Consider the following 72,089-nt stretch of genomic DNA (forward strand, 5'->3'; position numbering starts at 1 on the left):
CATCGTCATCCTGGAGGTTTTGGTGATCATTTAGGTGTCCCAGACCCAAGTGATTATGTTGAAAATAGAGACTGAGACCTTGAATGTGACTCCTTCATTCTCAATTACACTAAGGCTTCTTTACATTCCTATGACAGTGTAAAGATGTCCAAAATGAGCTCAGAGCAACTCAGAGGCCTTTATGTAAATAAGACTCAAGCTCATTGACTTCAATGGACACTGGCTTAACCTTAAGACCTTTTGTAAAAGCAGAATCTGGGCCAGTGTATTTAGGTTCCACATGTGCCCAGTAATTAACCAACCAAAGAAGTAATATATTTAACATCATCCTATCTCCTGAATTTAAAATCTGCTCAGTATTGTCTCTGGGAAGCTGTCACCTGGCCAGCCTCAGCCACCAGCAAAATAGAAACTAACTCTCATTGCGCATGTAGCATGCCTCCAAACTGCCAACATTAATGTGATATGTGTGTGTGAGTATTGCCATACCATTAAGAATCTGTACCAATAAACAAACCTCAGTGCTGTTCTAGTTCACCCTTTGTCTGGGCTTAGTCCTTGATTGATTCCAAGAGCAGGTAACACTTGCTTCAGTAGTGATTTCCCACACTAAGAGCTGAAAATCACTGAGCGCTCGGTGAATCCACAAGAGACTGACCACAGATGTCATTGTAGAGAGGCAGAAGGTGATGGTGTGCAGTGGTGATGGCTGGGCGTGCAGCTGGTAGGATAGAGCAGAGGGGTCAGCAGAATGGCTGATACCAAGACCTGTGCCCCAGATGATGGAGTGAGCAAAATGCAGCTCTGAACTTTGGGTCTCAGCTGATCAAGGACAACAACCGTGAGTGGTATGGTGGAGGGAGAAGGGAAGGACATGCTAAAGGACACTGGCCAATGTTCTCTGGGATAAGTGTTTTGCTTGTAATTTTATGTTTATGAATCCTACTTTCAGCATTTTCCCAAATTAATGCCTTGTTACTTCCTCTTATTAAAAGTGTCTTTTCTATGCTGAGACTGTGCTTGTGAGAGGGGAGGTATTGCCTCGTACAGATGCCTAGGGACTGGTGTGTAATTTTTCCAGATCACTGGCTGGGGGTTCAAGCTGGTACTGTATCCCATTGTGAAGATGGACCTCTGGATATTTAATCAGGGCCTAGTTGCTGCCAATTCCATCTGGCAGAAGGGTAACCTCCATGCTTAATCACCACTATCTCAGCCTAATATCGCCATCAGCATAACACTTCTCTTCTTGTTCACACTTTAATGGGAAAGAACAATGGGCCCGGTTCAAAGTCCTGCTTCAGCGATGTTGTGTCTCTCTCTCCCATAGCTTTGTCCCCATCCTCTTTACAGCCCCCAACACTGAAAACAATTCTGAGGGATCTCTGTGCCGTGGCAAAACCCAAAAAACAAAGGAGCTCTTCGAGCCGTGGATAACTAGAGATAAATTCAAGCAGACCAAGGATCTTCCAAATTAGGTAAGAAACATGCTTATTCCAAAACCTATCCCCGATTCGGGGTGGATTTGGAGGGAAAAGTAACTTGAAGATATCTGTACCCTCCAGTCTGGTACTGAACACAAGCCTTCCAGACAAGAAAATCTACCCTAAAGAGTGCCATAAAGAGGTGTGGGTTGTTATTAATAAAAGAGGGTATGTCTACACTACAGCGCTAATTTGAACTAACTTAGTTCGAATTAGTTAATTCGAACTAAGCTAATTCGAACTAACGCATCCAGACTAAAAAACTAGTTCTAATTAGCGTTTTGCTAATTCGAACTAGCATGTCCACACAGAGTGGACCCTGAACCGGTGTTAAGAATGGCTGGAAGCAGTGCCGGCAGGGCATCAGATGAGGATTTAGAGCATGGAGCTGCTGTCTAAGGCTAGCCGAGGGCTGTGCTTGAAGGGACCCGACCTCCACCCCGGACAGACAGTTCTCAGGGGTGCCCCGCTTGCAAAGCAGTCCTGGCTTGGATTGCCCGGAGTACCCACACTGGGCACATCACAGCACTCGGCCATCAGACCAGCTGCACTTGCCGCAGGCTGCCATCTGGGGAGAGGGGGCAATTCGGGGGCTGCAGGACAGCTTCCACCCCCAGAAGCCCGCAGAGCCAGCCCAGTCCTCCCCATCGGGGGCTCGTGCCCCATTCCTCCCTCACCTCCTTCCACTTACCCCTCCCTAGCCCCCCTTCCTGATGTACAAAATAAAGGACAATTGTGTTCAAAAATAGAATCTCTCTTTATTGAACAAAACTGGGGGAGACTGGGAAAAGGAGGTGGGAGAGGGGAAGAGAGAGGCTGGGAGAGGGGAGGGGCAACTACAATGATGAGGGGTTTGGAACAGGTCCCATATGAAGAGAGGCTAAAGAGACTGGGACTTTTCAGTTTAGAAAAGAGGAGATGGAGGGGGGATATGATAGAGGTCTATAAAAGCATGAGTGGGGTGGAGAGGGTGCATACAGAAAAGTTCTTCATTAGTTCCCATAATAGAAGGACTAGAGGACACCAAAGGAAAGGAATGGGTAGCAGGCTTCAAACTAGTAACAGAAAGTTGTTCTTCACAAAGCAAAGAGTCAACCTGTGGAACTCCTTGCTGCAGGAGGCTGTGAAGGCTAGAACTAGAACAGAGTTTAAAGAGAAGTGAGATCAATTCATGGAGGTTGGGTCCATGGAGTGGTATTAGCCAGGGGGTAGGAGTGGTATCCCTACCCAAAGTTTGTGGAAGGCTGGAGAGGGATGGCATGAGACAAATGGCTGGGTCACTGTCTTCGGACCATCCCCTCCAGGGTCCCTGGGGTTGGCCACTGTCAGCAGACAGGCTACTGGGCTAGATGGACCTTTGGTCTGAGCCAGTACAGCCATTGTAAGCTCAGGGCTCAGGGTCGGGGGTCTCAGTGGACCACCTTGATTTTCATGCACACCTGCTCCTGGGTGGCAGCTCTCCTGCCCTAGACAGCCACTTTCCTGTGCCTAGTGCGGAGGTCGTGGACGAGGTCCACGATATCCGCACTAGACCAGGCGGGTGCCCGCCTCTTTCGGTCCCGGGCAAGCTCCCGGGAGCCGCCAGCCTGGTCCCGGGAAGAGGGGGAGGGCTGGGGGGCATTGGGTGGCTGGCTCGAGCCATGCCAGGTGCAGGGTCTGCTAGCTGAGTGCTGGCAGGCTTGCACCTGGCACGGGCACCATAGCCAGCCCATGCCAGTTTAAGGAGTCCAGGGCCGGGAGGGGGGCAATAGAGTTTCCCTGGTGTTAGCCAGAGTGGCCACCAGGGAAAGCTGGGGAGGGCTAGCCTCCCACTAGTTCGAATTAAGGGGCTACACACCCCTTAATTCGAACTAGTAAGTTCGAACTAGGCTTAGTCCTCGTAGAATGAGGTTTACCTAGTTCGAACTAAGCGCTCCACTTGTTCGAATTAAGTTCTAACTAGCGGAACGCTAGTGTAGCGCCTATCAAAGTCAATTCGAACTAACGTCCGTTAGTTCGAATTAACTTTGTAGTGTAGACATACCCAGAGGTATCACCCAGTTGCATAAGCCTGGAAACCAAGCTATAATTCTGCCTCTGATATGAATTCTCTTCTGTAGGATCTTGAAGAGGACATGTAACCTGTCTACCTCAATGCCTGTGCTATGAAGGCAATAATAATTACCTGCTTTTCCTGGGTTGTAATGAGGATGACTTTGTGAATATTTGCCGTGAAGTTGAAACGTGATGCATATAATTTTATTTTGTAGCTTGGAGCCAAAGTGTTTAACCAGTTCATCTTCATGTTAGAAAGAGACTATTTTGTGTTAAGAGCTCATTATAATTCATTCTTGTCCTCAGAAGCAGAGTTAAAAACATAAATTTGCTAAAGCAAATGGCTGCATCTGTGTAGATTTTACATGAAAATCCAGGACACAGCAGAGTGTCTCCATTACCTGCTTTGCATACAGCATGACACAAAGGTGATGTGCTTCTTTGGTCTTCACTTCCAGGAGCCAGTTACGCTTCTCTTACAATAATGCTTTAGGCTCATTTCCAGAATGGCTTTGGCAAATGGCTGCAGAGAAGATTACGGATCCGCTGTCCTTTGAGCTAAAAAGTGTGAGTGTCTGTTGCCAACTGACAGGGAAGTAAAAGGATGAGGGTGGGGGAACCACCTTTGATGACAGGATGTAGCAAAACCTTTAAAACTCCTGGAGGTAGGGGAAGGGAGAAAAAGTCAGATTCCATTCAGCTCTAGGTGTAGAGTATCTGACTCTTCTTGCATAGAGGTCACCAGAATACCCTAAAGCTTAATGCAAAATGGTGTGTGTATGTAATACCCTCATTTTGCAAGCAAGGCTGGGCTGTATGTATGGAGGGAATGTGGGCACCTGTCATGGATTGTTAGGTCTGGATACCACATTCAGTGAGAGACCAAAAAAGGTTCCTTTGTATTGGCAGCACAATATCTGAGTTTGTTATTATTTTGTTGTTACAATGTCATTTACAGACAAATACAAGAGGGCATTTTATATCCCAAGACAAAACAGGCTTTGATATGGTGGGATTCCTTTTTTTCTATGCTTAATTGGGCTAACAGGGAAACATGACAACTGCGATGTGGTAATGGGAATGATAAAAATCTTTGCCTATCCTGATTTTGACAGCAATCAGCCTGACAAGGGATTATCCATTTTTTGGGGGATCAGTGTTCACAGTGTATGTAGCTCAGTCACCACTCCTCTATTCTAGGGTACTATAGAAATAGTTGCCCTTTAAAAATGTGGAAAATTATTTTTTATTTGAAGGGATAATCTCTCTGCAGAGATGGGGGGGATGTGAAGGGAGAGGCATCCTTCTGAAACAGTGCTTCAGGCCTTATTTGTGTGTGGGTGTGTGCGTATGCAGGGGTGGTAGGTGTTAAAAATGGAAAGGTTGTTCATGGACACCTGCTTCGGAAAAAAGCAGAGTATCTTCTCTAGATGATCTCAGATCACCTGTTAATGTTGCCTATTTAAATATTTGTACAGAGTATTCCAGACAGAATCCATGACAAAGCCTAGCTTCTTAGGGAAATCCCCTCAGATACGGGACAGAGGTGACATCCTTATATCTTGGATCAGTAGAGCACTTGGACTTCAGAATTCATTATTTTTGGTGGCTGCAGGAGGTGATAAGCTAAAGGCAGGAATTTATTGATGTTAAGAGAGCCCCTTGCTCACTGTGGGAAGTGGTTTTCCAAAGGAGCCACTGGCAAAAATCTGTTTTTTGTGTTAGTTTTCCCAGCCCAGTACCACTGGTGTCAGTGGGAGTTTTGAAAGTGACTTCAGTGGAGGCAGGATATGGCTTTTGTGGATGTGAACATTAGCACGAAGGCATCCCTGGCCCCAAATCACATAGGAAATAATTGTAGCAAGGTCCAGCCTGATCCAGGGTATCACACATGGCCAATAAGCAGAGCCTGATAAAATAAAGTTCTTAAATACTCCTTACTTTGGCAAAGCTTCTATTGAAGCCAATGGGGTTTTGATTGAGTAAGAGGTGGAGGAAAAGTACAGGATCAAGCCTATTGGCCAACCTTTTAGTGTGACTCTCTTCCTAATCTGAATTGTAATCAATGAGTATTTAAACAAGACACTATCAAAAATGAAAGTCCACTGTTTTCATCTTCCTTATAGTGTGTGTGTGTGTGGCTGCGTCTAGACTGGCAAGTTTTTCCGCAAAAGCAACCGCTTTTGCAGAAAAACTTGCCAGCTGTCTACACTGGCCGCTTGAATTTGTGCAAGAACACTGACGATCTAATGTAAGATTGTCAGTGTTCTTCCGCAAATACTATACTGCTCCCGCTTGGGAAAAAGCCCTCTTGCGCAAATGCTTTTGTGCAAGAAGGCCAGTGTAGACAGCTAAAAAACTGTTTTGCGCAAAAAAGCCCCAATGGCGAAAATGGCAATCGGGGCTTTCTTGCACAAAACCGCATCTAGATTGGCACGGACACTTTTCCGCAAAAAGCGCTTTTGCGCAAAAGCATCTGTGCCAATCTAGATGCTCTTTTCCGCAAATGCTTTTAATGGAAAAACTTTTCCGTTAAAAGCATTTGTGGAAAATCATGCCAGTCTAGACGTAGCCTGTGTGTGTGTGTGTGTGTGTGTGTGTGTGTGTGTGTGTGTGTGTGTGTGTGTGTGTGTGTGTGTGTGTAAATGCAACTGTCCCTTGGCCCACATTCAGTTCTAACTGATGTAGCAATCTGCTATTAGAGAAGCAGCCCCAGTTAAAGGGAGCTTTTAGAAAAAGTATGGAATTAGTGTATACCACAAACTGCACTACACTCTTTACCAAGTACATGGTGTCAGAGATCAATATTAAATTGAGATCAATGATAACGGCTGGGTGCGCAATGAGTCATGCTCTTCACTACAAGATACCAGGCCTCCTATGATTATATCAAGCTAACGAGTTCACTGGTGTGTAACTAGGAATCATTTTAGAATGAATAAATCATGTGAGAGTTTCTAAAGAAATCAGGCAGCTTTAAGTGCCTGATTAAAAACTAAAGGCAGGCTGCATGAAGCCGTGCTGGTGGCATAACTCAAAACCAGCGACCCAGTCCTGCAAACCCTTGTTCATGTGAATAGAATCTATTCCACTCAACTCAAAGCTAAAGTACATTCTGTCAGATGTACAGGAAGAACAATGTGAACTTGTATATGAGAGCTGGTTTGAAAGTGATTGATTTCTGTGGAAAATTTTGATTTTTCTTTTTGCCAAAAAAAGAAAAATTAAAACTGAAAAATGTTGCCCCAAAACCGGCAAACACCAGAACACGTTTGACATTACTTCTATTGAAATCAATGGTCCCTAAGGCATGTTTACTGCATTGGAGCAGAATTTTGCACAATATCTCATACTCAGTCCTGATGGGGGTTGCTGAGTGGTACTTTAAGCATGAAACCCTACTAGCCTTTGTAATAATATCTCTATGATACTAGGCAATGGAGCCAATAGCCATGCTGGGCCCTGGGGCAAGGTATGTGGGGGCAACCTGCCCTCAGCACTGCCGGGACTGAAGTGCATGCCTCCCCACCCCTCAGAGCCACCCAGAGTGTACAGTGTGACACTCCAGTGGTTATTTAAAGGGCCCAAGGCTCTGATAGCTGCAGCTGCCACAATAGCTGGTGGTGGCAGGTGGGAGCTCTGGGCCCTTCTGCATTGCCAGGTCCCAGGACAATTTCCCACTTTGCTTAATCCCCAATCAGTGGACTTGACATTAGGCCAGATTGAAGTTTTGGCACTGTTTCCCCCCGTTTTCAGAGACAAATAAATTAGAAATACTGATTAGAGTGTTTTCCCTTTGATGAAGCTTTACTGCCTCTCTATTGAACCTAGAATGGGCCATACAGGTTGGACCTCCCTGGTCTAGCACCCTTGGGACCTGACTGGTCCTGGATCAGGGATTTTACTAGACCAGGGGAGGTCATTTTTGGACCTCTGCCACCGGCTCCCCAGCCTGGCTGCTGGCCTCCCAGCTGGTTCTCCACCTCCTGCTGGCCCCACTGCCCTGAGGACCTTCTGGGCAGCCATCACTGTCATGGCTCCACCAGGCAGCTTGGCACTGGAAGTCCAGTCAGCTGCACACACCATGCTCCAGGGCACTCAGCCTTGCTGGGCAGCCACACGCCAAGTTTCCCAATGCCGCTGGGCAGCCCCGCTGCCAAGTACTGGGTGGCCCTCCTGTCAGCTTCCTGCAGAGAGCCCACTGTCCTGCAGGCCTCGCAGGGATCCTTAGTGCTGGACCATGGATGTTGCCAGGCCAGACAATCCTGGGTAAGAGAGTTTCAACCAGAATTTACAAAACAGCTTTAAAAGAATCTGAATGTTGCCTTTACTGAGTCAGATGGCTTCTGTATGTACAGCCATACAATACAGCATTCCACAATGCTGAGGAAGCTTCCTGGTTTCAGTTTATGGCCACAAGCTATTTCCTTTAGAATGGCAAAGGCTTATAAAAATAGGCATAGGGGAGGTGAGAGTGATAGAAATGTAGCCGTGTTAGTCTGGGGTAGCTGAAGCAAAATGCAGGACAACGTAGCACTTTAAAGACTAACAAGATGGTTTAGGAGGTGAGAGGTGAGAGTTGGATAAAAGTCCCCAAATCCGAGCTAACCAAGTGTTCGTTAGCAGCCATCACAATAGGAGATTTAAGCCTACCAGTTGATTTTAGCAATATTCATGATGAAAGAAATAGGAAGCACTGCTTGTAAAAATAAAAAAATAGTCTGATTGGTTTGGGTGTTCTATTTGAAAAGACTGGATTTATTATTTAGGGCTCTGATTCTGATCTCATTTGCACCAGAGTTAATATGAATAATCCCACTGAAGTTAATAGAAATGCACTGTGCAAAAATGATATAAGAAGAAAGTCAGCCCCCAGCTAGTTATAAAACAAATTTGAATATTTAACTTGTAAAAATTCACTCTCTCCTCAAAAGGCATCTTTATCTGTTTGATAAAGACATTTGGTCTCTATATTCCCCAGGGTCCCAGCATTCTATTTACCTTATTAGTTGCGATTTCTAATCAAAAGCTGTGGGCAAGACCCATCCTTCTGGTGACACTATTGTTCTGAGTCTGCTGGGATTTCAGTTCCTGGGTTTTCTTTTCATTAATTTTTGAAATGGAAAGTCTGTCTAGCACAGTTATAGGCAAAGGAGCTTCTTTACCACTTGGGATCTGTGAATATACAAAGAACCAGATTAATTATTGGATATTCATTTTTAAATGGTGTTTACAGTTCCTTTTGGCAATTTCTCTTTTTAATCCAGTAGAAGGATGAAATTAAATCCCACACATTTCCAGTAATCACTGTGGAAGTAAAGCTGGGATTGAACTTCAGTGGTTCTTAAAGGGTCCAGTCACAACATAAACAGTGCTATAGCAGGATTAATCTAGAGGGTTTTTTAGTGCAGTGGACCAGTACATCAACATATTGTTAATTAGAAGTAAATCTCTCCCTTTGGTAACTACATGAACTGAATGTCTTTTTAATTTGTATTTAGCTTTTAGACAAACAATGGTCCAATTAGTGCTGGGAGAAGAAGAATCTCCAGAATTATCCTTGTTTCTCTCTACACAAATAAATATTTAAAGGGATACACTCAGTGTCTACTTTACGGATGTTTAAATTACTTTTTTAATGGGGCGAGGTGTAGGAAGGTGGTGGCATCAGATTCTGTTTTGAGTTGTGTTGGAACCTGAATTTCCACCTGTGGAAAACTTTTAATTTCCAAAATAATTGCCATTCCAAATCAGAATGAAAAATTTGAATGAATAAATTTTCCCAGGAGGGACAATTAACCAACTGCTTTAAAAACAAAAAAAAACCCAGTCCCAGCTCAATGACAGTCTTACAACTGGAGTGGTGGTGGTGGTGGGGAGGGTGGGGGGGAATTGGGAGCCTGGATTCCACACACTCTTAGATCCCCAGCAGCCCACCAGGAGGACTACTGAGGAACTCGGTAGGCAAGCAGGAAACCCCATGTAGTTTTCGCCAGAAGTTTCAATGAAATCATGTTTCTGAGGAATGTTTTGATATAATCAAATCAGCATTTTTCGAAGGAAAACTGCTCCACTGGAAAATTTGCAGCTAGCTCCAGTGTTGGACTCTTTATTCAGGCAACAGATATTGGTCATTGCTGAAGGCAAGATCACATATTTGATGGGTGAGTGGTCTTATCTGGTATGGCAAAAACTAGTAGTCCTCCAGCTGAACAAGATTTAGTCACCATTGGAGTTCTCTTGTATCTCTGTTAATAATCTTTCCTTGGTTTTACATTTGGAAGAAAATAGTATTGAGAATAGAATAGAAAGGGTGATATAGACTGAGTGAGGAATTAGACCTTGTTCTGCTGTACCATGTTGGGTACAGCACAGAGGCACTGGAACAGAAGAACTACCATGGTGCAAGAAACTCAGGCTCTGTTTACACTTTGATCCTGCCATCCTTACTCATGTGAGAGTAACCGCTGCTTTGATTTTCCAGCTCCTGGACCTCCGGAGAGAGCCTCTAGGGAGCCTTATTAAAAGGACCATAAGACACAGGACACCGGAACCCTTTGTCCTCATTTCCCATCAAGACTGATGTTAGGAGTGGGAACAGAAAGGACTAGAAATTCCTGATGGGGCCAATCATCAGGCTTTGTCATAAGGTGAGCTGAGCAAGCAGTCCACTGGACCAGTGACAAGCCAGGGTTGCAGGACGCCCAACAAGGGGACAACTGTGGTTGCTCTGCCCCTTTATTATCTATTCATAGTTTGATACATGTCACTGAAGCAGTGGTTTCTGGAAGATTTAGAAAATTCTTCTCGGTGCACAAGGGAATTCTCTGAGAAGAGGCCAAATTCCCATAAGTTGCTAGGAGCTGGCATAATTTCCAAGTTCTTGTCTCAGAAAAGAGTTCAAGGTGAATGCTCATCTCTGGCCTGTATCTGCAGAGAAAAAATACCGAGACAAGAATTTCATGGAATTATTGCTGCAATGATCGCACATACCTCACCACTGGAGGAGCTGGCTCAGTGCTTTAGGACGCTGTTCAGCTGGTGGAGTGCTTTTTTTTGGTTATAAACCATCCTCAGAGAATTTTGGGAGTGATTCATTCTTGAGAATTGGATCAGAAGCAGTGGGTTCACACATTCAGAGGGATGAGGGAGACTTTTCTGTACCTATGTGGTGAGCTAAGTGCATTCAGCAGTGAAAGTAACTTAAAATTTCTTACAGGTACTGTCCTATTGCAACCTGGGTCCCTGCGAACTATTTAAATAGCTCCCTGCTGGGTTTTGCTGCAGCTCAGCCAGCTCTTACTGAAGCTGCTCATCAGGGTGCACCTGCTTACTTTCACCTCTGGCTGCATGCCACTCAGATCCTCATGAACTAAAAACAACTCACCAAAGAGAAGATTGCCCTGTCTCTTCTAGGTTTACATACAGTAGATCTGGGTTCTAGTCCCAAATCAGAAACTCACCTGCCTTGTGATCTTGGAGAAGTCATTTCACTACTTTTTATGCCCTTGTTTCTCCTCCCACGTTTTGTCTGTCTTCATTTAAATTATAGGATTGCTGTGGAAAGGATTGCTCATTATTATTTATTTGCACAGTAACCACCACAGCAGAGAACAGATGAAATAAAGAATAACAATAATTTGTTGTCTGTCAGCAGATTGCAAGAACATGTAAATTATTACCCAACTCCCATAGCCTGTGTTACTGTACATTACATTGTTATCGTCGGAATGTGCCAACCAAGGATTTTCATGTATTAAAGGGAAGCCAGAATGAAATTGTGATTGGAGGTAGACAAAAGCATGTTGCTAATGATGGTGCAATGAAGAGACTGACTGGATGGAATGTACATCTGTGGCCGTAATGTCCAATATGTCATTTCTTAGTTTTATATCTGATATGTTACTGGCTACCTATAAAAACGTTTTCTCCTCCTTTGTCTACCATTTTGAGTCTGGCCACCTGCCATGGTTCAGTTAACTTCTGCACACACTGAGATGGGCACAGTTGCTGGGAAGAATGAACAGATCATGCAGCTGATTTTGGATCTTGGGTTGCAGAGTGGTATGCCAAATCTGGGGAATTAGGGAGTAGAGGAAGAAACCGGGTATCTAGGGAGGGTCTCAAAAGCTTGTGTGTGCAGAAGGAAGAGGGAAACTGGCAGAGCTGAGGGAGAGAGGGATGCTTCCATCTTTCTGTGAGGATGCATGTACACTTTGAATGGTTCTAATGGTGGTATATCTTAGAACCTAGGAAACTCTTCCTTCATGCCCCTCACCTGAAAAATCAGCCCCACTGGTACATCTTACAGACACAGTCGTAGAGTCATGAAGTTTAGAACTGCATATGTGGTACAGAGGGTGCTTCATCCCTGGATTCCTCTTCCTGATATGGTTGTGGTCTCAGTTGCCATGTCAGTGACTCCCTGAGCCTTATTCTCCTGATCCAGGCAATGATGTCCTCTTGCTGCTCCTGATCCTCTAGTACTTTGAAATCTCTTGTCTGTCCAGTAGCACATCTGACTACAAATAAGGGAAGTACACTGACTTTAATCCAGCTTTTCAAATAATGAACATGTTTTCCTTTGTGCACCTGTTAGTATTGTCCTGGCCCCTTATTGTATTGGCTCTCAAGCCCTCGATTATTTCAGGCCTATGCTTTATAACGTTTAAAAACCTGCTGATCATACCACTCAACCTACCAAATTCAAATTCAGGGCACAATGCTGGCCAAACACCTCAAATGGCTGACCACAGGAAAAATCATAATGCAGGAAAATCTTAGTATGATGTGGAATTCACTCCCCTGACATGTTCTGCAACATCAGATTCACTGTTTTGGTCTGGATATATGGGATCTACTTCTGGCATTAGTTATTGTTGTTTTTTGTGTTGGGGCACTCCACCGAACTCAGTGGAGTTGCCTCAGATTTCCCTGGATGAAAATAAGAAGAGATCAGGACTGTAAATAAGTTTCCACTGGAAAAGCAAGACAACACCCAGCTTGAGCAGAGGGGATAATTTTGGTTTGAAACTACACACATTCGTGGTAATGAGGGTAAGTTGAGGGGCATGCGGCTGACTTTATAACTTTGTCGATTTACTACAGCGATTTGTAAATGTATAAGATGAAAAATTCCTGCTCACCTAGGGTACATCTACACGCAACGCTATTTTGGGATATTGGAGTATCCCAAAATAGCTATCTCACGTCTTCACAGCAAGCCCGTTATTTCGGGCTCTCTATTCTGATGTCCCTGTAAACCTCATTCTATGAAGAGTAAGAGACATTTCAGAACAGTGTTTTATTTTGAAATTTGGCGCTGTGTAGACAGTGCCAAATAAAAAAAAAGCTGTTTTGAAATATCATCGAAATAAGATACACAGTTTGCGTAGCTCAAATTGCTTATCTTATTTCGAGTTACGGCGCTGTGTAGACACACCCCTAGTGAGCTTACAAACATTTTTGTCATATGGTGCTGTGCTTTCTTCTATCTACTATATTTGAGAGTCTGTGTGTCTGTTCAAAAACTCCTCCTAAGCAGTAAGAGCTAGAACCACCAAATTGGGAATGAAGCTTCCTCTTATTGTAACTTAAAGTAAGGTAAGGGTTTGGTTGTGCCAGGACAATGGGATGTGCCTAGAATGGGATTGCTTCTCATAAAATGGAAAGGAGGGGCTCTGCTAGTTATACTGTATAGTGGCCACAGGGGGACAGCAAGGGCCAGGGATGGGGACCGGGACAGCTATAACCTAATTAGCATTGCAGGGGATAGGAGTGGAGAAAAAGGACAGCTATCTACTATATATTTGCGAGAGTTTGTCTGTCTATGTGTCTGTCTGTCCCCCAGGTGGTGGACATACACTCCTCCTCCAGCTGTGTTTGCTGCAATTGCAGCAGCTATTGGCAGGTGTTTCTCATTGGGTCCCAAGATGCTGCGGTGACAGGGCAGGGGCTGTCCTCTCTCTCCAGAGCAGTCTGCATATTGAATCACTCTTTCCCAGCTCCTCTCCAGAACAATGTTTTAAATGAAAAAAAGTATTTGTGTTAGCAATGCCAGGTAGCTCTTCTAATCTCTCTCTCTGATTAGAGATTTGTGCATCTGTCTGTGAGTCTGTCTGTCTGCAAGCCCATTTGTTCAAGAACTCCTCTTAAACAGTAACAGCTAGGACTATCAAATTTGGCATGCAGCTTCCTCATATCCTAACTTAAAGCAAGGTCAGGGTTTGATTGTGCCAGGAAAATGGGCAGTGCCTGGAATTCAATTGTTTTCCATAACATGGAAAGGGAGGGGGCTAATTAGAGGAACACAATACTGCAAAGTGACCACTGGGGGCAGCAGCAAGTATGGGGGACAGCTATATTGCAGAGTGACCACTGTGGGCAACTACACAAGGGAGGGAGTAGCCAGCTGAGGATGGGGCTTGCCATCTTGTCAGCCCTCAGTTCCGGTAAGTGGCCCTCCCACCTCAAATCTCTCGGGATGGGGGAAAGCCCCAGCAACCCCACAGCTGTGCCCCCTCCTCCCCCTCAGAGCACCACTGGGGCCTGGCAGCGTAGACCCACTTCCTACGAGCCACACTCTGCTTCCCAAGCACTGATGGGCTGTCCAGCATGGTCTCACCCAGCAGGTCTGTGTGCACCCCTTAAGCTCTCTAGCCCATGGAGTGCCACTGGGGCCAGCCTATGCAGTCCCCCCTTCCTCCAGCCCCAGGTTGGGGAGTGCCATGGGGACTAGCCTGCACTGCCCCCTTCCTCTGCCCCTGGGACTGGAGAATGTCAGCGGGGCCAGCCTGCATGGCCCTCCTCCCCCACCTGGACCTTCTTCATCACTAATTTCTACAGGCTAGATCCAGAACGTATTCAATATTAATTCAGACCTAAGGAGTGTAAATTCCCAGTGGAGGCAGTGAAAATTTGCCTAGAGTAGTGTGTGTCAACTTTTCGAGGCTACTGTACCCTTCTCAAGAGTTTGATTTTATTTGTGTATCCCTACGTTTCACCTCACTTAAAAACTACTTGCTTACAAAATCAGACATAAAAATAAAAAGTGTCACAGCACTCTGTTACTGAACCATTGATAACTTTCTCATATTTACTATATAATTATAAAAAATCAAAGGAATATAAATATTGTACTTACATTTCATTTACAGCCATATAAACAAGCTGTTGTCTGTATGACATATTAGTTTATGCTGATTTAGCTAGTATTTTTAATGGGCCCTGTTGTAAAACTAGGCAAATATTTAGATGAATTCATATATCCCTCAGTATATCTCTGTGTAGCCCTAGCGTTGAGAACTATTGGCCTAGAGTTATGACTGGATAAATATGGATGAGACCAGATTCTGTTTGTCTTATTAATATTATTTTGTTATTATAATAAGTTAGCCTATAGTAGGGCTATGTCTACACTACAAAGAAAAGTTGGAAAAAGATACACAAATTGTGAACCGCAATTTGCGTATCTTTTTCCACTTTTCTTCCTAAAGAGGCTTTTCTGACATTTGGCCCATCTGTATGGGGCCAAATGTTGGAAAAAAACCCCCCTCTTTCAGAACATCCTCCTTCCTCATAAAACAAGGTTTACAGGGATGCCAGAAAAACACATCTGCTTTTCTGAAATTTTTTTCAGAAAAGCAGATGTGTTCCTTAGATGTGGCAGAGCTTTTCCAGGATACCACTGTATGCAGCACTTCGATAGCTATGGCATTTCGAGGTGATTAGGGATTTCTAACAATAATTTTTAAATATAACTACTGATTTGTTTTCTATATAAAAGATGTCTATCAATGCTTATTATCTCCTGGTAGGAGAGAGATGGGTCTCAGTCAGGGATGAACTTTCATTTTGAGCCTGAGTGAGGAAGTCTGTCATAAAGGGTACATCTAGACTACAGGCTTTTGTCGACAGAAGTTTTGTCGACAGATACTGTCGACAAAACTTCTGTCGACAAAGAGCGTCTACACTACATTCAGTTCTGTCAACAAAGCAAGCTGCTTTGTCGACATGGTAGTGTAGATGCAAAGGACAGTTTACATGCAATAACACCTTCTGTCGACAGAACTCTGTCGACAGAAGGCGTTATGCCTCGTAAAATGAGGTTTACCAGCGTTGACAAAACTGCTGAGTTCTGTCGACGTTATGTCGACAGAACTCAGCGGTAGTGTAGACGCAGGTATAGTTTTGTCGACAAAAGTCCACTTTTGTCGACAAAACCCTGTAGTCTAGACACACCCAAAGAGTCCCATAAAGTGGATTTTAACTAAGCCATGTGATTACTAATAATACTTAGTTCTTATATAGGCTTTGGGTAGGCTTGTTAGGATATAAAAATATATAGGAACTCAAAAGTCCACTGGAGTAAAAATGCCTCTGCCCTCTTTCAGTTATCCCAATTTGAATCTCCTGCTCTTTCACCTTATCTCCTACTTTGCGTGTTTTCAGAAACAAATCTGTGTATACCAGAAACTCCATTTGCATTCTTCAAAAGAGATTCCATAACTTTTTACAGTTTGCAAATACGGGGCCATGTTACCTGATCTCAGAGAAATCATCTGTGACAATGGTTTTCAACCAGGGATATGCAGGGGGAAGTTCAACTATTCTAGATACTTGCCTACGTTTACAACAGGCTACATAAAGAGCACTAGCAAAGGCAGCACAAACTAAAATGTCATACAATCACTTTTTTATACTGCTCTCTATATTATACACTGAAATGTAAATACAGGTTGAATCTCTGTAATCTGGAACTCTCTGGTCCGGCAACATCTGTGGTCTGGCATGATTTTAGTTAGCCAAATGTCCACTTATCATGGATGTGGCGAAGTTTCTCACTGTCCCATAAAGTTTGTTTATAGTCACCAGTCCTGGCTCTCAGTGTTCTGTACTGTTATTTAGCTCTAATTTACTTCTAAATGTCTTCTGAGAGCCCAGTAATCAGTGGAAGTCTTGGTAATGCTGCTAGACAATATTGACCTCTTGTGGTCTGGCAAATTTTCGAGTTTGGCATCAATCAAGTCCCAAGGGTGCAGAATTAGAGAAGTTCAACCTGTACAATATTTATATTACAATTGATTTATTTTATCACTAGCCAATTAGCCCATCATAAGACGGGATTTTCAGGTCTTCCCTTTTGAGCTCTCTCTCTCTCTCTCTCTCTCTCTCCTCCTACTGCCTCCCCCCCCCCTCAGCTCTCTTCCGCCTCCTGCCTCTCTCTCCGTCTCTTTCTTTCTCTTCTCCCCATCCTGCCTCTCACTCTCCCTTTCTCTCCTCCTCCTCCTGCCACTCTCTCCTCTATCTCTCCCTTTCCCCTTCCCATTCCCTCCCGCCGTGACACTTGGCTGAGTGCTGCCTGCTCAGCCAAGCTGCCGCGAGGGAGGGGGGGCAGGGTGGTGGCATACATGGCCAGGGGGCAGGGCCATGTACGTCACTGCCCTTCCTTCTCCTCCCACCATGGGAAAGCCCAAACGGCCCCTTGCACTGCTGGCTCCCCCGGCGGCCCGGCTGAGGGGCGCAGCACTCAGCTGAGTGCCACAGCGGAAGGGGAAGGGGTGCAATGACGTAGACGGCCCCACCCCCTGGCCATGTACGTCACCGCCCCGCCCTTTCCCCTCCCTCCATGGCGGTTCGGCTGAGTACGTCAGCATTACAGACTCGGGGTATGTCTACACTACCCTCCTAGTTCGAACTAGGAGGGTAATGTAGGCATACTGCACTTGCAAATGAAGCCCGGGATTTGAATTTCCCGGGCTTCATTTGCATAAGCGGGGAGCCGCCATTTTTAAATCCCCGCTGGTTCGAACCCCGTGCAGCGCGGCTACACGGGGCTCAAACTAGGTAGTTCAGACTAGGTTCCTATTCCGAACTACCGTTACTCCTTGTGAAACGAGGTGTACCGGTAGTTCGGAATAGGCATGTATGCCAAATGAAGCCTGGGAAATTCAAATCCCGGGCTTCATTTGCAAGTGCGGTATGCCTACATTACCCCGCTATTTCGAACTAGCGGGGTAGTGTAGACATACCCTCACAGACACTGGGCTACTATATATATGATGGGGAGTGCGGACCCCAAATGGCCGCTTGCTGCCGCTTGCTCCCCCGCCGGGGCCCAGCTGAGCGGCACAGCTCTCGGCCGAGCCACCACGGAGGGAGGGGAAGGGGGGCGGGGCTCTGACGCACACGGCCAGGGGCATGGCCATGTACGTCACCGTTACAGACTCACAGACACTGGGCTACTATCTATATGACTGTATGGTAAAAATGAGAGAGTAAGACATTTTTCAGTAGTAGCGTGCTGGGACATTTTTGTTATTTATGTCTGATTTTGTAAGTAAGTAGTTTTAAATGAGATGAAACTTGGGGTACTCAAAGCAAATCAGACTCCTGAATGGGGAACAGTAGTGTGGAAAAGTTGAGAGCCAATAATCTATGAGACGAGACCAAGAGGGGCACCTCATCAATAGGAGGAGAATAGAGGTAATGGAATTGGCAAAGGGAATTGGCATACACCACCATGTATTTTAGAAATCCTGTAGCCCTCCTCAATCAGCAGAGGCAAGAACCATTTGCCTCGAGCAGACTGGGACAAAACATCCTCCGTGGGCTGAATCCAGGCCTCCAAGCCACCACATCCAGCCCACAGACGCAGCAAGGAGCCTCAGGAAGAGTCTCCCTTGCTTGTCCTGTCCCCCGCACGCTGCTCAGAAAAGTGGTTGCTGACCGTTTGTGTTTCATAAACTGTGAGCAGGGGGAAGGGAGAGTGGTGCTTCACGAACTGCTCCTGTCCCTAGCACAATACCATTGGCTGTTTCTGGCCAATGGGAGCTGCCTGTTTCAAGACCAGGCAGCATGCGAAGCATCACTCCACCCTCCCCTCAGGCTCTTATTCACAGAGCACATGGCCACTGCAGCCTGTACTGGGGTAGGACAGCCTCCTGCCTGAGAATGAGGGGGGCTGCTGGCCAGGAGTCTCACAGGTAAGTCTCCAGGCCAGAGTCTGACTCTTGTGCTCCATTCCCTCCCTTTCCCCCTGGCCTTCTGCACCCCCCTTCTGCCTCCCTATCCCACATAAGCCAAACCCTCTGCCCCCTCCTGCATCCACATCCCTCCCCAGACCCTGTACCCCAATCCTCTGCCCCAGATCACAACCCCCTGCTGCCCTAGGTCACAACCCAAACCCCAGCACCTCAATTCTGTGCCTCAGGTCACAACTATCTTCTTCACCCAAACTCCCTCCCAGACCGCACAAGCACTCCTGCACCTCAGTCCCTTACTCCAAGCTCCCATGTGCATCCAACCTCCATCCCAGACCCCACACCTCCTTCATTGATATCATGGAAGAGTGCAGCCCTCGACCACTTTACAAAATCTTGGAGTGCCCCTCCCCCCATCAAAAATTATTGCCCACCTCTGGCCTTGAGGGCCACCTTTTCACATTGCTTTGCTGTAACGCCTTGCCAGAGGCAGCACATAGTCAAGGTAAATGAGTAATAATAAAAAGAAGGGGCAATTTCTTACCCACTTCCTGGGGCTGTGAGATAATAAGGCCTGCTACCATTCACATCTGTGCAACCCTGACTAAGCTGAGTTCTCACTTTTTGCTAGGAGAGTGGAGGAATTGTTTCAAAATACTGATCTGAATTTGTGAACATTTATTCAAATTCATCCATCCCCTCTGACCATATTTGAGAAGATTGAGGGGGGACATGATAGCCGTTTTCAGATATCTAAAAGGGTGTCATAAGGAGGAGGGAGAAAACTGGTTCATCTTGGCCTCTGAGGATAGAACAAGAAGCAACGGGCTTAAACTGCAGCAAGGGAGGTTCAGGTTGGACATTAAGAAAAAGTTCCTAACTGTCAGGGTAGTTAAACACTGGAATAAATTGCCCAGGGAGGTTGTGGAATCCCCATCTCTGGAGATATTTAAGAGTAGGTTAGATAAATGTCTATCACGGATGGTCTAGACAGTATTTGGTCCTGCCATGGGGGCAGGGGACTGGACTTGATGACCTCTCAAGGTCCCTTCCAGTCCTAGGAGTCTATGAAGAAACAGTTGGTGAGCCACCCATGTCTATCTCTCTAGTTTTATGTATTCCCTAAGACTCCATAACATGTACCAGAAATGCTTACAAAGCATACACAATAAGAGGTATTTCACTTTCTCTTCCTTCCAGTCACAGTCATGGACTTTGTTTATTTTGTTTTAACTTGTTACAAAAGAAGGAGAGAACATCTATGTTCAGGTAATCTGCTCATTGAACTATTAGGAATTATGAACACAAATTGGAGCCTGTTTATGGATAATTCATGAACAAAGAAAAAAGAGCTAAATTCATTGAGTAAATATTCAGAAGAAATAACAGCTGAATGCAATGACTAAAAGATGCTGTAAGAGAGTCAGTCTTGAGCATAGGGAAGCCAGTGATAAAATTCTTACTGACTTCTGTGGGACAAGAATTTAGTTGACAGTATGATTATACTCTTCTTTAATAATTCTGTATGAAATTCAAATTTCAGGCAATTTAAAACAGTTGTTTAGCTTTGCTCATCTAAGAAGCCTAGAATAAAGTCTTCTAAGTGCCAGGGGCCAGATGGTGTAAATTGTAGCTGAAATTTAAATGAATAGTGATTTACACCAGGATCCAGTCCCAGGAGAATAGGTTTGAACTACCATTCTAATTTCATTGTGGTGGTCTCTAGGGGTGAGCATATTGCATGCCTCTTTTACATTCATACTGTTCAACAAAGCCCATCATGTGCTAAATTCAGCCTGAATTATTAAGACCTGGTCCAAATATTCCACAAGCCCTGGCTGGCTGTACAGATGGTTACATCAATTGGTTGCCCCCATGCCATCTTAGATGTGGTGCCGTATGTTCTTTTGCGGCATATGTGTTGCATTTTGTTTGCTTACATAATAAGGTACTCAGCAAAGATAACAAAGACAATGCAAAACATAGCAATAATTGTCAGCAAAAAAAAAAAAAAAAAAACCCCACAAGCCAACAGTGTGGATGGATAGGCTTGTCTGTTGAGGCATTTAATAACATGCTTCTCATAATAATGGTATCTAAACCTTCAGTGTGGCATCCGCATGTCTGTAAGTACAAAATATTAGGTGGAAGAGAAGAAATAGCAGCATTATGAAATAGAAAAGAGAGACGTTTTGAAATGGGTTTCAGAATGACACAGAGAGCCAGAAAACTGAGGAGTGTTTCTACTGTGCAGTACATGCAGTGATATAAAATGATGCTGTATGTAGCGTGTTCAGCACTCTGGGATGTGGTATTAGTACGGATTATTGTTATCAGTCTTGGGACAGTGCAGAGCTGCACTGGGAGAGCCGAACCTGAATTGCAGCATTGGAAATACCATCGCAGAATCTGTAAACAGCATACACTGTTTTCATCCAAAATAAACCATGCACTGCCCACATGCTAGTGAACAGCAGCAGCACAAAATGGGTTAAGTTATATAAGCCCTTTTAGGGAGGGGTGAGGAGTACACTCTATTGGTGTTGCTGTTGCAGCTCAGGTTGATTTAGAATGGATGACAGTGGCCTGGCGCAGGCCCATGACTGAGGAAAGCTGCTTATCCCTCTCTGGGTTGCCATGGAGATGAGCAGGAGGCAGCAGTAGCAGAGAGGCTGTCAGTGAGGGAAATCAGTATCAGGCATCTGTGGGGGTCTGCAGGAGGGGAAGGAGGCAGGATCAGGGACACGGCAGGCAGCAGACATGGACTTGCATTGCGATTGTGCTGAGACTCCGGCAGTTGAACCACCATCCGGGAAGATTAATAAAACTGCTTTCAAATTATTTAAGAGGAGAAAATCTGGGGGCACCCTGCCTAGCATATTCGGGGTGAAAAACAAAGGTGGGGATGGGAAAGGCTCGAGTAAAACTGGGATGGTGAGGAGCAAGACTCACGATGGATTAGCTGATGTTGTGTTGGAAAGCAGCAAGAAGGAAGAATCAAGCGGCGGAGGTGCTGATCAACTGAACAGGGATATAAACACCAGGGCTGTAGCCAGCCTCAATGTTTCATCAAGCAGCTCTGTGGCTAAGTCACACAGTTTCTTCTCTCTGTTGAAGAAGAATGGGAAATCGGAAAATGGCAAGGGAGAGAATGCAGATCAGAGGGCGGGCAGCAGACAAAAGAAAGGACTGAAAGGGATCTTCAGCGGTATGCGGTGGCATAAAAAGGATAAAAATGGCAAGGAGGAAAGGGGGGAAGCATCAGAAATTCAATCCAGCCTTATTATGCCTGGTTCTCTGACCGCCAGCTTGGAATGCATCAAAGAAGAGACACCAAAACCTTTTTCTGAGCCTCAGTATAGCACAGAAGAAATTAATATTGAATTGTCTTGTGATACACATAGTGGAGATATGCACGCCACCGCAGATGAGCCTGAAGTTCGAGATGCTGGGGAACTGCAGAACCATAAAAGCATACAAGAAGAGGATCCTGCTGCCGCTGAAAACCAACATGAGGAGAATCGCCCTGAGCTGCCAGATCCGGGAGTGGAAGAGGTTGGGACTGCGAAGGATACGGCCATAACAGGTGACATTCCAATAAAGACTATTCCCCTTGTTGAATCTGAATGTCTTAGTGGTCAAGAGATGGCAGCAGCCCCTGACCCTTCCTCTATTGATCCACCCTCAGAGCAATCAATAGATCGTATTTGTTTGATGTTTGCTGACGTGACTTCACTGAAAAGCTTTGACTCTCTTACAGGCTGTGGAGATATTATTGCAGACCAGGAGGATGAAGTGGGCAGCAGCAGTGGCGGCTGTGACAAGAGCACTCCAGGGGCCAGCAAGCCAGGAACTTCTAAAAAGAACCCAAACATGGTGGCCTACCAGGGAGGCGGCGAGGAGATGGCAAGCCCAGACCAAGTGGATGACACCTACCTTCAGGAGTTCTGGGATATGTTATCACAAACAGAGGAGCAAGTCCAAGAGATACAGGGAGGAACAAAACAACCTGTGATCAAAAAAGAGAGCAAGTGTGTCGAGGGGGCGCAGGATGGTTTAATGGGGAAACGCATTGGTTTCAACCAGATTCCAGTTCATCTCATCCACAAAGAGGATCAGAAGAACAGGGAAAATGAGCAGCCAGAGGGCATCCCAAACAGTGACGAAGGCTACTGGGATTCCACTACTCCTGGTCCTGAGGAAGATAGCAGCAATAGTGTCCAGAAAGAGAGCATCCCCAGGGACAGCTACAGTGGTGATGCCCTCTATGATCTTTATGCTGATACAGATGAAAACACCACAGGGGTGCCTTCTGATGAAGAAGTCACCTGTGTTTCACGCTCCAAACCTGTCTCTCCGGTAACAACCACATGCTCACTTAAAACACCTGCAAGTTCAGTCAAGGACTCCAAGATACCTATCAGCATTAAACATCTTACATCGCTTCCCACCAGCCATGGAACAGATGCCAGTAACAGCCATCACATTGCACACCATCACCCAACCAAAAGTGAGATTCCCAGAACAAAAATCCCTGTTTCTAAAGTACTTGTACGGCGGGTCAGTAACAGGGGTTTAGCGGGAACGATGGTTAAAGCCACCACATTCCAGGACAGTGCTAAAAAATAGTTAAACAAGATCTGGAGACAAAGACAGACAGTGAGTTAGAGGCGGGAAAGTCTTTATAGGAAAACACATAAAAATGTTTGCATCACCTACAGAAAGGCACCTAAAAGGGCCCCGTAAGTGTATTCTGGGGGCTAGCACTTCTAAAGCTTGTCTTGATATACAGTATATATAAATACAAAAATGTCAAATTCTTTTCAAGCACTTTTTAAAATTTGTATCTTTTTTTCTGAAGCACTAAACACTTAGGAGGTCACTTTTACATGCCTTTGTGGAAGCTGGGACTTTGATTATAAACATAAAACGAGCATCTCCCCTAATGCAAATTAGTGCCATGAGTTCTTCAAGGGGACAGAAATACAGAAAGAGATGAACAAGAGGAATTCTCCAATACACTTAGCTTTTATTGTTTTTTATTGTTGTTGTTTTTGCTTACATTGAAAAATGATGTCTGCTCTACAATTATGTAGGAAAATGCCAAGAAAAAAACAACCAAACAGGTAATTATTTACCTGATGTACATACAGCAGTGCTGGTCAGCAGCAGACTCAACTTATTTGTGTCCGGTAGCTAATTAATGAGTTAAGTGGATTTCTATAACTAGAAGAGATATTTTTGTTTGTTTGTCTGTTTTGTTTTGGATCTGTTACAATATAAATGGATAACAGAGACATCTGGCAAAGTTCAGATGTTTACTTCAATATTTGTCTGATGCATAAAAACCAGGTTCAGGGAATCATTTTACTAAAAGCCAATATATACACAACTTTCACATTTATACAATAAATTACTCTTCATGTGTAAATACATATTTTAACAGTTTTATTCAATGCTACAAATATTTTATATAAAAATGTTTGTCTGTATTATCTAGAGTTTAAGCAAAAGTTAGTTTTTATAGATAGATGATTTTACAATTCTAAAATTATGGAACTTCCTTTAAGTACCTTAAACTAGAGCAAAACTCTCTTTTATATGGGCTTTTGCTTCCCCAGATAAACAAGTTTATTATGCTTTTTATTATGATTTTATTAGAGTGATGTATTCATTCTGCCAGAGCCAATGTTCTGCCAGCATTGCCATTGCAGACCTCTAATTTACTTTGTGCTCAAAGCTGGCTGAGAAGAAACCAGAATAGAAATACATTTTTAAATTATTATTTTAAAAATCTATAAAATCAGTTTTGACTGTTTAAAGACAATTTTGGGTTTTCAGTTTCAGTCTTAATAATTTCCATATGATTTTACTTTTAGCAAGAAAAGTGATGTAGTAGGCTAGCGATCCAGGAAATAGCCAGACAACCTGGGTACTAGGAAAAAATTATGAATGGCCGAGATGTTTTTTGAAAAGTGGCTACTGTACATGGGCATTGATAACATTTCAAAGAAATTTCATGAAGATTTTATAATGTGCCTAAAGACATATTTTCATGATATTCTAAAACAGCTTCACTGGTCATTTAAGTCTGATGGGTAAATACTATGTATTTACAAAATATTTTAAAATCTGTATTTAGTCAACAGACTGCAAGTGATGTGAAGGTGATGTTTCAATGAATCTGGAAATACACATTTAAAAAAAATTATAAAAACATTATGTAGAGAATCCTAAATTTATGTAAGTGAATCTTACATGACAGTTTGCTTAATCTCCTTTTAATAAAAGAGAAAATGATATACAAAATATAAATTTTAAAGAATATTAAGGTTGTAACTTGAACTGTGAAAAGTTAGGAAATATTGTACAATATTAAGAGTCCAATTGTTCCTTCATTTACATGAGTGCAGCTACTATTGGTATCACTTGGTGTTGCCCATGTAGCTAATAAGGGTAAAATTGAGATGTAGCTTTGAAATAGTCTCTTGACCTAATACTGACTTGCATAACTCCATTGGTGGAAAAGTTATCCTTTTCATTCAATTTCCTAGCTTTATTGGTTTGTGTCACAACCTCAATATATTTGAAAGAAGTTTATTTTTAATGTAATTTCTTCATAATGTATATGTGGATGGTTGCAGCCATATCCACTCACACATACAAGCTGTATATATGCATGAATAGGCATACATGTACTGTACATGCACACAGATTAACATGCGCGTTCGTGCATACACACACTCACGCAAACAATACCAGGCATGTACATTCCTATGCACAGACTGAGGGGACAGACAGTAAATCTATCTCAAAATGTGTTGGCAATTATTTTCTTTGCCTGAGAAAGCGATTTGCATTTGACCTGACTGTACTTGTATTTTTAGAAGCTAAAGTTCTCAAAAGGATGGATGGAATTTTAATGCTAGTCATGAAACTAACAGTCCTTCTGTTTTCCCCCTCCCCACATCTGATTGTAATGATCATGTTGTTCTTTGCATGATGATTATACAGAAAATTCATGTTGTCCTTTTTGTGTTAAGGACAAATTGTATAGAAGGAATTTATAAGGATCTGAAAGTTGAGATGGAGAGAGGATGTTGTGCATTAATGACATACTTTAAAGAGGGAAGAGTGGATAGCAGCAGATGTATGTCATTTAAAACACTAGCAGAAACAACTTACCACCTATACAGTACTTGTCTGTGGCAATTTTTCTTCATATACATTTTGTTTGCATTGTGGCCTGTTTGTAGCAAGAAACAGTAGAATACTTTTAATTAGTCCCCTCATACTTGTAACTAACAACCACCACCGTTAAAATATTTTGCCTTTCCTTCATTTTCTCTCTCTATTTCATTTCTATCCTTTTTTACTCCTCTTGCTGCATGCTAGCTGGCAAATACAATCTAAACAGCTACTCTCCGGCAAGGAGATCTGAAGCTTTCATGTGGGAAGAGCGCTCAGGGTGGGAGGGGTACCTGCATAGCCTCTATTTTCCTACAGAGACTAGGTACTAATCACTTTCTCAAGCTTTATGCCCTATACCTAATGTAAGTAGGTTTAGCAAATCTGTTAATGATTAATTTGACTGCTTGCAATTAACAAAGGACAATCATATCTTTAAAAGGAAAATGGGAAAGTAACTTTTAGAGGGTGTCAGTATTTTGTACCATAACACAGTGGCATTGATTCAGGAGTAAGAGCAGTGGCTGTGTGGGAGTGAAGAAACTGAAACACATGTTAATACTTAAATTAGCTCTAATTTTTTATTCACAAAATTCAGAGTAGTTTTTAAGCCAGTTATGTTTTTTTAATGTCAAAAGTTAACAATCTGAAATTTAATAGTTACCAGGATTTGTTTTTATTATAATAGAAATATATTTGTATGTTATAACTTCACACATGGCCTAAAACAAAGCACTAAAAGGCAGTTCAAAAAGCTTTTTTAAAATGTACATTTAATTCCTTTAAGTCACATGTAAAGGACACTGATATGCTTAATGACTGAAAAATGGATGACTTCTTGGATTTAATGGGTTGAAACATAAAGAAGTAAGAGTATTGGAGCCATTCTGTAGTGATTTTTGCCTTTTAATTTGTGATATTATTGTATTTAAAGCAAACGTTTTTATAGCCTTGGTGGTTATCAAGGTAAAAATGATCTTCCAGTTTCCAAAGATACCAATCTTCTTCAATGTCATGGTTTTTATTTCTTAAAGAACACTTTGTTTAGAATTTTTCTTGGGATTTTGCTGTATAGTTATCACCTTGTACCTAACACATAAAACATTTTATAGAACAGGTCTTGGCATTTAGTGTATATACTCTTTGCACTTTCAGGTCATTACTGGTAAATTTTGTATGTCCCTAGGATATTTCTATATATTGCATAATATTTTATAGTTTCCTATGGTATCTTTCAGTGGTCTGTGTTTCTTTGCTAATTATCAGCACAGAAAATCTTTGTTTAGGAGCATGATATGCTGTCTTTTGTGGACTTATTTTGTCACAAAAGAAGCAAAGTTTGCTGTCCTATAGGTGTGGTCTGCAATTGAAACAAAGGGATTTATTTTCTTCTTTGTATACATGTACCACTCCCATCGACAGTAATAGCATTTGAACATATGCAGCAGATTTCAGAGGAGATGACCACACCTACTAAGGTGAATCCATATTCACTGTTACTTCATCGATCATCTTTCTCACTCACTATGAACATCTCTGCTACCATTTAGGATTATTGATGACCAAATCTGAAGACTTCTGTGTGTAAACTTATCCTATAGAAATGCATTCTCTGATTATTTTTTAATGAATTATGCTAAATTATTTATCTAGGCTAAAATAATATTGCACCAAAGTTTTCAAAATGTCAGATTCAGATGGCATTTTCAGGAAAGTGCTTAAGTACATATGAGCCAAATTACCAAGCTTTTGCTTAGCAAAGCAAAACTCTAGTTGGTTTTTAAATTTATGGCACTGCCAGAGCTTGCATCTCAATGGGAGCCATTGATTTGCTATATGGCCCCTCTCTGAAGCTTTTTTGCCTGCTGTAATAGACTGCTTTTGAAAAGGCTTTTTATTGTGTTAATGGCATGAAGGAGACAGTTCTCTGCAACAATAACCATTTATAAGACAAATAGTATAGGATCTAACAGCAAATATACTGGATTTTGAGCAAGGTGGCCTAGAAATTTATTTTCATGGCCATTGATATGAAATGCTACTTCTTTTCAACTCTTGGAAAAACACAGTAATACCAGCTGAAGGATGCTACAGAACTAAGTCCCTGGCAGAGATTACACATGACAGTTGCTGCAATTTTTCTTCCATTTATTCATTCAGTTGACATAACCCATTTTCTCATGCAGAACTGTACAACAGTTAACAGTAAGTGCTCCCTAAATGGGCACTTTCTTTCTGTTCAAAGGTGAACGTTTCAAGATTATACAGATAGCTGCAGTCCTCTATATTGGTGTATTAATATTTCCCTTGATCTTAATGCAAAACACATTTTTTAATTGTTTTTCCATCTTGAAAGGCAGACACTTCAGAGCTTGACCCCAATTCTTAGCATGTCCAAAATGCAGCCAGTACAATGATTGCTATACTTAATGATGGCAGACATAACACCAGATCCAGGCAAGTGCAGTAAATCCTGTGTGCTGTCTGTCATGTCACTGCCCGTGTTTTGTATTTGTTAACCCAGTATGTTTTCCCTTTTAACATTAATTGCAATTTCAACAGTAAAATCTGTTTTTTGCAAAAACAAGATGTTGGTTTTGGATTGTAAGGACCAAACAGGTTTTAATTACTTTGGACTATGCTTCATTAAAATGATCACCATTTCAGCACCAAACCATTTCAACTGGATTTTCTATGCTGATGCACCATGTCTTTGAGTATATTTATGAGAGGCCATGAACATCTGCACAGATGCCCTGTGAATCAGCTCTGGCCCCATGGATGGCCCCCTTGTTTTCCCAATAACTCAGCTTTTCCTCCCTTAGTTGCTTTTGGGACTCACAATTTTTTTTTGTTTAATTTCTGTGGGAGAAAAGGCAGATGATGTGCATCTCTCATGCCCCTGTCCTGCCCACTCCTCTGTTGCCTACTCTACTACTTCCCAGTATGGAGCTGAGAGGGCAGGATGTCTGAACTTCCCTTCCTTGTGAAAGAAAAGAGTGTCTGGTGTGAAGGTTTTCCTCCATATGTGAACTGAGGGAGCATGAGCTGGCTCATTGCACTAGCACTACCGTTAATGATAAAATATTCACTCAAACTACGAGCCAAATCCAGCTGACTTCCTTGCTGATGAAAGTACAACAGATCTAGTGAAGCCTTAGCTGATGATAACTGTAGTATATTTTTAGTTGTCTTGTGAAGGGAATGGAACTGCTTGGGCCAGAAAGATAAGCAGTACCATTCCCTTTACAAGACAAAATGTAGCTTTAACATGTCTATTTCCACAAACCTAGTACCGCTCAAAGACATTCTCCTGCATTTCAATCCTCTTTAAAAAAAATTATAAAAACAATAGGGCTATAGATCAGTGACTATGGTGGAGTGTTCTACTTTAGAATGGATTGAACAATATGGGTTGAGAATAGAAGTTGCTATGTAAATACATGTAAAAGGTCAGAGATACATCAAATCAAAATTAAACCACAGCTGACAAACTCAGGAATATGACATTGTTCTGGCATTGCAGTATAAACAGTGTGTCTCTATTTTTCAAGAATAATAGTGAAGATAGGTGCTCAGTTATATCAACATAAAATCAGAGACACTCCAGTGGTCTGGCCCAGACTATAATACCCAGGTACCCAGTACATAATACGTCATCCCTCACTGCATTCAGAGAAATATTTTGTATGGTGCTACTCAGTATGAGTAAAGGTATCAGAATCTGGTGAGCTAGATTTGTGCCATTGTATCCTTCAGTAGAATTTTACTCCAAAGATCTGCTAGTTTTGAAGCTTGCAGCTTTCATAAACCATGGAATGTGCTGGCTCCTAAAAGTTACACTGCTGTGATGTGGAACATATACTAATCCAATGCTAGGAAAAATATTTTTGATTATAAATTAAAAAGAAAACCAACAGATTAGTGAGAAGAAAAATAAATCTAATAACATTGTAGTAATAAGCAATGGTGTTAATCTTTCATCACAGCCAGTCTCGATTTATATATCAGTAGCATGACTGGGGGCAAAAGTGGGTAAAAATATTCAGCACGATAGCTGACAAAAATAATGCTGAAAAGTGGTTTCTTACATGCTAAATTGCACAGATTCAACTGTTGTAAAACGTTCATTTTTTAAATGAGAGATGTTACACCTGGCACCATTTTAACTGCAGGTTTTCCCATTAGTATTTGTGTTGAGCCATCTCCAGTGAAATAACATATGGCCTATTCAATATGATAAGAAAGAAAAACCAAAACTCCACACTTCGTTTAATTCACCAGTTTTCTGAGAATCTAGTAAACTCACATTCACCAACTTGTTTGAGCAGAGAAAGTAAAAGCTTAGAAGGTCTTTAGGTGGCATTTTTATAGACTGTTACAAGATCCGCTTCCACTTAAACTTTGAAAAATACTTCTCTCCAACTGTTAAAGAACTTGTTAAAAATATAACAAATAGCAATAGATGTTTTTTCCCCCAAAAGTTAAATGGGATAGATTAATCAATGTTTATATTTTTAATCTTGTAAATATTTATTTTGGGTACTCTGTATCTGTATTGGCACTGACTCTGGTGTTTGCTTATGTACCATTGTGAATGTTGGTGGTTTTGGTAGTCACCCTTCTAACGAATGTAAGGAACTCTGATGAACTGCACTTTTCTTCTTTCATTAAAAACCTTAATGTGAAAAAAATCCACTGTCATGTTAGATGTCATGATTAATGCAATTAATAAATTAAGTTGTTACTTTTCATTATTGTTGTCCCAATTACTGATAGCAGTGACATATTCATTGAATTGGAAAATACTATGCTTTTGAAAACAAGACATGGCAAGTAATGTCCCCAAGATAACTGAAAATGACACACTCATGATAAAAATATTTGTTTTTAATATATAAATACCTTCACATACAATAATAGACAAAACTTTGATGAAACTAACTTTTCAAAAAATTGCTAAAAACTTGAAAATGTTTTTAAAAAACAAATTAATTTTGAGCCCACCTGTTTTGTTGGTTAAGCTTTTTCCCCTTTTATATTACTGGGATGATGGAAGTAGATTAGCCAGTTTCATTTTTATTTCAAGTCGATTTTACTTCCTGGTTCTCTATTGTTAGCACTATGATAACCCCATGTGAATTGCAAAGGGTGTGTGGAAACACAAGTCAAAAACCATTCCTATTGATATCATTTTAAAAAACTATCAGAAATATTGTTAATAATAAAACTAATGATAAGTAATATTTGCTGTAGGCAGAGCTGGGCAGAATTTTTTCAGTTAATTGGGGTTTTTTTTTTACCAAAAAATGCATGTTTTTAGGACTCAAAACTACTTGTCAATTTGGGTTGAATTAGTTGATTTTGGTTGAATTTTTTTCTAAAGTGTCAAAATGTTTCAGTTTGACATTTTCATTTTGAAAATTTTATTCTGAAAGTGACACAATTTTGTTTTAAATGTTCAATTTGAGATAGTATTTTTATTTCAAATTTGGACAATTAAAAAAGGGTAAAAAAAACACCAAGGACATCCAAATCAAAATGAAAAACATGAAAAAATCATTTCAAGTCAGCTTGGAAAGTTTGGTTAATTCAAAACTAATTTATGTAGAGCTTTTCTATTTGGTGAAATTTTTTTAAAAAGGTTTCATTCAAATTTGAACCAGATCTTTTAACATTTTTATATATTTGTTTGGTCTCCATTATTCATTCAGCTCTTGCTGTAGGCTTCTTCCAAACTTAAATTCCAGACTGACCTAGTGCTTCTTTAAAGTGACACCTTATCTTCATTTACTCAGCAAATGAGTAGTCTGTTTTAGAAAGAGCTACTTATTACTCAATGGCAGCAATTTATATTTGCATCAGTAATGTGATCATTATCATAGAATCATAGAATACTAGGACTGGAAGGGACCTCGAGAGGTCATCGAGTCCAGTCCCCTGCCCCCATGACAGGATCAAATACTGCCTAGACCATCCCTTATAGATATTTATCTAACCTACTCTTAAATATCTCCAGAGATGGAGATTCCACAACCTCCCTGGGCAATTTATTCCAGTGTCTGACTACCCTGACAGTTAGGAACTTTTTCCTAATGTCCAACCTAAACCTCCCTTGCTGCAGTTTAAGCCCATTGCTTCTTGTTCTATCCTCAGAGGCCAAGATGAACAAGTTTTCTCCCTCCTCCTTATGACACCCTTTTAGATATCTGAAAATGGCTATCATGTCCCCTCTCAATCTTCTCTTTTCTAAACTAAACAAACCCAATTTCTTCAGTCTTCCCTCATAGGTCATGTTCTCTAGACCTTTAATCATTCTCGTTGCTCTTCTCTGGACCCTCTTCAATTTCTTCACATCTTTCTCGAAATCCGATGCCCAGAACTGGACACAATACTCCAACTGAGACCTAACCAGCGCAGAGTAGAGCGGAAGAATGACTTCTCGTGTCTTGCTCACAACACACCTGTTAATGCATCCCAGAATCATGTTTGCTTTCTTTGCAACAGCATCACACTGCTGACTCATATTCAACTTGTGGTCCACTATAACCCCTAGATCCCTTTCTGCCATACTCCTTTCCAGACAGTCACTTCCCATTCTGTATGTATGAAACTGATTGTTTCTTCCTAAGTGGAGCACTTTGCATTTGTCTTTATTAAACTTCATCCTATTTACCTCAGACCATTTCTCCAATTTGTCCAGGTCATTTTCAATTATGACCCTATCCTCCAGATTAGTCGCAACCCCTCCCAGCTTGGTATCATCTGCAAACGTAATAAGCATACTTTCTATACCAATATATAAATCGTTGATGAAAATATTGAACAGAGCTGGTCCCAAAACAGACCCCTGCGGAACCCCACTTGTTATGCCTTTTCAGCAGGATTGTGAACCATTAATAACTACTCTCTGAGTACAGTTATCCAGCCAGTTATGCACCCACCTTATAGTAGTCCCATCTAAGTTGTATTTACCTAGTTTATTGATAAGAATATCATGCGAGACCGTATCAAACGCTTTATCAAAGTCTAGGTATACCACATCCACCGCTTCTCCCTTATCCACAAGACTCGTTATCCTATTAAAGAAAGCTATCAGATTGGTTTGACACTATTTGTTCTTTACAATCCATGCTGGCTGTTCCCTATCACCTTGCCACATTCTGTGTTTATAGATGATTTCCTTAATTACTTGCTCCGTTATCTTCCCTGGCACAGAAGTTAAACTAACTGGTCTGTAGTTTCCTGGGTTGTTCTTATTTCCCTTTTTATAAATGGGCACTATATTTGCCCTTTTCCAGTCTTCTGGAATCTCTCCCGTTTCTCATGATTTTCCAAACATGATAGCTAGAGGCTCAGATACCTCCTCTATCAGCTCCTTGAGTATTCTAGGATGCATTTCATCAGTCCCTGGTGACTTGCAGGCATCTAACTTTTCTAGGTGATTTTTTACTTGTTCTTTTTTTATTTTACCTTCTAAACTTCCCCCCTTCCCACTAACATTCACTATGTTAGGCATTCCTTCAGACTTCTTGGTGAAGACCGAAACAATGAAATCATTGAACATCTCTTCCATTTCCAAGTTTCCTGTTACTGTTTCTCACTCCTCACTGACCAGTGGGCCTACCCTCTCCTTGGTCTTCCTCTTGCTTCTTTACTGGATTAAACAGTACTTTCCTTTCATACCTCAAGCAATCACTGAACTTGCTTGTTCAGGTTTTGAAATATTGATTTGATTAGAATAAGAACCTGAACACTCTTTTCTGAAGTTTCCAGTAAGTGTATTAACAAGTCACTGTATAATTAGAAAAGAATAAAACCCATCAAGACAAATAGCCTGCTATGATACATAGATTCATAGACTCCAAGGCCAGAAGGGAACATTATGATTGTCTAGTCAAAGCTCCTGTATAATACAAGCTATAGAACTTCCAGCACATAATTCCGAAAGCAGATCTTTTGGAAAAATATCCAGTCTTGATTTAAGAATGGTAAGCTGGCCCTGGGTAATTACTCTCTCTGTTTAAAACATATGCCTCTTTCCATTTGGAAATAGATCAAGCTCCTTCAGTCTGTCACTGTAAGACAGGCTGTCTAATCCTTTAATAATTCTTGTAGTTCTTCTCTGAACTATCTCCAATTTATAAAGTGTCCTTCTTGAACTATGAACACTAGGGCTGGACACAGTATTCTAGCAGCAGCCACACCAGGGCCAAGAATAGAGGTAAAACAACTTCTCTACTCCTACTCAAGATTCCCCTGTTTATGCATCCAATAATAGCTTAAGCCCCTTTGGCCACATTGCTGCACAGGTTGTTCATGTCCACCTGTTTATCCATCACATGATTTTCAGTTCATATGAAGAGCTTCTTCTTGCATAACAAGAGTTGTGTATAAAAAGCTCAGTGTAAAAATGATGAGCAGAACAGGAAGTGCAAGTTAACTTGATCCTGCGTTCATAAGAGTGCTGCTCCCCTACTGGACAGTGGTATAATAAAACCTAAGAGGTCAATATGTAGCTAAGCTTCTCATCTGTACAATAAGGCACATATTCATGTCCATGCTGCCTCACCCGCCCATTTCTCAAATCCACCACACCCTTCCTTTTTTGTCATGTGCACGTGGGAAGAAAAGAACGGGCAAATAGATTACCTGAGACTTAAAGCTGCTCAGTGCAGATGATTGCCTAGTGGCTACCTAATTTGTGCCTATATGTAGCTGTCACTGTCTTTTGTGCTGGAGTAGGGCAACCTTGCTTCACAAAGACTCCAGCTGAGTGACTCTCAGACACACTATTAATGGAGCAGTGTGTTCAACAAAACCAGATTAAAAAGCCAGAGGAGTGGGGCTGCCAGCCACCTCAGGCTCTGGGGCAAGGCTTGTGGGGGTCCCATCTCTGTGCCCCCAGAAGGGATGGGGTCTCGGGCAGAAGGGGTAGGACAGTGAGTCTCCCTTCAGCCCTCAGAACCCTGTGCAGTGCCCAGCATGGTGCTCTGACACACTGGTGGCAATTCAAAGGGGCATGGTGCTCTGGCTGCCGCCGCTGCCACAGTAACTCTCAGCATTGGCGAACAGCTCCACCCCCATTCGAATTGCCAGGCCCCAAGGCAACTGCTCCCTTTGCCCCTCCCCCGCTTGTCGGCAGGCCCAAGCCAGAGGGAACAGTTGTGAATAAACCTGTGGAGAAGAAGTAGCAATAGAACCAAAAGGCCTGGATGGAGACTAAATTCTAATGTAATAAGACTGACTGTTTATTATTGAGCTAATAGAATCATAGACTACTAGAACTGGAAGGAACCTCAAGAGATCATCAAGTCCATTCCCCTGCCCTCATAGCAGGACCAAATACCAGATCATCCCTGACAGGTATGTGTCTAACCTGCTATTAAAAATTTCCAATGGTGGAGATTCCATAACCCCCCATTCTGGTGCTTACCCACCCTGAACTGTTAGGAAGTTTTTCCTAATGTCCAGCCTAGACCTCCCTTGCTGCAGTTTAAGTCCATTGCTTCTTTCCTTATCTTCAGAGGCTTAGGAGAATATTTTCTCACTCTCCTTGTAACACCCCTTCCCTGTGAAATAAATGAAGAAATCCCTAATCCAGTGCATCTCCAAAGTTTTGGTGGATTGTGCTCCTGGAAAATGGAACCCAAAGTACTTGCTAGTAGGAAAGATGGCCTGAAAGTGCAATGGTGATCCTTTTTTCGAAGTATCAGTGGAAGCTGTTTGCTGCATCCGCTCTGCAAACATGGCTAATAAATTAAAGAAAACGTTCTCAGCCCTAATAAACCCTTGCTGGGTCTCAGATCCTGGGCTCCAGCCCAAGCGAGAACAATCCACACTGCTCTTTTTAGCCACATGGGTTGAATTAGTTGACCTGCACTCTGAGACTCTCTGCTGGGGTTTTTATTCTATTGCGTAGCTGCACTCTCGGAGAGCAAGGTGGAAGTGCATGTGGTTTGGGAGGAGTGGATGATTCTTTTGTTCTGTGGTGGTTAGAGTAGAGCCGTGGTCCCCAACACGGTGCCCGCGGGCGCCATGGCGCCCACGGAGGCATTTGTCTGCGCCCGCCAAGTGCTCAGGGCTGGCTTGGCCCCGGGCACGTGGTGCATGCGCGGTGCCGGAGCCGGAGCCGGCCCCGGGTGCGTGGCGCACGGTGAGTGCCGGCCCCGGGGGCACCGCGGATTGACCCCCCCGCGGCGCATGGGGGGGGAGAGAGCGCCAGCACCGGCCCCAGGCGCGCGGCGCTTTGGGGAGAGCACTAGCGCTGGCCCCGGGCGTGCGGCGCTTGGGGAAGGGGGGGGGGGAGAGAGCGCCAGCGCCGGCCCCGGGAATGCGGCTATGGGGGGGGCCCTGCTCGGGGGGGGGGGCCGCCCCCCGGGCGCCCGGCGGGCGAATGGCCACGCCCCCTGGCGCCCGGCAACCCCAAATGGTTGGGGACCACTGGAGTAGAGAGTGGTATTTGACGGGGCCTCACTGTGAGAAGGCAGGCCTGGTGCAGAAGTATTTCTGGGGGAGGGGAGCAGAGGCTGAGCCATTGCTGCGAAGGTGGCCAGACATCCAGTTTTCAACTGGAACATATGGTTGAAAAAAGACCCTGGTGGTTTCACTCGGACAGGGTGAGGTCAGAGGAGAACCCTTGGGGCGGCTTCCCAGAGGGCTGAGAAGGCCACTGCCACTCCCCTTCTTGTTCTCTGGGGTTGCTCACCACCCAGTCCTGCTGGGCCAGCTTCCTGGTCTCCCCCAGCCAAGGCCCCAAGCTGAGATCACTGTCTCCCCGAGAAGCAGTACAGACACTGAACATCTTCAGGTCCAAGGAGAATACAAGTTAGGGCCCAGGTTCCCAGGGAACCACTCCCCAAATGGGGTCAGAACCCCAAAGGAATTATTTAGGTAAGCCCCCTTTAGCAATGAAAGGGGGAATGTACACACTGATTTGCCCCCCCCCCCCAGGTAATAATTATTTACACTGGGCTTGATAGCAAACAAAAGTGATTTTATTAAGTACAAGCAGTAGGATTTAAGTGATAACAAGTGAAAACAGGCAGAGCAAAGTAGATTACAAACTCAAAATAACAGAAAACACTTAGCTAATTCTTCACTGAAACCTCAGTACAAACATGTTCCAAATTCATTATAAACTCACCCTAAACTGTTTCTTTTCCAGCTCAGCCTTCAAACGAGGGAAGACTTTTCCCTGGGACCTTTGGTTCATTCCCCTGGGTGTGCCCGTTAGAAACCCACTTTCCTATTGTTTTTAAAGATTCCCTTTTTGCATGGGAAATCACCTGGCCAGTTGGGATGGACATGTGACTTCCCCAGGCCAACCATTGCTAAAACTTAAAGGACAAAAGTTATTGTTTAACAGTTGGTCATCAAGACATTCAGGGAAAATGAAATGCGGTGTTTCGATGATTGCAGAAAATAGATACCACAGAATGCAATTTTTATTAGAGTGAGTCTATGATAGGAATATGTTGCATCTAACTGTATCTTTTCCATTCCATGCCACTACAATGGTAGATTTTGTTTGCTGACATGTAACAAACCTTATGAGAATGTAGCATTTAAAGTGAAGAAATCAGTCCTGCAATCGTTTGGCAGGGGTATCTGTATTTTTTCTGATTAATAAACTGAGCTTTTAAGCCTTCCAATTAGACCATATTAAGCCATTAACTTCCCATTTTCAGGGTCTGATTATGCAGCTACTGCATATGAACAGCTTCTATTGAAATCAGCAGGAATTGCTTTTATTAAAGGGCTGAATAAATTGGGACCTAAGTCTTTCAGGCAGCTGTCTGTTGCAGCTTTCTCAGACGTTTTAGACCTGTGTTTGTATGAACACTAGGTTAGGTGAAATAGGTTCATCGTTTTACATGCTTTTCTAGATTTTGCCTCTGAATTCTGAAAGTTTGAGGGAAAACGACAGGACCAGATTACATGGTTAACTTCAGCTTGTCTGCCCTGGATCCTAACTCCTTGGTATATAACATACCAATAAATAGCTTAAATAACTATATAGGAAAATAAAGAGAAAACAGGACAAATCCATAAAGGCAAATGTCAACTCCTAGTAGAGAGAGAACTGAGATTTCAAACTGAGCTATGAAACCTTACATTTCTGCATCAGTTCAGATGAACACACTGGGCTATTTATAGCACAGTTCTTTATTACAGTTCTATTAGCATATCCTTCATCTGAAGATCTACATGACTAACCAAAACCAATAGGCTTTTGTATTTTGTTTCCAAAAGGGAAAGCCAGTATGAAGCTAGTGTTCTTTGGGATGAATTATAGACCCACTGCTAGTAGAAAACCAACTACGGTACTTATTCAGTAATATTTGTTAGCATTTCACAAGTCCATTTAGTTACAGCCACATCCCTGCACCCAGAGATTCAGCTACCAAGTTCAGATTTCAGAAGATCCAGAAAAAGAATTCTTGCTATTGTTTTTAAGTACAAAAGCAGTAAGTTTAACCAATAACAGCAATTCCGAATGTGTTAATCATAACTGAGAAATAAAGGATAGTATCTAGGGTTATGTCTACACAGCAACATTATTTCAAAATAACTTAGTCCACATCTACACAGCAGGCAGTTATTTCGAAATAATGCTGAAATACTGTCAAGCTGGAGGACTTCTTACTCTAACTCCTGTAACCCTCATTGTACGAGGAGTAAGGGAAGTAGGAGGAAGAGTGCTATATTTCAAAATAAGTGATGTGTAGACACTCCCAATTTCAAAATAAACTATTTTGAACAAGCTACGCAACTGATGTAGCTCAAGTTGAGTAGTTTATTTCGAGTTAAACCCTGCAGTGTAGACTCACCATAGGAGATGACCCGGAAGTGAGAAGTGGTTCTTAGACTCCTGTTAACAGAGAAAGATCTGAATTGTGTGTTCATTTACCTTTTTGTTTGTCCTGCTAAGTTAATGTTCACTTAGGGGGCTATGCCCCCGTTCACTACACTTGCTAACCTCCCTATCTCTGGCAATAGGCAGGCCTGGCTCGCCCCCCGGCCACTGGGGAAGGCTGCGCCCACAGTCAGTCATAACATAAGAACATAACATAAGAACATAAGAACAGCCGTACTGGGTCAGACCAAAGGTCCATCTAGCCCAGTAGCCTGTCTGCCAACAGTGGCCAGCACCAGGTGCCCCTAAGGGGGTGGACTGAAGACAATGATCAAGTGATTTGTCTCCTGCCATCCTTCTCCAGCCTCTGACAAACAGAGGCCAGGGATACCATTCCTACCCCCTGGCTAATAGCCTTTTATGGACCTAACCGCCATGAATTTATCTAGCTTCTCTTTAAACTCTGTTATAGTTCTAGCCTTCACAGCCTCTTCTGGCAAGGAGTTCCACAGGTTGACTATGAGCTATGTGAAGAACTTTCGCTTATTAGTTTTAAACCTGCTACCCATTCATTTCATTTAGTGTCCGCTAGTCCTTCTATTATGGGAACTAATAAATAACTTTTCTTTAGCCACCTTCTCCACACCACTCATGATTTTATATACCTCTATCATATCCCCCCTCAGTCTTCTCTTTTCTAAACTGAAAAGTCCCAGTTGCTTTAACCTCTCTTCATATGGGACCCGTTCCAAACCCCTGATCATTTTAGTTGCCCTTTTCTGAACCCTTTCTAAGGCCAAAATACCTTTTTTGAGGTGAGGAGACCACATCTGTACACAGTACTCAAGATGTGGGCGTACCATAGTTTTATACAGGGGCAGTAAGATATTCTGTGTCTTATTTTCTATCCCTTTCTTAATAATTCCTAACATTCAATTTGCCTTTTTGACCACCGCAGCACACTGTGTGGACGTTTTCAGCGAACTATCCACGATAACTCCAAGATCTCTTTCCTGATTTGTCGTAGCCAAATTAGCCCCCGTCATATTATATGTATAGTTGGGGTTATTTTTTCCAACGTGCATTACTGTACACTTATCCACATTAAACTTCATTTGCCATTTTGTTGCCCAATCACTCAGTTCGGTGAGATCTTTTTGAAGCCCTGGCCTTTCCTTTCTCCCACCCGCCACCCAATCGCAGCCAGCCCTGACTTTTAGGTTCCCCCCAACCGCAGCCAGAGCCAGCGACTTGCCCCTCCCATCGCAGTCAGCCTGGCCTCTCCACAATACTCCATGGCTGCAGGCTGCCCCAGCCTTTCGGCCCCACCCCAGCCACAGTGAACCCCAGCATCTCAGCCTCCTACGACTCCCCCACCGCTGCCCCAGTCTCTCGGACCCTTTCCGGATGCTAGAGGAGGGCCGGGGCCAAGCCAGCTACAGCAGCTGGGGCTCTCCCTCAGCCACTGGAGAGGGAAGAGGAGGACCTGCCTGGCCAGGGCCGCAGTGCTCATGCTGGGAGTGGGTGGGACTTGTTCCTGAGAACACAGAGTGACATGAAGACATCACTCTATCATCCCACAGACCTTTTTTATATATATATATAGAGAGAGAGAAAGTAGCCTTTGACATGCATAGGAACCTGATAAAATTACAAAGTTTGCAAAGTCATCCTTTTGGAGTACAGTGCATCCAGCCTCAAAAACATGAAGACCAACTTTCCATTCTTCATCCTCTTTTAGTCGTTAAGGTCTCTAGAACAAAGAGGCATAAATCACGATCCTTTCATTTCGCTCTTTCAGTTGCAAGCACCTTACATATCTCCCAGATCTATGTCTCCTACCATCTTCCAGATGGTAGCAGGCTTCTTAACAAGCTTCTTAATCTTTCTTTTCCCTTTGGGATTTCATGTCAGTGTCATCTTGTCATGGCTGGTTTTCTCTAGGCTGCTGATGTGCATTAGATATATCATATGATGCATCTTCAAGAGCTAGCCAACCTACAGATATGTAGGCCTATTTCAAACCTTGTGGCTGGGGAACTTCCTCTGTGTAGCAAGGATTGTCAGTGCTTTGAAGTTATTTACTGTGCATCTCTAACATCAGAATAAAAGTAAGTATCATTTTGTTCTGTGCAACTGCTTGTTCAATCCAACTGTTTTCTTGGCTTGATCCATATAATTTAACTGATTTCTCTCCAACAGAGTCTTTCCTTTCATTGCAGTATCTAAAAGAATTGCTTCCATAGGGCAGAAGAATAGTGAAAGAATCATAGAATCATAGAATTGGAAGGGACCTTGAGAAGTCATCAAGTCCAGTCCCTTCATGGCAGGACCAAGCACCAGCTAGATCAGCCAACATTGGATATTCCACAACCTCCCTAGCTAATTGCTGGGTATCGGGTGACCTCGGATCTATTATTCCTGGCTCTGTCCCCAGCATCCTGTGTGACCTTCAGCAACTCACTTAACCTTTTTCTACCTCAGTTCCCCATCTGTGAATGGGGATAGTTGTATTTTCCTAACTGAGAGGCATTTCATGAGCCTAAATGCATTAACAGTCTATTCAGTGTCTGCGGAATGGTATTAAATTCTGGGATTGGAAGGCACTAGAGCAATTGTATCTTCTCCATCAGCCCAAAATAATATTGCACAATATACATTTGACTCCGCAGGAGAAATTTTAGACAGAATGCAATTAGCCACCTTTAAATTAGGTCAGTTTCTCAGTGGCTGGCAGGCAGGAGATGGCTCTGTGATGGTGAATGTATGTGTGATGATATGTGAGTATGGTATAAAGGTTGGGTTACTATGAGTTTGTTTGAGATGACTGCATTACTCAGGAATGAGACAACCTATAGTCATTTATGCAGTTTTCCCCCAAAATATGTAGTAATAAAAATATCATCACTTATTTTCTCTATGCCACATCAGTCTTCCAAGGCTTTGAATGTGTTGGGCCCTGGATATATTTGAGACCAATTTATACTGAGGCATTTCTGTTTTCAGAGGCCATTTGCTTTATAGGGAATCTAATATAATGTCTTAGATCCACAGGTCATTGAGGATAAAACGGGGAACCTGCTCTACTTGGCATCAGTCTTGGTCCATTTTCCTTCACAGATAGCAGGGATGGGGAACCGCCAGCCCACAGTCTCCATGCACTTCATCAGGATTAGCTCCTGGTGGGCTGAGTGTCCACAGGCACAGAGCCCTGCAGTTCCCAGTTGACATGGTTCAACATTCCCGGCCAATGGGAGCTGTGGGAAGCGGTGGTCTGGCTTGAAGTTTCCCTATCCCTGACATATGGGGTCTCATCCTGCAGCCCTAATTTACATGAGTAATCTAATTAAGCTAATGCTAGAAATTTGCTCTACCCACGTAAAGCCCGAGTATTCAGGCTTCAATCAGTTAGGGTGCAGAATGGCTGGGGAAGTGAAATCCACCCCTCAATCCAGGGCCAGGAAGGATTGCTATGCCACCCCCGTTGTTGCTACGTCAGCTTATGGGCTGAAATAGAAGCCAGAGCTCTTCTGTATCATTTGCCTTGTTGACAGGGCTCATTAGACTGGTGATGTCTTGTTTGTCCCACCCTGGCCCGTTCCCAGACATGATTGTGATTGTAGCCTGTGCAAAATCAGCATGGAAACTTTTTCCATGGTGGGGTAGGCAGCTGGACACCCTGATGTGGCCACTCAGACAGTAGATTCTCCATGCAATTCCCATGCACAGCTTACCTGGTTCAGAAGATCTTGCACTGATCCTCTATGCCAGGGTGAACTTCACCCTGTGGGACTACAATCAGGAGCAGGGCCTGGCCGGGAAATGCTTTTCAGAGGCATCATTTAGCAAAATGGCAGTGGTGATGGTTGAGGCTGTTTTCAATATTGATGGTTGAATAGCTTCATTGTACGTTAAACTGGAAGATCCAATGCTTTACTTCTAGGTTTGTGATTCTGAATACAGAAGGGATCTCCAGGCTTTTGGACAACATGTACAGATCTGAGATCATCCTGTCCACCTCTGAACAACTTCCACCGAATGCCCCCTATCTTTCTGGGGGCCATCGCTGTCACACTGCACGTTTGGTATTCTCCCTTACTTCCTCTTATTGAAACTTGCAGGCAGACGGAGCACTGAGTTATGAAATGAATGTAATGGGAAACCTAATGTATAAGGACTTTATTTTCAAATCATGTGGAACGTCTTGCTCTGCTAGTTTTGACTGTCTCTCTCACTGATTTATTAATCAGACATCTTAAAGGGCCAGCACTTTATGTTTGTCTCCTTGTAGTTGAGAGGAAAATGCAAGGATTTATGTGCCCTGTATATTAGATCCAGCAGGAAACAAACTTTTGTGAATTCAACTGAAGTTATTGTTTTGGGGATCTGTTTTTGTATCTCCAGTGGGGTTGTACCAAAAAGTCACATGGCCCTTCTGCTTCCATTTATGAATGAGCTCTGCTCTACGCATAAACTCTGAGGCTACATCTACACTGCAGGCTTCTTGCGCAAGAACAGCCGTGTGGACTAAAATGGCCATCAGAGCTTTCTTGCGCAAGAGAGCGTCCACACATCTCTTGTGCAAAAGCACATGGCAGTGTGGACACGCTCTTGCGCAAGACCTTTTGCACAAGAACTCTTGCGCAAAACAGTTCCTGTGCAAGAAACCTGCAGTGTAGACGTAGCCTAAGGGTATGTCTACTGGAAGGTGTAATTTCCAGCTCAAGGAGACTGACCTGTTTTAGCTCTGATAGGACTAGCATGCTAAAAACAGAAGTGCAGTGATAGTACTAGGTGCAAGCTTCCTCGAGTATGATCCTAACTAATATCTTAGGTATATTTGTCCTGCCAGCAACTTGTGACATGTCTGGTTTTAGCATGCTAGCTTAACCCCTTGCTGGGTCCTAGAGCTCAAGGTGCAGCTGAAGTCTGAATGTCTACGCAGCAATTTTACAGCCCCACAGCCCAAGCCTTGTGAGCCTGAGTCAGTGGTGAGTGCTTGAGTGCTGTGTAGACTTATTCCCAGGGGTGACATGAGACTGTGAGCTGCCTTAGACTCTGCAGACCTGGGCTCTAATCCCATAGATCCTTATGGGTAAGTACGGAGGGTATGTCTACACTACAAAGTTAGTTCGAACTAACAGACGTTAGTTCGAACTAACTTTCATAGGCGCTACACTAGCGCTCCGTTAGTTTGAATTTAATTCGAACTAACGGAGCGCTTAGTTCGAACTAGGTAATCCTCATTCCACGAGGATTAAGCCTAGTTCGAACTAGCTAGTTCGAATTAAGGGGTGTGTAGCCCCTTAATTCGAACTAGTGGGAGGCTAGCCCTCCCCAGGTTTCTCTGGTGGCCACTCTGGCCAACACCAGGGAAACTCTACTGCCCCCCTCCCGGCCCCGGACCCCTTAAAGGGGCACAGGCTGGCTATGGTGCCCGTGCCAGGTGCAAGCCTGCCAGCACCCAGCCAGCAGACCCTGCACCTGGCACGGATCGAGCCACCCACCCGATGCCCCCTAGCCCTCCCCCTCTTCCTGGGACCAAGCTGGCGGCTCCCGGGAGCTTGCCCGGGACCGCAAGAGGCGGGCACCCACCTGGGCTAGTGCGGACATCGTGGACCTGGTCCACGATGTCCGCACTAGTCACAGGAAAGTGGCCGGCTTGGGCAGGAGAGCTGCCAGCCTGGCCACCCAGGAGCAGGTGTGCAAGAGAATCAAGGGGGTCCACTGAGATCCCCAACCCTGAGCCCTGAGCTTACAATGGCCGTCCTGGGTCAGACCAAAGGTCCATCTAGCCCAGTAGCCTGTCTGCCGACAGTGGCCAACCCTAGGGACCCTGGAGGGGATGGACCGAAGACAGTGACCAAGCCATTTGTCTCGTGCCATCCCTCTCCAGCCTTCCACAAACTTTGGGCAGGGACACCACTCCTACCCCCCTGGCTAATAGCACTCCATGGACCCAACCTCCATGACTTGATCTCACTTCCCTTTAAACTCTGTTCTAGTTCTAGCCTTCACAGCCTCCGGCAGCAAGGAGTTCCACAGGTTGACTCTTTGCTTTGTGAAGAAGAACTTTCTGTTACTAGTTTGAAGCCTGCTACCCATTCCTTTCCTTTGGTGTCCTCTAGTCCTTCTTTATGGGAACTAATGAAGAACTTTTCTGTATGCACCGTCTGCACCCAACTCCTGCTTTTAGAGACCTCTATCCTGTCCCCCCTCCGTCTCCTCTTTTCTAAGCTGAAAAGTCCCAGTCTCTTTAGCCTCTCTTCATATGGGACCTGTTCCCAACCCCTGATCATTTTAGTTGCCCTCCCCTCTCCCAGCCTCTCTCTTCCCCTCTCCCACCTCCTTTTCCCAGTCTCCCCCAGTTTTGTTCAATAAAGACAGATTCCATTTTGGAAGACACGTTATCTTTATTTTGTACATCAAGAAGAGGGGCTAGGGAAGGGTAAGTGGAAGGAGGTGAGGGAGGAATGGGGCACGAGCCCCCGATGGGGAGGACTGGGCTGGCTCTGCGGGCTTCTGGGGGTGGAAGCTCTCCTGCAGCCCCCCAATTGCCCCCTCTCCCCAGATGGCAGCCTGCGGCAAGTGCAGCCGGGCTGATGGCCGAGTGGTGTGATGTGCCCAGTGTGGGTACTCCGGGCAATCCAAGCCAGGACTGCTTTGCAAGTGGGGCACCCCTGAGAACTGTCTGTCCGGGGTGGGGGTCGGGACACTTTAAGCGCAGCCCTCGGCTAGCCTGAGACAGCATCTCCACGCTCTAAGTTCTCCTCTGATGCCCTGCTGGCACTGCTTCCGGCATCCTTAACCCCGCTTCAAGGTCCACTTAATGTGGACGCGCTAGTTTGAATTAGCAAAACGCTAATTCGAACTAGTTTTTAGTTCTAGATGCGTTAGTTCGAATTAGCTTAGTTCGAATTAACTAATTCGAACTAAGTTAGTTCGAATTAGCGCTGTAGTGTAGACATACCCTGATGGATTAGACTTTCTGATCCTACATAATGTATCCCCAAACATTCTGGCTGTGTCTAGACTGGCCAGTTTTTCCGGAAAATCCGCCGCTTTTCCGGAAAAACTTGCCAGCTGTCTACACTGGCCGCTTGAATTTCCGCAAAAGCACTGACTTCCTTCCTACTGTAAGAAATCAGTGCTTCTTGCGCAAATACTATGCTGCTCCTGTTCGGGCAAAAGTCCTTTTGCGCAAAGCTTTTGCGCAAAAGGGCCAGTGTAGACAGCTCAGATTTGTTTTCCGCAAAAAAGCCCCGATCACGAAAACGGCGATTGGGGCTTTTTTGCGGAAAAGCGCATCTAGATTGGCACGGATGCTTTTCCGCAAAAAGTGCTTCTGTGGAAAAGCGTCCGTGCCAATCTAGACACTCTATTCTGAAAATGCTTTTAACGGAAAAGTTTTCCGTTAAAAGCATTTCCGGAAGATCACGCCCATCTAGACATAGCCTCTTTGTTAGGGAAGCCTTGGCTGATGGGTGTCTACCCCACAAAAGACCTGAAGAGGTTAATGTAGCTTGATGGGCTGATTAACTGCCCAGGGTGCACCTGAAAGAGGAGCCTGGGCATAGACATTAATGAGTGATGAGGCTCAGCTGAACAAGGGGAAATCTGTAGAAAGCCCAGGAGCTAAGTGTAGCTTGGGGCTGCAGGGAAGTAGTTTGTAGCTATTCCCTGGAAGAAGGGACTTGTAGGCTGATAAACCCAGAGAGGAGAGACATCCAGAAAGGTAGCAAGTGGCTGGATGGAACAGATCTTGGATTAATTAGAGACCCTATGAACAGGAGCCTGGAGTTAAGGGTGGAACTGGGTTGTCCTACCAAACACTGGGGAAGTGGCACAATCCAGGCAATAGTGGCGAGCAGACTATCTGAGACACTTTGCCCAAAAGATTTTGTCCCCCTGCAAGAGGAGTGATCTGGCTGGAAAGCCAAGTCACCAAGTGGAAACTGCAGTTTCTAGTCAAAGAGGATAATGGGTGGAGAGTCTGCAACACCTGGAAGTAGCTCATCAGAGTAGTCAGGAGAACGTGTCCCTAACGGTGAGTGAATCCTGTGATACTTTGTCAACAAAGATAATTTTTTGATACCTTCACCTTATTATCTCAAGGCAATAGCAAAACTTCACGTGATGCCATTTTTTGAAAGGTTATTTCTTTTGAACACCCAAGAGTGACGTCGGTTCTCAGGGCATTCATGCTACTTCCACATTTGCTCTTTTTTTAATTCCGAAGAACTGGGCTCAGACTTTGCACCCCTGACACTCATGTGAGGCTTGCAACCGATTTCAGTGCAGACATGATCAGACCTTTGGCGTAGTCCAGCCCTCATTCCCTGTTAGAGCTGGAAAGCCAAACTGCATACAGTGTGTGAATTCAGCTTCTGCACAATTTATAATTTCCATTAATTGTCTAAAGTGCTGCACTTTCTATACTGTCTTGAAAGGATCTCTGTTTACATTGATTGCAGAGGATAATATTTCTCACATCAGTAACCATGGCAATGAATAATTCTATTCTCAGTCTCTATGCCAGCTGCACTATTGCCTTGATAGTAGCGCTTGGGCGGCTTGCTAATGAGAGCCTTCTTCACTGTAGGAGGAGTTGATCACTGCCCATAGATCATTCTGCAGCTTCTTAAAGACACATTCCATTATTAACGGTTGGAATGACAAATCTCAACTATCCTGTATAGCTGTTATTGAGTGTAAGACTTATGTTTTTAAAGTAAAAAATATGGATAATGTTTTTTGAAGACCTTAAGGTAAAAAGTGTGTGTCTCTCCTATCTCCCCCATCAAATTAAGGGCAAGACTAGGTCACTTCAGAATAGCTGTTTGTTATGCAAAATAGTATCATCCAATTCAGCAATGAGCTGATTTTTTTTGTCTCTGGAAAAATAAAGTCACATATTTTAAAAGGTTAACTTTATACACTTAAAGTAGAGAATCATTTGTAAATATCTTAGCTGTAGGGATTGTGTTGCTTCTGAACTTTACTTATCAGATCAAAATATTACTTCTACATCTATATCTGAACATGATTAAAAGATGAGGAAATAATTTTTTGTGGTGATAATTCTCCTTCTGCGTCTCTGATGTCAGGTAAGGAAGGAGTTGTGGTGGGAAAGGTATAGTGGAGCAAGGCACAGGCCCCTATGGGGATGCCCTGGGGAGAGTTACTGTGGTCCTTGAGAGAAACTTTCCCTCGGGCTTCCGGATGTGCACCCCAACTGATGGGCCTGGTGAACGGCTGCTGTGCACGACTGCTCGAAGGCCCTCCCTTCCCGGCTGGTCTCTGACCCCCCATCCCAGTAGGAAAGCCTCCCCCTTCCTCTCCACAATGTTGTGAAGGACACGACCTGTGGAGACCACCTCAGGGATGTTGTGCTTCCCCACATCGAGGCAGGTCATGAGGCACTTGAACCGTGCTTTCAAGCACCTGAAGGCATATTCCACCTGCATGCAGTCCCGGCTGAGGTGGGCATTGAATTGGTCCCTGCTGAGTCCAGGTGGCTGGTGTTCAGCTTCATCAGCCATGGCATGAGGGGGTAGGCTGTGTCCCCCATGATGCACAGTGGCATCTGCACGTCTCCAACTCCAAAGTCACACTGAGGGAAAAACGTGCCAGCTTCAAGCTTCTGGTAGAGGCTGGAGTTTCTAAATATGCTGGCATTGTGTACCCTGCCTGACCACCCAACGAAAATGTCAGTAAACTGTCCACGGTGGTCAATCATGGCCTGCAGCACTATTGAGAAATAGCCCTTCCTGTTGATGTATTGGGCGGCTCGATGTGGTGTGTGAATTGGGATGTGGGTTCCATCAATCGCTCCCCTGCAGTTGGGGAGCCCCAGGGTGGCAAATCCTGCGACGATCGGGTCCAGGTCTCCCAGATGAATGACCCTGCGCAGCAGGACAGAGTTGATGGCCCTTGCCACCTGCAGAAGGAGACAAACAAAGACACAAAACAGAGAATGAGAGGGAGTGCCTGAGCCCTTAGGAGGTGTTCACCCTCCTCCCCTCTCTCAAACACCCCAGGAGCCACCCCCTATCAGGCCGCACCACAGCAGCAGAGCTGTGTGAGGGCAGGGATGGCCAGGGGCAGCCCGTGGACCTAGGCAAACTAGGTAGTTGCCTAGGGCGCCGCGGGTCCGGGCGCTTGATGATGACGTCACAGCTATTGATGGCCGTGCAGGCGGGGGCTCTGATCGCGCCTTCAGCCTAGGGCGCCAGCTGCTGCAGCTGGCCTCAGACCGCTCCTGGGGATGGCACAACCTCCTCGGGGATGGGGCTTCCTCCTACCCCTAGACCATGTCCGCACCCCCCCACCCTCCTTTCCCAAGGGCAAGGACTTCCCCCTCCCCTCGCCCCCCGCAGGGACTGCAGCCCAAGTGCCTTACCTCCATGAGGAGGGCCCCTGATGGTGGACTTTTCCACACCGAACTGGTTGCCCACCAACCAGTAGATGTCTGCAGTGGTGAGCTTCCAGAGGGCGATTGCAGCCCACTTCTCCAGGGGGATGGTGGGTCTCATCTGGGTGTCTTGTTGATGGAGGACAGGGTTGAGCCAGGCTCACAGCTTCATAAAGGTAGCCTTCTGCATGCTGAAGTTTTGGAGCCGCTACTGGTCATTCCACCACTCCATGACCAGCCAGTCCCACTAGTCAGAACTGGTGTCCAGCCTCCAAAATCGTCTCTCCCCTGTGGGGTGTGGTTGCAAAAGTCTTGCTCCCACACATAGGGAGATGGTCTCGATGATGAGCTTGGTGTCAAGCTTGTGCAGGGCCATGAAGGCAGTCTGCAGAAACTGCAGCATGGCCATTTGGGTCCATCGCATGCCGAGGGGCAGCTCCATCTCCATTTCATGAAGAATAATGCTGTGGCGTGCAAAAGCTTGGCAAACCAGAGCACGCACTGCTGAAGCTTTGCTATCCCTTGAAGAGGTAGGCAAGCACACAACAGAAGCAGAGAAATGGTTGTCCAGGGGCTTCCCTATAAGTCCATGTCTCATCTAGGCATAGGCAACTGCACTCGGAAGCAATGCTGACTTAATGCCCTGCCTGAACTGGGTGGCCTTATATGCGAGATAGTGTCCAATCAATGTGGATACTATCTTTCAAAAAAGCAGATCACTTTTTTATTGTGCTTTTGCTGTGTAGATGCTCTCTTTTGAAACAAGTCTTTTCTGGAAGAGATCTTCCAGAAATCTTCTTCCGAAAGAAGCTTGCAGTCTAGACGTAGCCTAAGTGGGCTCTGTTCGTAAGTGTTGATTTCTGGATGATGACCACTGGTACATTTGATCCCAGTACAGGATTGTCAACACCTAACTAATGCTACTAATAATGTGCTTGCCACTGGATAAGACACAGATATCATCAAATGCTGTCTAGATACAGGCTATAATGTAAACAATACAAAATGAAAAAATTCAATGGGATTATTCATATAGACAAGGGCCACAGAATCAGGTCCATACTTAGCAGAAAGATGCCCTGAATGTCTTCAAGTAGATGCAATACTATCTCATTGTGTTGTCCAATGAGCATTCCTTAGGGAAAGATTTCTGGAGCAGATTGTTACACTAATCACAGGGGTTCAGAAATGCTCTGCCATGAGGGCTTATAGCAGAGGGCCTTTGAGTGCAAAGTTTTGTGCCCTGGCTCAGAGAGAAAGATGTTTTGACTGACAAAGCAATGGGCTTAAACTGCAGCAAGGGAGGTTTAGGTTGGACATTAGGAAAAAGTTCCTAACTGTCAGGGGGTACTTCCACGAGGAGTACAGCTAGTTCGGATTAGAAGCCTAATCCGAACTAGCTACTCCATGCCACGTGTAGCCGCGCGGCACGGGGTTCGAACTGCCGGCATTTAAAAATGGCGCCGGCCGGCTTTATGCAAATGAAGCCCGGGAAATTCAAATCCTGGGCTTCATTTGCAATTGCGGTATGCCTACATTACCCTCCTATTTCGAATTAGGAGGGTAGTGTAGACATACCCAGGGTGGTTAAACTCTGGAATAAGTTGCCTAGGGAGATTGTGGAATCTCCATCTCTAAAGATATTTAATAGCAGGTTAGATAGACATCTGTCAGGGATGGTCTAGATAGTACTGGGTCCTGCCGTGAGGGTAGGGGACTGGACTTGAGAACCTCTCGAAGATCCTTCCAGTTCTAGTGTTCTATGACATTACAATGCAAGTACTTAATTTTTAAAGCACTCAAGTAAAAGAAGGGTGGTCTCCCTTATTATAAGAGCTTTGGTGCTCTAATTAACATGCCCTGAAGCTGGTAGGGCTAAATTCTCCCTGTCCCTGCCTTGAATGGTGATCACACAGACTGGATATGGGCCGTAGTCCCTGGTGCCACAAGCAGCTGGTTGCACAGAAGCAATTGTAACTCACTAGGTGCTCAGGAGTAGTGGAGCTCTGCTTTTCCATGCTGCAGTCCACAAAATGGCCCCCATGCACCCTCCCAGCCCTGACACCAGAAGTAGCAAGGGTGGCACTGGAATTGGCCATGTAGCTTCCATTAGCTTGAGACTGCTAAATGGCTCTGTACATAGGGGAAATTAAGCTAGCCTGAATGCATATGTGACCTTAAAAATCCAGAGAATCTGCCTGGGCGGAAGGGAAGAATATTGTTTTGCTAAGAGCAGATGGAAGCTTTGACATTTAAATTGTGTAATTGCTTTATGCTGCTGGTCATAGGTGGCTGAGTCCCATCTCTTCAAGGTGCAAGAGCCCTGGCTGAACACCCCCACCCTCCTGGGAACAGAACTTGATGCTGTAGGTAGAACAAATCCAAAGTTACTGGTTAAGCTTTCTCTTTTAGGCCTGGGGAGGGACAAGGATGACAGTAATCAGTGTGAAACAAAAGACAGGACTATGCAGCACTTTAAAGACTAACAAGATGGTTTATTAGGTGATGAGCTTTTGTGGGCCAGACCCACTTCCTCAGATCAAATTCTGGAAGAGAATTGGCATGACCATATATACCAAAGGAATACAGTGGAAAAAGTGAACACATTATAAAACTGACAAATCAGATTTTAGTCATACCCACTCCCTTGGGAGGCATATGTCAGCAAATCTTAGAACAGGAGGCTGGTGCTGGAATAACTTTTCATTCATTTATGCATTAGGCCCAAGAAAGCAACCCAGCCTGATAGATCCTTGTCAGAGGTCTTGGATAACAAGTATGCAAAGACCTGTGAAGAACCCAGCCCTTGGGATAAGGAGCTGGATTTCCGAGAAAGCACAAAGAGCAGTTTGCTCTGCATTGCCAAGTGTGACACCTTGGATTGAATCCCCCTACTTGGTGCCTCACTCCTTAAACAAGCAAGGACTGACATTAAGGCTGGAGGAACTGGTGAAGGGAAAACAGGAACTTGTTTGTGAACCTGAGCTCCAGTCCCCTTGAAACTCACTCTGACCCCGCAGAAACTCTGAGACAAATCCTGCCTTGACTTTTGCTTCAGGCAACCACAAATCAGCATGTGGATATAATATTAACTTGGGGGCAGAGGGCAGGGGAAGAGAGAGAAGGTGCTAACTTCCAGATAGAGGATGTTCAATCTCGGCTTTCACTTCCATTGGTATACATCTAGGCTATGTATAGACAACAGGATTCTTTCAGATGAAGCTTTTTTCGGAAAAAAGAGATCTTCCAAAAAAACTTCTTTCGAAAGAGAGTGTCCACACTGCAAAGTGCATCGAAAAAGTGATCTTCTTTTTTGACAGAGAGTGTTCAAACTGAATGGATGCTCTCTCACATGTAAGCTGTGATTGCTATGGATAGAATGGCCTCCAGGGCACCTGTGCTTTTTCTTCTTTCCTTTTCTTCCAACAGAACTCCCTCCTCCGCATCCATACCCAACTTTTTGTAAAAGAGCTCTTTTGCAAAAAAGGCTTCTTCCTCGTAGAATGAGGATTATCAATGCCAGAAAACCCCACTGTTCTTTCAATTTTCTTGCAGAAGAACGCGATTGCAGTGTGGATGTTCCTCAAGTTTTTTCGGAAAAACTGCCATTTTCCAACACAACTCTGTAGTGTACACATACCCCTAGAATAAATCCCTTGATATATGCTGCCAGGATGACAGTACTTGGTCTAGTAAGTAGTTGTAGTAATGCGGGATAAGTGTACAGGGAGGTTACATGAAAAGAAAAAAAGACTTCATGAAAAGTGCAGGTTTTCAACCAAATCTCTGCTGGGCCTTGGATCCTGCAATGAGGCTGGTTTCTCTACCATTACCTAGCTTGGAATTTAGTTTGATTCCTTTAAGCATCCAGGACTCAGTTTTAGCTAATCGATTGCAATAGAAATGTTCTCTGTCCCTGTGTGTATTCTCCTCTCTGGCCCACTGGACTTCTAGTGAAGGAAGCCCAACCCAAAAGGGTTGAAGTGTTTGGCATTTCAGGGACAATCCTAGAGTCTGCTCTTTTTTTTTTTTTTTTTTTTTAAAGGCTGTAGTACTGTTCATTAGAAACAATTACTCTCTAGTGCTCTCCTCTGTTGTCAGTTCACTCCACTGTCATGGGCCCAGTCAGCTGTGAAGAGGCAGCCAGGCATCACAGACTGACCATCTTCTCCTCAAATGGTTCACTTCATTTCCTCTCCTCACACGTCCTTGAATACACAAGTGCCTGAACACAGTATCTTTGACACTCCCATCTAGATGTAATAAAACACTACTTTAAACACTGTTCTCACAAGATAAAGGGCATCTGGGCACCTTCTGCTGCTTTTGAAAATGTAATCTTGTGATCCAATTAGTATTGGGCTTTCAAGTGAGGGGAAAATCATATTCATGGGGGTTTGAGTGCTTCAAAAGCATCAGCTCTGCTAGGGAGAATTAGGAGGGGTCAGAGCCCTGCTTTAGTAGACTTTTTTTCCAATAGGTGTTTTTGTTGTCAGTACAGCAACTTGTAAACAAAGATTTTTTTTAAATAGGGCTGTCAAGTGATTTAAAAAAATTAATTACTCACATGATCATACTGCTAATCAATCACAGAAGATCACTTTTATTTAAATATTTTGGATATTTTCTACATTTTCAAATACTGCATATTGATTTCTATTACAACATAGAATAAAAAATATACAGAGCTCACTTTATATTTTTATTACAAATATTTATATTTAATTCACCAAATACAAGTAGTGTAGTCTCTTTATCATGAAAGTTGAACTTACAAATGTAGAATTAGGTACAAAAACTAACTGCACTCAAAAACACAACAATGTAAAACTTTAGATCCTACAAGTCCACTCAGTCCTACATTTCTGTTCAGCCAATTGCTCAGACAAACAAGTTTATTTACAATTTTTCAGGAGATAATGCTGCCTGCTTCTTGTTCAGTGTTACCTGAAAGTGAGAACAGGTATTAACATGGCACTGTTGTAGCCAGTATTGCAAGTTATTTATTTGCCAGATGAACTAAAGATTCATGTGTCCCTTCATGCTCCAACCACTATTGCAGAGCACCTGCATTCATACTGATGACGGGTTCTGCTTGATAATGATACAAAGCAGAGCATGTTAATTTTCATTTGCTGGTGGCATCTGACTCAGATAAAGGTTGACTTTTCTTTTTTGGTGTTTCAGATTCTATAGCTTCTGCAGTGAAGTGTTTGTCTTTTAAGACTTCTGAAATCATGCCCCATACCTCTTCCCTCTCAGATTTTGGACAGAACTTCTGATTCCTAAACTTTGGGTCAAGTGCCGTAGCTACTTTTGTAGAGATCTCATATTGGTACCGTCTTTGCGTTTTGTCAAGTCTGCAGTGAAAGTGTTCTTAAAATGAATATGTGTTAGATCCTCATTCAAGACTGCTATAACATGAAATATACAGCAGAATGCAGGTAAAACAGAGCAGCAGACATACAGTCCTCCCCCAAGCTGTTAAATCACAAATTTAATCAGTTTTTAAATGAGCACCATCATCATGGAAGCATGTTCTCTGGAATGGTAGCCAAAGGATGAAGGGAGCATACAGATGTTTAGCATTAGTACACAAAAAGCTTGCAGTGCCAACTACAAATGTGCCATGCAAACACCTGTTGTCACTTTCTGGTGACATTGTAAATAAGGCTCTGTCTACAATACACAGCTTTTAGCAACAAGATCATGTAAATGTTTGTTAGTGCTTTGTCAAAAAAAAATGCTTCTGCATCCTATACACAGGTTCACATTGTGGGCAAGAGCGCTCTCCTGTCAAAAACAAACCATTTATACTGCCACTTGTGGCAGCAAAAGTTTTTTCTTTCAAGGGGAGGGTTTAAGCAGCTGTGAATGACAAGTTTTTGGCAGTGTAGACATGGCCTGGAAGCAGACAGCATTATCTCCTGTAAATGTAAACAAGCTTGTTTGTCTTGGTGATTGGCTGAACAAGAAGTAGGCTCTAAAGTTTTATGTTGCATTAAAAACCAAAACAGTTATGTAACAAACTACATTGGTAAGTTGCAATTTTAACAATAGATTGCACTACAATACTTGTATGAAGTGACTTGGAAAAATGCTTTTTTTCATTTTTACAGGGCAAATATTTAATCAAAAATAGTGAGAACTGTACACTTTATATTTTGTGTAACAAATCAATATTTGAAAATGTAGATAAACATGCAAAAATATTTAAATTTCGGTTGCTGGGTTATTTTTAATAGTGCAACTAAGTGCAATTTTTTTTTAGTTAACCACTTGAGTTAACCATGATTAAGCGACAGCCCTAATTTTAAAAAGATTGGCACATTCTCTTTGGTTGCCATTCCTTGCAGAACTGCTTCTAACCGGTGGGGTTGCCGAAACACACTGGGGAACTACAGGGCCTCACTTAACCAGCTCAGGTTCTATTTCTTAGTACCCTTCAGTCATACTCACTATATGAACATTTGTAAAAACCTGTTTTGCCTATCTGAGGTCTGGATTAAGGATTTCATCAATAGGTTTACTAGGTGCACATTTGCAAATGCTCTGTGTATTTCAGTGATTTCAAACCTGAGGGCTGAGCCCCACAAGGGAATTGCTAGCAGATGTCTGGGATGGGTAAGCTTGCTCAAATTCCCTGTCTCCCATCCTCATTAAATGGATTTGCTCAATCTTTTGTAACCAGGTTCCCACTTTGACAGACTATACCTCTGTATTCTCCCCCATGGTAGTAATCTTTGCACAAAGAATGCCTTATATGGTGTCATTTTTGAAAACACATAATTTGCTGGTCAGTACTAGTGTGTTAGTAAAATGAGTGTGGCAACATTCTCTGTGAAATTAAGATTCCCCTATATGCTGTTTGCACATGTTCAAACACCACAGCCCTTCCCAGGCAGAAGCTAGGTCTGTCCTAAGCAAAGGAAGGAATGCATTCTGGTATTTAAGCAGTAAACAGTCACCAAGCATGAAGGGAAAACAAAGGAAGTTCAAAGAGATGGAAGAAATCAGCAGGGATTGTCCTTTCATGTAGACTTCGTCTCCTGAGTCTCAGCTGGAAATCTTTTTTTTCAAGAAGGGGACTGAAACTATAAAAAGGAGGGACAAACACCCTAGACATCCCCTCTCTTTCTCTCCTTGACCATTGCATTCACTGAATCTGAGAGTACAAAAGGAAACAGCTGTTGGACTGGTTGGGGGGGGGGTCCTAGAAGGGGGTGGTTAAGGCAGGCAGGCCAGATCCTGACCTGAAAGCTTGGTCAATAATCTGCTAGGGCAGGTGGTTAGAGTTTTTAGGTAGCTGCTATAAGCATTTTATTTCTTTTGATTTAGCATTTAACTACTTCTGACACTTATGTCTTATTACTCATACTCAAAATCTCTTTATGGTTAATCAATTTGTTTTACTGCTTTATCTAATCCAATATGTCTAAATTGAAGTGCCAGGGCACTCATTAAAATAATGAGCTGTCATATGATTCCTTTAGAGGAATTAGACGTAATATACTTTGTACTGGCTAGGAGAGGATTGGGCAGCATATGGCCTGCATTTCTGGGGGAAGACATGGGATTGGAGGTGTATGTGGGTCACTCAGCAGCATATTTAAAGTTGGTAAGGGCTAAAATGTGAGTGGCTGGAGCACACCCAGGCATAGCTGGGAGTGATTTGCATGCTGGAGACTGTTTGAGCAGTCCAGATTGGAGCAGCCACGCAGTGTAAAGAGAACCTTAGGTAACAGGACATAGCTCCCCATTAGTCTGGATTGTTTCCCCACTCAGAGGTCATCAGTGTCTCCCAAGGCATTACACTGGTTCCTGCAACAACTCCCATAAAAAGCTGCAGGGACCGACTCCTCCTTTCAATCACAAGTGAACTAGCACAAAGTGTTTTAAGGGAGCACCTGGAGCAGACTAGCTAGGAGAAGTGAATCCATATTGCCTGACTGGGGAAAAAGCTGAGAATAACTAATATGTTAAGATGCCTCTGTAAAGCTTCATGTTGCATGCCTGGTCAGAGATCCAGCAAAGCAGAGGTAAATGTGACTGCCACTCTGCTGCTCTTGTCTGTTGAAACTGTATGTCACTGCCTTAGTCTTTCCCTTGGGATTTCCCTGTGCTCCTTATTGTCTTTATGCTAGTCTCTGTTTCATACTGTCAGTTCTTCAGGGCAGGGCCTGTGCTGTGTGCTCAAGGTTAGTGGTAGTTTAAAAACAGCTGTGTATAGAAACCCCCGGAAGAAACAGAGCAGGATTCTCCCATCTGCTAAAATCACCCAGCAGAGTGGCCTTCCAGGGACTGGAGGTGGCCAGAGGAGAATCACAATCTGTGCAGTGGTACAGTCTGCCTGAAGAGAGCTCCTCAGGAGGCAGCTCTTCAAACTTCTGTGACAGCCACTCCACAGGCTCCTGGCTCACAGGGAGAAAGGGGACATGTTGGGGTGTCCTGGGGTAGTGTGTGGACAAAACAAGAAGAGAACGCCCAATGGAGTAGAGCCTTAATCTACATGCTCTCCACTAGAGAAATGTTCCTTAGGAACATTCATCTAGTGGCATAGATGACTAGAGCAGCTGTTGTATAACTATTTATGTGGCTAATGATCTGGGATAATCTCGATTTTTTTTTTTTATAGGGTCTTCTAAAAGGGTGTCATGAGGAGGGAGAAAACTTGTTCATCTTGGCCTCTGGGGATAGAACAAGAATCAATGGGCTTAAACTGCAGCAAGGGAGGTTTAGGTTGGACATTAGGAAAAAGTTCCTAACTCTCAGAGTAGTCAAACACTGGAATAAATTGCCCAGGGAGGTTGTGGAATCCTCATCTGTGGAGATATTTAAGAGTAGGTTAGATAAATGTCTATCAGGAATGGTCTAGACAGTATTTGGTCCTGCCATGAGGGCAGGGGACTGGACTCTATGACCTCTCGAGGTCCCTTCCAGGCCTAGTATTCTATGATTCAACATTAACCCTATTTTCTCACCTTTAACTCCATCACTTTTGTGACCTCCTTTCTTCTGGTAGGAACAGAGAGAATTTTGCTTTGCAGCACATTGACACATTCCCACAACTCCTTCACTGCTGCTTGATGCAGCTTCTGTCTGTGGGTCAGACATGGCACTGTCCTTTGAAGAAACAGTAATCCAATTTCAGGAGTTGGCAAGAGTAGATGGACTGGTACTCAGGAGGTGTGGCTTCTATTCCTGGCTCTGCCATTGGGTAGTTGGCTGACCTAGAACAAGTCACTTCACTTACATGTGCCTCAGTATTTTGGTCTATAAAATGAAGTGGTTTTGGTTGAACACTTCTAGGTTTATGGTTGAAAAATGCTATGCGATCTAGTATTATTGCTTTTGCTCAGTGTACCAAGTCTGGCACTGAAATGGTTAGTTAACTAGAGGAGTTTGTAAAATGTTTTCTAACTGCAGGTGCTTCATGAGTTTCTTCTGTAGCACTTCCTTCTGCCACTGGCATCCCCTGAGACTAGGGATTAAACCTGAGCTGCTAGAACAGCAGGGAGACAAAAAGGGTAAGTAGACCTCTATATAGTTCCTCTGACCCCAACATCATGTTGGTGTGTTCTCCTGATGAATGCTCGTGCTGCCAAAACCACAGCAGTAATATCTTCTTCCCCTGCATCAAATGAGCTGAGACAACCCAATGTGGGGTTGTGACTGGGGAATGGAGCAGATCTCCAGTAGACTCTGCTCTGCAGAAAAACCTCATGAGAACGCAAAAAAGAGTGCAGACTTGTCAAATAGAGGCTCTAAATATGGGATTGGATGGAGTTAATAACAAATTCCAGAGGGGAGGTGAAGCTAGTGCTTTTTTCTAATTCAAACCACTCTCATTTACTTTTTGGAGCATTTTAGCCAGCAAGCCAAACCAATATCCAGTGCAGTAGTTAATATAAAAATAGCAGGAACATGACTGCATGTAGATGTCTTTTGTGTTCAGGACTGAAAATTAATATGTTGTCCCAATTGTACAATATTTAACTGTGATCTGATAGTCATGGGTGAAACCATCTGGATGATAGACTCTACCGGAATCTTCACTCAGAACTTGATCAAAACTGAGCAGTTTTGAAGTTATCCTACTTGCTTTTTGTTTTTAATTTCTGTTGAAGGGTGATGTGCAGTGATTTGTGATGCTTCCCAAAAGTCTGTCTCTCTGTTCAGGGTAGGAGGGACAAACTCAATGGTGTGATACTTCAGGAACTTCGCTGCTTCTGGACTCAGTTGCTTACTGACCCAATAGGCTCAGCTGGGCCCAATAAACTCGCAATGGTGTGCTCAGTGATTGGCCAGAAGAGCTAAAGACCTGTAGCAATAGTAGCACTGTGGCTGTTCAATATGTCCCATGCCCACAGCTGTGCCAATCTGCTTCTTGTCGGATCTTGTTCCCTCATTGCCTTCACTACTGCTGCCCTGGTTCCTGCCTACTTCTCAATTGATTCTTAGCCACACCTCTCATCCTGGCCTCTGATTTTTCTCTGACTACTAGGTCAGACTCCTGCTCTGATCTCTAGGTTGCCTCTATCTAGGTGTGACATCAAGTACCTGCTTCCTGTCTGTCACCCAGGGTTGCCTTGGCCCAACTGGTAGGTAGCATAAGGGGCTCATTGGGATTTTACAGGGATCCCTTGTGCATAATTCACCAAAGGGTGACGTGTGAAATCTCTGCCAAGAGTCAGAAACTTACTGGTTGTCATCGTAACTGTGGAATGTATGTACTGATAATTTTTAAGGAACTGTATCCATATACTAGAAATTACGGTTTTGAAGTTAAAAGCAGATCTCCAGGAGGTGATATGCCTTGGCCTGTTTGGCCAAGGGATAAGAGATGCACCTCTCTTTCTCTCTGTTTGTCTGGTCAGGTGTGTATTATGCACTTCATCTCACATTGGAAATCTATTTTGCAACACAGAAACACCAACAAATCAAGATTGTGAAATCTCCAGAAAGGAAAATATGGCAGGAGGGGTCTGATTTGTGAATAAAGATCAGAAGACTATGTTGATATATCATGGGTTGCAAGGAGAGTGACAATAATTGGTCTTATGAAAGGAGGGTCACAGTGACTATCAGCCCTCCTGGCTGAAACTCTACAAAGCTAAATTTCATTAGACAGTAAAGTATCTGGATTAAGTGTAGGCTGTAGAATGCATGTTATGATTTGTTTGACTAACCAATTGTTTCCAATATTTCTGCTTGCTACCATTTGGAATCTCTACTTCCCTTTTGTTAAATAATGTTGTCACTATATAAAAAGCTAAGTGCAATGTGTGTAATGGAGCAGTGATCCAAAGGGAATCTGGTGTACACTGCCTCTTTGAGAGCAGCTAGAGGACCAGGGGCTGGACACTCTGGGGTGGATCAGATGACTTGGAGGTTGGAGAATGCCTATTGCTAACCTGCTGAGGGACAGCAGGAGCTGCATAGATTCACAGAGAGCATGTTTGTTCGGCCTGTGAGCATTGGAGTCAGGGAACTGACTCATGGCAGGCACATGCAAGGCTTTCTCACAGTAAGAGCTGGTGGTAACAAGGTATCTCACAATGCTAGGTTACCCCAGGGAAGCATCACATTGCTGAAGAGCCAGAATCTGCTTCGTCATCCATGTTAACTATTCAATCCACAAACAATCCTATTGAAATCATGGGGTTATAGTTGAAGTATGCCACTACTTAAGTGGCAGATCTGATGCACTTGAGTGCCACAATGGATATTTGGCTGAACTGTCTCAGGTTCCCAATGTGATAGCAGTTCCCACATATTCCCAGACTTCATCCACATATGGGTCCCTGACACTGCGTCAAATTCTCTGCTACATAGAAATCTGGATTCGCTGCTGATTTCCATTATTAGTGGCTGGCTGACTATTTTGCAGTCTCAGTTACTTCAGTGGAGTGACTCTAGGTTCTTATTGGTTTAAGTGAGAACATAACTTGACCCTGTTTCCTGACCCAGGAGAACAGTGTGAAAATAAGATGACCCATTTTTCAAAAACAGGAAGACCTGCAACAGTGTCACTGCCTTACTGAGATCAGAGACAAGCATAAAGGTTCCTGTGAGAACACGAAAGCTAACTATTTTGATTGTTTATGGGTATAACTCTTATAGTTGAGTTGCATTAATGTCATTTTTATATTGAATTCTGTAACTTCCTCAGGCTTCTTTTCTTTTGTGCTTCCTTTATCTGAGCTTTTATTGTCATTTGTTGTACAGGGAATTTTACAATGTTTCTCTTACATCGAGGCCCTTTCAGCTGTCATGCTTTGTGGTAATCCCATTCATTGTAGATGTATAGTACATCTATTGTTTGGGGTGGCTTTTTTTAAATGCATGTTTCACTTGAGATTCAGTCTCATTTGCCACTTGTCAGCAAGCTCAATGACCTGTTGAATTTAACTTGCAATAACCTCTGTTCACAGGTCACTGCTGTCCAGGTTTTTTTTATCAGTAGCTGTAACCAGGCTTCAGAACCATCTGTGTCAATCATTTATAAAGACTGAATATGGCACTGCTCTAGGTACAGATCACAATGGGAATTCTTCTTTGTTGCTACTTATCTGGCAATGATCCATTTATTCTCATCACCAGTAAATGCCTAAAGCCTCATTTAATTGTGATGTATAAAGAGAAGACAGTTAAGGTTTTTTATTTGTTTTTTAAATTTATGGAATGAATTAAGAAGAATGTTTTCCTTTTTATGTTAAATCAGGAGCTTGTCCATAGATTCTTCTAGAACAACTGGAGTATTGTGATATCAGAGATATCACTTGATTTATTAAGAATGTGATGTGTGTGTGTGTGTGTGTGTGTGTGTGAGTGTGTGTTTTAAAAATTACACCCAATTAATTCTAACACCCAAGAAATATTCGGGAGAAAAGATATCATGGTTAAAAGTTTACTCTCCCTCTGTTTTCAGTCAAGGATTAGGAAATTACAACAGCTCTGACTTCCAGTGAAGTGGAAAAAGTAAGCAGTAAGAAAATTTTGCAACCAAGCAAAATTCTTTCAAACCTTGTTACTAGGTTATGCTTATAAGAAGCACATGGGATCTTTTTGGGGCAAAAGGCAATATGCCGCATGTATGGAGAATACAATGGGAAAGCAGTTAGCATATGCTAACGCAGACAGACATGCACACACTGTCCCACTAATCAATGTTATATTTACCAATCCATGGTCTGTGGCCAGCCAGATTGATCACGGACAGAGGAGTGGAGGTCTATCGGTCAGACTGATGTTCTAGTCTTTTGAAGAACGTCCCCGCTCTTAAGGCAAAATAGTTCCTCTTTTATAATAGTTTTTTTTCCCATCAGGATCAGTGGGGTTTGCATTGTCATGTAATTTTTCTGACGGATGTTTATTATCTCCAGTTGTTTCTCTTGCTCCCTTTCTTCTTTGTTCTGCCATCCTAAGCTGGTTTCTATCACAAATATTTTGTCCCAGTTGATAAATGCTTGCCTTCTTTCAGAGACGTCAATTTGCCCACAGCTTATATCTCAATGGGGATATACAGCAATCTTCGATGTCTTTGTCTGTTCTCAGCTTCTTCCTAGAACATTTGGTCTAGTAGCCTTCACATTTATCTTTCATACATTCCTCACTCTTTTGTACATAAAAAGGTTAATTTCTTTGTTTCAGAGAAGCAATATGCATATTTAAACAAGGAATTTGAATTACAATTTAATAAAAACCCAATCATCGTACCCTTTTACTTATTTTACAATAATAATTTTAAAACTTAAACCAAAATTATCCCTGCCTTGGAATTAACTTTAGATATAACATTCTGGCTGGTGCACCTTTACCGATGGTAAGGTAAAGGTTTTTTTTGCTTTCAGAAAGTGTGGCTGGCAAAGAACACTAAGGTACATTACTTAGCATAAAGCTACATTTTAGCTACTTGGTTACAACTATAAAGTGAAAGAGAACAACTGTTTGCCTATCAGGTTACCTTTAACAATGTTTATTAGAATTTCGGAAAGGATTTTTTCTGTTCCATTTATTCTTGGTCTGGTTTGTAGCCTTCTTGCCGATTGCCTTTCACTAATTTGTCTTTATTGGGTTTGCCGGTGGGAAAGCAAAAACAACGGCCAAAAGCGCTTAACAGAACTAGCAGCAACAATTCTAAAATACTCCAATATTCAGCTGTAATGGCCTCAAAGGCTACCGCCTGCCTAGAAGTGCCTCTGTAGTGTTTTGGCTTTGATTGTTTTTTTTCATGTGATTACCTGGGGACACTAAAACATGTGTTTTCATTTTCTTATTCCTCTTCCCCTCTTCTTTTATTGATCCACTTACTTCCAATGCTTGTGTGCATTTGTAATGCATCCACATCACTGTGGTATGGTGTCTGAGCACAGTTCCCTTCCTGCTTATTATTTAAAATAGGATTTGCATTTATAACAAGCGCCATTATTCTGCTACACTTCTATTATCAGCTGCTGTTAATTTGCCTTATTCCTCCCACACTCTGAGTATGTCTAGACTACATGGCTCCGTTGATGGAGCCATGTAGATGAGTTTACTAGACATAGGAAAGTGAAGTGGCGCTTTAAATAATTGCTGCTTCATTTACATCAAAATGGCCGCTGCACTGTGCTGATGAGCTGTTTGGCGGCACAGCGGGGCAGTCTGGACGCACCGCGGTTGACGAGGGAAGCCTTTGTCGACCGCTCCGGTATGCCTCGTGAAATGGTCGACAAAGGCTTCCCTTGTCGACCGCAGTGCATCCAGACTGCCCCGCTGTGCCGCCAAACAGCTGATCCGCACAGTGCAGCGGCTATTTTGGTGTAAATGAAGCGGCGATTATTTAAATTGCCACTTCATTTCTCTATGTCTAGTAAACTCATCTACATGGCTCCGTTGACGAAGCCATGTAGTCTATATATACCCTATAAGTCTACATCTACACTGCAGGCTTCTTGCGCATGAAGCCTTTTGCGCAAGAGTTTTTGCACAGAAACTTCTTGTGCAAGAGCATATCCACACCTCAAAGCACATTGCAAAAGTGAGGTGCTTTTGCGCAAAGGAGTGTCCACACTGCATGGATGCTCTTGCGCAAGACAGCTCTGATTGTCATTCACAGAATGGCCATCAGAGCACCTGTGCTTTTTCCCATAGGGGTTTTTTGTACAAGAAACCCCTCTGGAGCATCCACACTTGCCTTCTTGCGCAATAGCTGTAGCACTAAAAGCAGTTATGCCTCAGAAAAATAAGTTTACCTATGGTAGAAAAAGCCCTCTGTACTGCCGTTAAACTGCCCATTTAATTGCGCAAGGACTCATTTGAGGTGTGGACGCTTCACAGGTTATTGCGCAAAAACAGCTGTTTTTGGACAAAAACCTTGTAGTGTAGACGTAGCCTAAGAGGGCTTAAAGAGGTACCATCAGCAGTAGCACCCTTTGCCACTCCTTCTCGCAGGGCTGATGATGCTAGGGAGAAAATGGAGGACAGGGTAGGTGGGACCAATAATCTTTAAAAAAAAAATAATTCAAAGGCAAAAATAAAATTTCTGTAACAAACTTAGTGATAGCTCTGTATTCAGGTGTCCATAGCAAGAAGAACACCAAGACAGAGCTGTTCCTAGCCTAAAGAGTTTACAATTTAAAAACAAGACCAAGGCACATTTAGGGTACGTCTACACTACATGCCTCTGTCGGCAGAGGCATGTAGATTTGTTTATTCAGCAAAGGTAAATGAAGCCGCGATTTAAATGATCACGGCTTCATTTACATTTACATGGCTGCCGCGCTGAGCCGACAAACAGCTGATCAGCTGTTTGTCGGCTCGCCGCTAGTCTGGACGTTCACCCTGTCGACTTCAAAGCCCTTTGTCGGCAGCCCCGGTACACCTCATTCCACGAGGAATAACGGGGCTGCCGACAAAGGGCTTTGATGTCGACGGGGGAACGTCCAGACTAGCGGCGAGCCGACAAACAGCTGATCAGCTGTTTGTCGGTTCAGCGCGGCAGCCATGTAAATGTAAATGAAGCCGCGATCACTTAAATCGCGGCTTCATTTACCTTTGCCTACAACCCTAATCTACATGCCTCTGCCGACAGAGGCATGTAGTGTAGACACAGCCTTAGTGAGAGCAACAAATGGTGTAGGGATGGGAAAAGGGGTGAAGGTTACAATGACAGAGCCATGTGGTAGCTTAGGTAGCATCAAACAAACAAGCTCTGCACACAGTGTCTTTCAGGCAAGCGGCAAGTAAAAAGACACACCCCAGACAACTATTTACCCCAAGTATCATGTAATTATTCCTTTTCCAGGAGAACACCTTCATGCCTGTTGGATGCTCCTGTTCACTAAGCTCAATAGGCTGAACAATATAGGTCTGTACTCTTGTCTGTACCCTGGGTCAACTTGAGAGTAGACCTTGCCTCACAACTTAAAAATTGGTAACAGACTGCAAATCCTAGTGATGACTTATCCTGTGATCATAGAATCCTAGGGCTGGAAGAGACCTCAGGAGGTCATCGAGTCCAGGCCCCTGCCCAAAGCAGGACCAAGCCCAACTAAATCATCCCAGCCAGGGCTTTGTTAAGACAAGACTTAAAAACCTCTAGGGATGGCAATTCCACCACCTCCCAAGGTAAACCATTCCAGTGCTTCACACTCTCCTAGTGAAATAGCTTTTCCTAATATCCAACCTTGACCTCCCCCACTGTAACTTGAGAGTGATGTTCTAAACAAGAAGAGCTGTCAGATATGCTTGTTCCCATTACTTCACACTTACTCAGTGGACAATCTATGCTTCAGAATGACAGACAGACCAAGTGAAACTCTTGAAATCTTATTTATTGGTGTGGTTTTTTTAAGTGTGTTCATTTATAGGATCTGATTCAGGAAAGCGTCTTTGCTCAAGAAAGGCATGTAAGCATGTCCTGTGGTTATGTACCAATGACTTCAATCATGCTGAAAGTTAAATATGTGCTGTGCTTTCCTGGGTAGGGAGAGACAGAAGTTTGTGCTTAAGTGTTTTCCTATATCAAGGCCATAATGACTGCACTGGAGAGAAATTAAGGGAAGTAAGAAGCAGAGACAAAAGTATGTGAACAGTTTTTCTAAATGTCATAAAATGTCCATGCACTGTTGTAACTGTGTTGGTGCCAGGATATTAGAGAGAAGGTGCATGAGGTAAATTGATGAGAGAGATGAGCTTACATGGAGCTCTTCTGAGAACACTTCCTGAAAAGTATTGCAGCTAAATACAAGGTGGAACAATTATATAATACAGTATATTATATAATACAGTATATTATATTATATAATACAGTTCTGTCTTGTGCCTGTGATCCTCTGAGAACACTTCCCAGACTTGAAGGGGAACTTGTGTAAACTTGAAAGCTTATCTCTCTCACCAACAGAAGCTGGTCCAACAGAAGAGATTACATCACACACCTTGTCCCTGTAAAGTATCCAATATCTGAACAATAGTTCCGTGTCCCAGAAAGGCAGTTGGTTCTCATTTTAAATAACTGAAACAATTATATGATAACCATAGAGCCATCTTTTAGTATATCATTCTTGGTGTAACTGACATTATTTTCCAGTCTAAATTGAAAAGTGAGCCAGTCCTGTGCTGTTTTCGTGTACATTTTTGAAGTCTCACAATCTGAAGTCCTGCTTGCTACGTTTTTCATTATGATCATCACTGGCCTATTAATCTAAAAGCTCTAGGGCAAACTCTAACTACTCTCCCCATAGAGCTGCTGCATTTGAGTTGTCATTTACATAATCTATCTGCTTCTGATCTGAGAGCTCTCTATGGTCCTGGGTGTCAGACAGCATGTGCTCAGTGTACTGTACTGTAATCCAGGAAGGAAGTATAGACTAACTATGCACAACACTTAGTCTCAGTGTTGGGAGAATCAGTGTGATTTGTGTTACAGGGCTGGGCACGTCCTTCACATTTGTAATGTGAACATGTTTAATTTATTGATTCTCTTGAAGCCTGTTGTAATAAATGAACATTCACACTCTGCTTGCAATCTGAGCTGCAGTTGCTTAATTAAGCCTCTATTAGAGCATCAAAGCACTATTGCTCTGCAATAACTACAGGCACATGCAGAATTCACACAATTCTGCCCTTCCTAGAGCACAAGGTCTCAATCCTGCAAGGCAGCGTGTCTTCAATGTCCACTGGCTCTCCTTGGAGAGTTGGGCACTCAGTACATCACAGATGGGACATGGGAGCCTGTGGACACAACTCTGATGGCTGCAAGTTTCACTGCTTTTCTTCTCTCTGTTGGATTCAGAACAATAATGGACATAAAATAATATTTCACAGTTCTTTAATGTTTGCCATCCACTTTTTAATATTCATGATAAGCCTGACAATTGCAGGGCAGGAAGGAAGGAAGTTATTGTTATCATTTGTAGTTATCATTTGTAACTATTCACAAGACTTGGGGGTGTACATTCCAGTGAACCTAGGATGACTCTTCAGACCTCAGACTGGGTTCTGATATTGAAGGGCACATGACTCAGAGTGAGCATGTGACTTGGAGGAAGCCAGATATAAGCCTTCCTGTCAATTAGGGCAGGAGACAGGGGCCACAAAGAGTCAGGGAAGTTGAGGGCCTCTGTCCAGACGATACAAGAAGAGCTAAGAAAAGGAGAATGTCCTTTCTCTTCCTTTCAGCTGGTGGGAGCTGGAAAAGCCTCCTGTAATTTATGCCCAGTATCTTGAATTTAGTTGCTCTTGTTTTGTGACCTTGCATTGCCACTAGAGTGGACGCTGAAGGAAAAACTTGAGGTGCCTTGCAGTTGGGACTGTATTTTTCCCTTCCTTGGCTAGTGAGTTTGTCTATACAGTTTACTGATTCACAGATGGAGAAACGGGGGTTTAGGAAGATGTAGTGACTTTCCCAAGGTTGCCTAGAGATTCAAGTAGAGCTCACAGAACTCCTAATTCTCATTTCGATGCTCCTCCTAGTCAGCACTGCTATGCAGGTGTTGTCCCATTTATATGCCATTTATGTCCCGTCTTTCTCTCATGAATACACTTGACTATTAAGCTTTCCACTGCTTGTAAATGTTACAGTGCAGCCTGTTAGACTTTGGAATGTTTTCCCAAGGGAAGAGCTAAAAGCCCATTGCTTAACTGTTTGAAACTAGATTGGACACCGCACGCAAACGTATTGTAAGAAACAACGCAGCTCTGGCAAAGAGACGAACTACATGACCTATTTTAGCTCTTACATTTCTGATTGGGTGATTCCAGGTTTGCTGACAACAGGAGCTGTGCCATGCTGTGCACAGAGTGCAATTGACAGTTTTGGAAATAACTTTATAGAGTGTTCCATTTTTACTGTGTTCGACTCCAAGTAGAACTATATTATCTCTTTGTTGAAATGTCCTGCTTTATGCAAATAATGCAACCCTGTGTGGTTTTCTAGCAACCAAACGTACAGAAGACATCTGCTGCCATGATAAGATACGGAAATTGTATTACTATTGCTGTTACTAATATTTAATTATATATTTGCATGACACTCTGAGGCCTCACCTTCAGTTGGATTGGAGTGATTGGGTCTTCATATATCTTTGTATAGCACCTAAGAGTTTACAATCTAGAAAGAGCTGGTTCATCTTGAGTTATGAGTGGGGGGGAGGGGTTACAATCAAATATAGATAAGTCACAAACTCTAGTTTTAAAGATAACATTATTGCCAATGTATGTACCCACTCTTCCTGTCTTCCTCCCAGTCTTGCTTTCATAGAATACTAGAACTGCAAGGGACCTTGAGAGTCATCAATTCCAGTTACCTGCACCCACAGAAAGAACAAGCACCATCTAGATCGGGGTGGGCAATAATTTTTCCCTGGGGGGGGGGGCCACTTAAAAATTTTTGAAGTAGCCCCGAGCTACCTCTGAAAGGGCAGGGCCTAAACAGGAAGGGGCAGGACTACCCCACCCCCCAGACCATAATTGGTCGGGGGTGGGGGAGCCCTTTGCCCCCCTTTCCCACTAGGCACCCATGCTGTGGAAGAGACTTGGCATGTTCCCCCACTCCCAGGCCAATCAGGGCTTGGGGGTGGGGGAGCATGGGAAGCCTTCTCCCACCCTGCAAGGAGCACATGGCACTATGAAGTGCCGTGGGCTACTCACTGGGCCAGGGCAGGGCGAAGGAAGCTTCACACAGCTCCTGATTGGCCTGGGGGCAGGGGAGCGCACAAGGCCTCTTCCGCTCTCCTCCCCCCTCCCCCCCGCCCTGCGAGCAGCACACAGTGCTCCTGGCAGGGCGGGAGGAGGCTTCGTGCACTCCCCTGCCCCCAGTCACTTAAGGCCTGGGAGTGGGGGAGCATCTGAAGCCTTCTCTGCTCTTCCCCTGCCCTACGAGCCGCGCCCTGCAAGCAGGATGAGGGCAGAGCGGAGAAGGCTTGGGGGCGAAGGCACAGCAGGGCTTCCACGGGCCAGATCCACCTGCTTGGCAAGCCGGATTTGGCCCACGGAGGCCCTTTTGCCCACCCCGATCTAGATCATCCTTGATAGGTGTCTGTATAACCTGCTCTTAAACATCTCCAGTGATGGAGATCCCACAACCTCCCTTGGAAATTTATTCCAGTGCTTAACCACCCTGAGAATTAGGACATTTTTCCTAGTGTCCAACATAAACTTCCCTTGCTGCGTTTAAGCACAATTTTCTCCCTCCTCCGTGAACACCCTTTTAGGTACTTTCATTAAATGGCTGATTTCTTATAGGCTTCCTGGCAGGGATAGGCCTTAACAAGAGGGGAAATATGGATATTTATAAGGGGACCAAAGTTTCCTTTTGGATCCTGTTCCCTTTATCAGTGGTGGTTTTTGCCTTGAAATTCTCCTATGATTTTGCAAGGAATAAGGGCAAAATATTTTTCCATAAATTGTTTCTTTAGTCCATTGTCTTTAAGCTTTAGCAGCAGTGGAATCTGGTGGCTTGAACAAAAGACTCAGAATCAGGATTGATAATAGACCAAGATTGTGTTACAGAACTGGGGGCATCTTAGTTGTGTGATCCTGAGTAAATTTCTCCTCTGCCTTTTAATTTTCCCCAGCTGTGAAATGGTAATCATGATGCTACCCACCAAATACTATGAAATCTGCAGCCCATCAGCAAACTGAGTGCAAAGTACCATTAATACAATTTTTTTAAATTAAAAGTTTCCGTCCAATCTTTCTCCAGATCTAGCATAGCTATTGATGAGTGGTTTCAGCATATGCAAATCTGAGAGAGCAGTTTCCAGTAAGGCTGGAGCTATATGGTAGCCTCGCTTCCCTTCACTAGAAGCTTTAAAATTGTTGGAAAATAGGGAGTGCTTAAGGAATGAACAGAAGACACACAAATACAAAGCAAATACTGGTATTTGAAAACTAGGCTCCTCCAAAGTAGAAGGAATGGAAAAGGATCAGTGGGGAAATAGAGTAGAACTGTTAATACTGAGCAGTAACAGGAAACACAGCTGAACATTAATAAGATCTAAAGTGATCTTGCATTAATAGTCGGGGGGAGGGGGGGTGTTTCCTGTATCAGAGGCAGCAGTGTCGGAAAACGGGGAGCCGGTGCTCGTGAGGAGTCCCTTTTGCATGCACTGGCTCCTAGGGAGCTGCCTTCCCCCTCCTCGTGTAACTGCTGAATGTTCCAATGGTAATCGTTACACATTTACTTTAATAAACACAATTTAACATTCCTATTTTCCATATAGAGGAAAAACAAGGCACAGAGGTGAAGTGATTGTAACACACAGCAAGTGAATGCCAGAGCCAGAAATGGGAGCCTTTCCAGCAGTACTCTCACTGGATCATGCTCTTGCCAGTACTTAACACAGATAGCAGAGGATGAGTTTCCATATACTCAGGATGTCATTGGCCCCATTAATATAATGGGGGGCCAGGTTGCGTTTTTACCTTCCTCCAGAGCATTAGGTTGGCATAACCCCGATGATGACTTGTCAAAGGAAGAAAAGCTGGTTTCTGCTCTCTCTGTGTCTAACCACATCTGTCTTGTATTTTCCAAAGGGATAATTCTAATGCCTGAGAGACACTCCCTCCATATTCCTAACCAAGACTCTGGAATAGCCAAGAAGCTAACTGCCTCTGGAGAAACCATCCCATGTTGGGACAGGACTTGGGGAGCTGAATCACCGCTGGGTGAATGCTCAGTTCAACATGGTCAATGTCCCTGTTGAGTGTTGGTGCCCTGGCCCCTGATTTAAAGAGCTCCCAGTAAGGAGGGTTATAACAGGTGTTTCCTGTCCGAACAGTAGGGCTGGGAGGAGCCCACTGAAGAGGCAGTATGTGGAAGGCTGCAGAGCTGTGGTGCTGTCGAAAGCCCTCTTCAGGGGCTGTCAGTCTGACCCTTTTCATGAGAAGTACATTAAAAAACCGCAGCGTGATTAAAATCCCAAAGGCCGGGTTTTGTGAGTCACTGTGGGCTTAGCGGCACTAAAGGGTGTTGGTCATGCTTAGCTATGCCTCAGTGCCTTGGGCCTGGTCATATGTGGAGCTACGGATAGCATGTGTATCACTGGGCTCAGGCATCACTCTGAAGGAAGGCATTCAGTGAAGCCCAGCACTTCATGGACACTTTCAAATGCAGGTGTCATACCGACACTTGGAGAGCCAACCACAAACTCTGGATAGCAAGTTGTATGCCTTTTGCAGAGCTAAGGGATCAGCCAAGGTCACGCTGAGCAAGGAATTAGACAACGGCACATACTAAAAAATGTCAGACACATTGCCCACATTCTTCATAGTATCTACTATTAGACATTGTTCTCAGGAGCATTGCTCTGAAATCCATGTGTAGCTGAGTAGGACATGGTAACCTGGTCCTGGTTCACAATATTGCCCATAGGCAACTACTGGTTAAATATCAGATTTCATAAAAGGTGTTTCAATTGTATTCAGAGTTGGCTTCTGTAGCTGAGCCCTAACCACATCTATCTGTCATTTCTATCTTAAGGGTTTATCCTGCCATGGGTCACTGTAGTATCTGATTAAGTGCATCTTCCATGTAAATTCAATATCAGTAATAAAGTCTGTAGTTGACTTCATGCAGTCTGACTCTTCTTCTCTTTTTGGAGTTAAAACTCTGCTTGAAGTAGCATTTGTTTCACTCTGGGTTC

General features: G+C 43.6%; 1 protein-coding gene and 1 long non-coding RNA gene across 2 annotated transcripts; both read left to right on the top strand.

The window, feature by feature from the left end:
• Positions 1-21,199: 21,199 nt before the first annotated feature.
• AMER2 (APC membrane recruitment protein 2) lies at positions 21,200-30,385 on the top strand. Its single transcript, XM_006138892.4, has 2 exons — positions 21,200-22,085; positions 22,260-30,385. The coding sequence occupies exons 1-2, from the start codon at positions 21,260-21,262 to the stop codon at positions 23,126-23,128; spliced, it is 1,695 nt and encodes a 564-aa protein (XP_006138954.2). The 5' UTR covers positions 21,200-21,259; the 3' UTR covers positions 23,129-30,385.
• Positions 30,386-56,739: 26,354 nt separating this feature from the next.
• Positions 56,740-71,075, top strand: LOC142827148 (uncharacterized). The gene is made up of 3 exons (XR_012901606.1): positions 56,740-56,999; positions 58,387-58,487; positions 70,981-71,075. It is a non-coding gene; the product is annotated as an uncharacterized LOC142827148 (long non-coding RNA).
• Positions 71,076-72,089: the final 1,014 nt, after the last annotated feature.

The sequence above is a fragment of the Pelodiscus sinensis genome, chromosome 1, assembly GCF_049634645.1.
Source record: "Pelodiscus sinensis isolate JC-2024 chromosome 1, ASM4963464v1, whole genome shotgun sequence".
Taxonomy (NCBI): domain Eukaryota; kingdom Metazoa; phylum Chordata; order Testudines; family Trionychidae; genus Pelodiscus; species Pelodiscus sinensis.

Bases quoted from the DNA above. Each gene is read 5' to 3' on its own strand.
- AMER2 (XM_006138892.4), top strand. From the start codon at position 21,260: ATGGACTTGCATTGCGATTGTGCTGAGACTCCGGCAGTTGAACCACCA. The intron at 22,086-22,259 runs GTGACATTCCAA...ACTCTCTTACAG, and splicing joins GAAGGATACGGCCATAACAG to GCTGTGGAGATATTATTGCA.